At 37.8% G+C, this 72,089-nt stretch overlaps 3 protein-coding genes across 6 annotated transcripts in view; 1 reads left to right on the plus strand and 2 right to left on the minus strand.

Annotated features, from left to right (window-relative positions):
- Positions 1–7,153: 7,153 nt before the first annotated feature.
- Positions 7,154–13,518, plus strand: LOC121524192 (CMP-N-acetylneuraminate-beta-galactosamide-alpha-2,3-sialyltransferase 2-like). Its single transcript, XM_041809468.1, has 7 exons — positions 7,154–7,240; positions 9,558–9,754; positions 9,844–10,011; positions 11,423–11,459; positions 11,547–11,666; positions 11,864–11,923; positions 13,459–13,518. The coding sequence occupies exons 1-7, from the start codon at positions 7,154–7,156 to the stop codon at positions 13,516–13,518; spliced, it is 729 nt and encodes a 242-aa protein (XP_041665402.1).
- A 7,675-nt stretch (positions 13,519–21,193) lies between these two features.
- On the minus strand, positions 21,194–47,074 carry LOC121523382 (CMP-N-acetylneuraminate-beta-galactosamide-alpha-2,3-sialyltransferase 1-like). Of its 2 annotated transcripts, none has more exons than XM_041808249.1 (7): positions 46,907–47,074; positions 45,705–45,946; positions 45,405–45,595; positions 42,755–42,934; positions 24,307–24,352; positions 24,097–24,216; positions 21,194–22,679 (listed from the first exon to the last, which is right to left on the minus strand). In XM_041808249.1, exons 2-7 carry the CDS (start codon positions 45,927–45,929, stop codon positions 22,512–22,514), a joined length of 930 nt encoding a protein of 309 aa, XP_041664183.1. In that variant the 5' UTR covers positions 45,930–45,946; positions 46,907–47,074; the 3' UTR covers positions 21,194–22,511. The 2 variants fall into 2 exon arrangements, with proteins under 2 accessions (XP_041664183.1, XP_041664184.1); XM_041808250.1 differs by lacking the exon at positions 21,194–22,679 and adding an exon at positions 23,432–23,581.
- Positions 47,075–63,905: 16,831 nt separating this feature from the next.
- The window catches only part of LOC121523381 (CMP-N-acetylneuraminate-beta-galactosamide-alpha-2,3-sialyltransferase 1-like), a 10,839-nt gene continuing 2,655 nt past the window's right edge, over positions 63,906–72,089 (minus strand). For all 3 annotated transcript variants that reach the window (XM_041808246.1, XM_041808248.1, XM_041808247.1), the window contains 6 exons: positions 69,458–69,719; positions 69,164–69,360; positions 68,817–68,996; positions 67,670–67,715; positions 67,471–67,590; positions 63,906–66,303 (listed from right to left, as the gene is read on the minus strand). In XM_041808246.1, the coding sequence (XP_041664180.1) occupies positions 66,136–66,303; positions 67,471–67,590; positions 67,670–67,715; positions 68,817–68,996; positions 69,164–69,360; positions 69,458–69,719 (973 nt within the window). In that variant the 3' untranslated portion in view covers positions 63,906–66,135. The remainder of the gene's footprint in view (positions 66,304–67,470; positions 67,591–67,669; positions 67,716–68,816; positions 68,997–69,163; positions 69,361–69,457; positions 69,720–72,089) is intronic.

Genomic DNA, 72,089 nt, shown 5'->3' on the forward strand with positions numbered 1-72,089 from the left:
AGAAAGAGAAAAATATATACTATATAAAGGTGATTATAGAAATACTGATTATAGAAATATAGTTGAGGAGTTTAAAATTCACTTTAACATTTGAGATGATCATAGAAAATAATGACAATATATGTAAGGATGATAAGTTGTAGTAGTTGGAGTCAGGTGGGTCCACAGCAACAGGTTTTTACAACAGCAGGACATCTGTACTAAAGATCCTGATGTATGTACAAGGCACCAGGGCTGTGGATATCACAGGAAGACAGAAAGTTAATTTTCTGAGATAGATTACCTTTGTTTTTTATTACTTTTTTTCTCTCTTTAGCCTATTGAGATATAAATATTTGTCCTGAGAGTGACAATATATAATTTATCAGTCATTACATTGTGTAATTCAGTTGTTCTCTCTGTAGGATTTGCATTGCTCCCCAGGATGTTTTTGTACTGCTCTGTTAAAATGATTAAATGAATGTTGTTGGCTGAAAAAAAAAAAAAAATCACTTTTGTGCTCCATTTATACACTTCTTTTGCCATCTATGAAAGGTCCCAGTGCACTACAAAGCTAAGTGGACTGTTAGGGTTTGAGCAGCTGTTATATCAAAACACAAAAAATGATTTAGTCTCAGCAGGAAACCAATCAAAATGAAATAAACACAGTTAGGGTTTTTTTTCTCACTTCTTGTTCCATATAATTTCTCCAAGATTTATACAATAACTGGGGTCTAAAGATTCATGGGTGTAGGAACCAACCACTTTTTTAGGATAATGGGGGTCTAAACATTGTGGACTGTGATCGGTATCATTGTACTTAAAGTCTTGTGCTTTAAAGTCCCTGTAAAGTGATTTTAAAAAAATCTTTATTTTAGGTTTGTTTTATGACAGGCCATTGTCATGAAAGACAGCTCAAAAGTTTATAAAACAAGCTTCAGAACCACGAAAAAGGAGGCAGTAAAATCTGGATGAAGTGGGTGTGTCATTTGAAAGACCTAAAGCCACACCCACTCACGAGTAAAAATATCCTCTAAAATAAAAAGAGATGCTTCTCTGTGCTAGAGCAGAGCTATAAGTCAGGGATTTACTGTTTTCTGGTACAAATCTCTCTATTATAGTGTGTCTAATGACCCGTAGAACACCATAAAATTCCAATTTACCACAAGGGGTTAATTTGATAAAAGATTAAAAACCCAAACAAACATTTGCTTGAAAAAGCAATTTTCAATTGTTGCCTCCAGGTTCACATTTAAGCTAACCTGGCACGCCAGATGGATGTGTTTCACACATCCATCCAGTAAACCACTCATAGACAGCTTTTGGGAAAGGGTAGAGCCTTTAAAAAAATCTCAGAGGGGGATTAGATAAACGTTCTGTCTGTCACATCTTTACTGGCCAATCAGAGCAACAAAACACTTGATGTAGCCACTACGGAGCTGTGCCCCTACCAAAGGACTAAACTCAATATAGAACTGCATAATGCAAACCATGGCAACTGTAGACAAGCCAGTACACGACTTTTGTTGTTTTTGAAAAGAAAACAACTAAATACCTAGTTCTTCTTTTAACAAAGAAATGTCGTCAAGTTCTGATAAAACTGGCACTTTAGCAGCATCCATGCTTATGTCACGACTTCGCCGCACCTTAAAATACTGCCCCTCGACTCTGATTGGTCTTGTCACTTTCTAACCGGGCCCAAACAATTCAGACAGGAGCTTTGCAAGATAGATTCGCCAGTGAGAAACACAGAAACAGCTGTATCCATCTGCTTTGCAAGGTTACATTTAATCTATTCAACAACCAAAACCAAAAACAAATGGTATCCTGTCCACACTGAAATGTTAAAAAATAACCTCACCTGCATTATATTTGTTGTTCCTGCTCTATTGGAACAAATATATATAAGTAAATAAGTATTTTTATCACAGACTTTCATGAACATACGGTGATTTCAGAGCAACTTCTGATATGGCTCTGTGTTTTTTGGAATTTTCCTCTCGATTCCAAAAAAGTTGTTACACTGTATAAAATGTAAATAAAAACAGAGCGCAATGATTCACAAATCTCTCACATGTTTTATTCACAATAGAACATAAACAGCATATCAGATGTAGAAACTGACCAGCCTCTCTTCCACTGTGAAGCCATGCTGTTGTGATGGATGCTGTTTGTGGTTTAGCATATACAAAGCCTTTACTGAAAGAGTCATTGTCAGGATGGGAGCATGTGTTGCTCTAAAACCTCAATTTACTTCAGCCTCGATAGTTCCTTTCCAGACGTGTAAGCTGCCCACTCTATAGGCCCTGATGGAAGGCCCTGAGAACTGTGTTAACAGATGATGTTTTCTGGAAGTCTCCCTGAGCCCATGCAGGGATTTCCAGTGTAGAACCTGAGGGCCCAAAGATCACAAGAGTCCAGTATTGACCTTCAGTCCTGTCCATTGTGCACAGAGATTCTCCAGATTCTTTGAATCTTTTGATGATAGTATGTACCATTGCTACGTACCCAGCTCAGGAGGTAACATAAAAACCAGATTGTGTGGTTTATCAAAAGTTATTTATTAACAAAGAAGTAAAAAGTGTTCACAAACCAAAAGGTGAGGCAAATTGCAACAGAGAAGGCATGCGGGTGCTAATTACATAAATTACAAACTAGAGCAAAGAGAGTCGAACTAGAGTTTTAAGCACTTCCTTACCTTAGAGAAACAAAATGGAAAGAAAACCTAGCTACCTACTCTCTCAAACCAAACCAAAATACAAGTCAAACAGCAGCCTTAAGTGAATCTAACAAAGCACAAGTAGTAAGTGAATGTGTGTGTGCTCCTAAAGATAACCTCCCCTTCGTCTACCCCTTCCTCTTGCCCCTTGGAACAGAGTGGTAAGGGAAGGGGTGAAAACCTTCCCTTGAGAAACGAGACGCCACTTGATTGCAGTTCATCATCACACATTACCGATAAACAGCTGCATCATCAGAGGTGACTATAAAGCTTCGACCATCTCGTTTATACTGCGTAGATCTTCTCCACTTTTTTATACAATTAATAACCCTCGTTTACACATGTAGACACCAAAAATACAATAAACTTCAATCCTCAGTGGCTAAAGATTGGATATATTAGAAAATACAATTATTGTGTTTTCTATGATCATTATGCCAAAAATATTTTTTCATTTATGCGGCTTCTTCGTAGTCTGTTGTGCCATTTCGCAATTGAATGCAGTGCATGGAGGGGAAGTTCATCATACCCCTTGGTTTCACGTGTGGTCCTGAAAAATCTTCTTTTCAGGGGCTATGTAGCCCTCGGCGCTTAGCCCTACCCCTTGATTCAAAAGAAAATTGGGACATCACTTCACCTGACGTAAATGTGCAAAACCAAGAGGTAGGGCTAAGATGAGGGCTAAGGTCAAATAAACCTAACTTTCTGCATAACGTCAAGCAGTAATAGCTGTCGCATTAACATCCCAAACAAACAGCAATGAAGAAGAAAAGAAGACCTGGAAGAAGATGAAACCAGAAATCCATATCCTTATGCCTGTGTTTACCACATAAACAGTGAAACTACACCAAATTTATGCTGTCTTGGGATTTCTGCTTTTGAGTTGTTACCAATATATATGAAAATACATATGCCTCATGTCACTTCCTGCCTTTGGTTCGCTTTTGCACCTAAACGAATTCCCCAGGGTTTGTTTGGAGGTGAATTGTGAAATGAGTGAATGAGAAATGAGTTAATCGGACCAGAGTTCACTTGTTTGGTCTACATTAGAGGTCCAATGAGCTTTCACAGCACATCAAAGAAGCGGACTATCCAGGCTTCTTTAAAATGGACCAAACAGCTCTGGTGTGAATGCGACCTAAAGCTCCTGCTGTGATCACTGCTGGAAGTCAGACAGAACACAACATCAGTCCAACATCTGGCCACTCTACTCCTTTCTTGTTTCAGCCCAAAGCCACACAGTTCTTTTTTACACTCCTTTGGTACCCAAGAGACAAGAGAAAACGCCTGTGCAAAAAAGGTCTTAGACATTGTTGTTCACCTTGTGTTGCACAGTTAACTTCTATTTAGTTTTTTCTTTTGTCTACTCTGCACTGTAGCTTTTTTTTTTTTTTTTTTTTTTTTTTGCTGTTTTAAAAAAACTTTTTATGTGTTTTATCTTTTTTGGATTTTATACATATAAAGTTCAGACAAATGACACTAGGGATGTGTCTATCTTGTGTGGGTCCTATTTACTGTTTTTAATCACCTTTTACATGCTTTGTTTAAAATGTTTTCATTGTGTTTCTTTTTCCCTTTGTCAGTGTATTTTAATAACCTTTGTGAAGCACTTTGAATTGCCTTGTTGCTGAAATGTGCTATACAAATAAACTTGCCTTGCTTTTTGTCTTTATAGTGCCATAGCGTTGTCAAAATTCAAAAGACTTTCCTGCATCACACATATTCCCTAAAGTTCAGGTTATACTAGAACAAGTTGTTGGAGTTTCACTGTGCACCACAGGATTGATAAGCTTTTTTTAAAGACAATAAGTCTAAGCAAGACAGAATGGTTAAAAAAAAAAAAAAAAGCTTAGGGCCCAGAGGGTTAATGATAATTAAGTTTTACTTTCCAACAGATAACTTGTACGAGCTTGTCTTTCAAACACATCATTAAACTTAGATAAGATAAGATAAGATAAGATAAGATAAGACAAGACAAGATAAGATAGACTTTAATGTCCCCACGGGGACATCTATCCTGGACTCGTTCCCACAGTAAGAAAATCAATAAATACATATATACAGGTCATACAGAACACATAACATCACACGAACTTATTTTGGGTCTGCCTGGATAGATGTTTTTGACCAATTTTACCCAGATTTCTAAGGGACTAAGACAAACAGTTTACTTTGCAGTTGGTTGAATCCTAGGTATATCAAATGATGCCCAGTTGCTTGTTTCTATCAGACTGGAACTTGATAAGAACATGCTGTTTTGAATCTAAAATCCAGTACTGTCATGTCATGGCTGAGGATGGCAGGCTGCCAGCCCTCCCTGAGAGGCGGTTCTACCTGTTGTTGGCAGGTATCACTGTTGTTGTCTCACATGATCGTTCCCTACCCAGTTATAGTTGGCTGTGATTGTGGATGACTCCTCTGTTCAGTCTGATCTGTTTCAGGTAAGAGAAAAGGTTCCTAGTATACATATACTTAAATCTTTGTTTTTTTTTCTGTGGTTTTGATATTTCTAACATTGAGTACAGTAACTCTGTGTTATAATTTAATGTGTTAAATTCAAAACTGGCCATAATGTCCTGAGCAAGTCTTGCCAGTGAATGTTAACTTGTTCTTCCAGTTATTTTTTTTTTTTTTTTTTTTTTTTGTTTGTTTGTTTTGGCGAAGCACTTTGTTAATGTACAGCAGTAAGTGAAGTGTAATGACATGGGGAGATAAATGGAAAGTTCTTTTCCTAGTAAACAAATACAAATTAAACAAACTACACTTAAGATTTTTAAATCTCCTCAAGTGACGTAATTATTATTAAGAAATAAAACTGAATGACGGCTGTTAAGATTAGAAAACCTGAAGTGGGTAAATCTGGCACAACTTCACCAACTCCCAAGGTGTATGGAGGATGAGAAGATTAGAAAACCTATCTGACCAGATGAAAAAGTAGAGGCTGCCTATTTTCTCATTCTATTCTCTGTTCTGTGTCTGTCGTTAGATGACATGGCATGACATGGCGAGGCGTGGCACTGAGGTGAATTTGAAACCACCAGGCTCAGCATTAGTGTACTCTGAGGACTTGTCTTCAAATCTTATTCATTTCAAACTTTTTCTGTATTTAAAGGATATTTTTTAAATATGAACTATTAACTTAAGCTCTGAAGCCTCTGGGAACTTGGCTTAAGATTTAACAATTTTATTCCAATATTTAAGAAATTGGTGTCTTTTAATGTCCAAAAAAATTTGAATCCAACTGAATAAAAGCAGAGAAAAAATATCCTAATTTAGTCTTTGACACAACCATACTGACTGGCACCGACACCCAAGACTGGGGAGTGTAAAATTGCCTGATCTGATTGGTAAGACTTCACACAGTGGTCGTTTTATGTCAGGAGTTGTATTCAAACATCATATTAAATAATTAAAGTGATTAGTAAAAAGTAGCCTAGTTGAATATGTTATTAAAAATGTATGATAATCACTCAGCCCTGACATGTATCCAAAAAATAAAAAATAAAACTCACACTAAAACTAATAGAAACTAAACTAAAACAAAGCATTTTTGTAAAAATAAAAAAAACTAACAAACCAGCAGTAAAAATAATTAAAACTAAACTGAAATTGAACATAGAAAGTGAAAATGAAGTAAAATTAAAAACTAATGACAAATCCAAAACTATTATTTCCTTAGTATAGTCTTTGAAGAGACCATACGGTAGTGACCACAGTGCTGTGCTGATCAAGGTAAAAGGCAAAGCAGTTTGGTGGAGCGAAACTAGGCCAAATTGGTTTTGAGGGGAATGAGCACTACACAGCAAAGAGCAGAGGAAGAGGGGCAGAGGTCAGAAAGACGTTTAATAGACAAATAGCACTGTGGTGCATTTTAATCTTGCTATTTACAATGGAGAACAAAGTAAATAGTTTTGCTGCATTTGTGGGAGTGTGTATTTTATTATATGTCAGAAGTTTGTTTGTCAGACATTTTTGTAAAGAAAATGCCCATTTGACACCCAATTTTGGAAATGTTTCATAAACTTAACTGCAAATAATTTATAAATGGATTGCAGTCCCTGTATTGGTAGATAGTTAATGGTTTGTACATTCAATCATTAAAACCATAGTAGAAATTTTTTTTTTTTTTTTAATGTAGGTTAGCAGTGGGTTTATATTTTGATTTATGTTATTTTTCTCTACTGATTTACTCCTGACAGTTTTCTGAGCTGTGTTTGTTTTATTTTCTTTTTCCCCAGATAGCTTTGGTTCTTCATTCAAGAGCTTCCTGTTGCCATGGTGCTACTCAGATTTCTAATTTTCTTAGTGTGTGTCTCTGCCATTGGTGTGGTGACTCTGTACTCTTTTAAGTTTGCTTCATACTCCAGCATAACAAAGCAGTCCAGCCTCTTTACCATCAAACCAAAGCAGTCCCGCCTCTGTGCATGTCTCAACTGTTTAAAAGATGGCAATCCAATGTTTAGGGCGGCTGTTGATGCAGCTCCTGTGCCTTTTTTATCGAAGGATTTTTCCATGTCAAGCGATGATTTCAAACGGTGGAAGGTAAGTGCCAACTTAATGACAAAGTTCTGAAAAAGGCACAATTTGCTTACAAAATCAGAGTAGCAATACTGGCTGTTGTTGACATGCAACAATAAGGTGTACAATGAAAGTGCAGTTAAAGTACAGTGGTGGAGAGGAAGAAAGGCTTGATGAGTTTGAGACCACAGGGTATCTTTTTTAATGTAAATAGTGTTTGTTTTATTGTAAACTTTAAATTAAAGAGCTAGGCAAGAATATGGGGCCAAACTGATGTAGAAATTAAAGACATCTGACCTCAAAAACTGAATTCATTCACCCTCATGTCCAAGTATAGGTGTGTGCCAAAAAAAACTCAATGTGTGCTTTAAATAGTGTTCAAAAGGATCAAGGCCATATTGTAGTTGTCTTAACCTTTTACTGCCATTCAACACATCTTTGAGTCAGAATGGATATTTGTACAAAGTCTGAACAAAATTTCTCAAAGCATCCTTGAGAAATCACAATCACAAACCACAGGTGAACATGAAGCCCAGATACCTTGACCTTTAACCACAATAGATGGACTGCAGTTGCCCCTTTGGGAGACAAAGATGCCCTCCCTGGTTAAGTCTCTGAACTGCATATCACCTTTGCAACCTGAAAGGCCAGATAGACTGGTTTCCATTGCGTGGATATATTTCACAGTCCTCTGGGAAACCTTCCATTCAGAGAGTTTGGGAAGGGCAGGACTTGGTGATTGGACAAACGTTCTGTTGGTCACATTTGTTGTTGGCCAATCAGGGAACAAGACAAGATAAGGCAGTATGAATGCACAGCCCTGATAACTAAAGTGATTACATAGTTTATAGACTGTGAAGCTCATGTCAAGGCTGGTATGAAGAAGTGCAAAAACATCTTTGCCAAGAAAGGCTTTATAGTGTGGTTCTAAAACTACTCCCAAGCTAATCACTAGCAGCAGCTGAACAACTGCCTGACCATAACTGTTGCAAACTTATGACAAAGCAGGTCAGTAGAAGGCTAAATGGTGAGTACAAAAGTAGTACCGTTTTTAAGTTATTGTTTTGCAAAGTCTGATAAATCAAATGCTTTTTTTAAACACTGTCAACAAAACCACAAAATCAATTTCAATATTTAAATTTTCCATTTAAAGAAATCAAAAGGATACATAAATAAAGCCATTTGAAAAATGAATAAAAAAAATCATTTAAATTATATTTTCATTTGTTGACATGTAGGCGTTAAGAGTTTGGTACAGCCACAATACAAAGTCACATAAAAAAAAAAAAGGAGGACATTTTGTACATTTAATTTTATGCTATCTGAACTTGTGCATTTGTATTGAACAAATCATAACATGACATTGGTAAATATCAAGAGTGTGAATATCTAATTGTCTTTTAAAATTTCTTTTTTAGTATGAGACTGCAATTTTGCAAAAATTGCAAAAAAAAATGAAGGGGGTCTGAGTGTTTTCTGAATGCACTGTATATGCCATGTTGATATGTAAAGTTTGAAGGGCTGATATAAAGCATTGATAGCTATTAGAGTCCACATGGGTTCAAGAGAAATTTTAAATTTTTGGAAAAAAGAGGCCAAAAGATGAGTTTATAAAACTGTCCAGAGAAGGACGTCATAATTTATACCCCTAATAATTAGCTATGTAAAAGAAATAGTGCAGTAAATAAAGTAAATTAACCTTGGGGTGTTTGCTTGCTAGAGGGCTGGCAGACACTTTTTAAAAAAATGGCAAAGAAAATATGTATGGGCTATTACTTGCAGAACAGGTGGGCAGAAAGGATCAGATTGTGGGTTGGCAATCGAGATGTATTGTTAATGCAAAGCATTAAAACAAGTTCTATGCTGCTTGTGCCAAAAAAATAGTGTTGAAGATCCTTTTCTGAAAGTGACAACAATAACACATAGTGATGTAGATCCCTGGCATTTAATCATTCATGTCATTTTAAGGCTCAATAAATACATTTGCATTACAACAGGTTCATCTTGCATCTCTGGTTGCACCGCAATCACTGGATGTCAAGAGACAAAGATTGCCTCTCTCACCCTCTTACTTTCTCTATGGTCACCTACTTACTGAGACTACAAGGTGTAAGAAAAGTACTGGAAAAGTACAGGCCAACCAGGAATCCTTTGGTTTTGAATAGCATCTACTTAAAAACAAAAAGACTCAGACTTACACCCACCTGGACATCATGTGAAGATGTCACTCTTGAATTAAAGCTGCAACATGGGAAGTAATACTGGTAACTGATGTGGGATTAAAATCATTATTAAAATGGGAGTAAATATAAAATGACCCCGTTTTACTTTCATTTTTTAGAGAATGCAGAGTGAACAACGCAACATGACTGTCTTTAAAATGGTAGTGGACAAGTTGTTTCAGATCATCCCGCCAGTTCCGCAATATGAAGAGGTCAGTCCAAAACGCTGCAACACTTGTGCTGTGGTGGGGAATTCTGGTAATTTGAAGGGATCACATTATGGAGATCTAATAGACTCACATGACATTGTAATAAGGTAAGTCATGAGACTGAAATACAGTGATTATTGGCACTTATATATAATAATCTTTCTAACCTTTAGATATGTATAATGATTTTATTTAGAATGAACAGAGGCCATACTAAAGGCTATGAGGAAGATGTTGGGACCAAGACAACTCATCATGTTATGTATCCAGAGAGTGCTACTAACCTGGCCAACACCACTCGTCTTGTGTTCTTTGCATTCAAGATAAATGATCTAGAGTGGCTCCTCAGAACTATGACACCGGAGTAAGTGTAAACAACTCAATTATGATAATTCGTTTATGTGTACAGATTAGGGCTGTCAAGATTAATCACATTAATCACAAATTAAATTGTATCAGTGATTAGTGCATTCATTTAACACAGTGATGTCACATAAGTCCCCCACTGCACCTTAATGTCTCATTTCACTTTAAAAAATAGCCTACAGCTCAGTGGACAAGTCAAAAGTCCTCAGCACCTCACGATATCAAACATTTATCTTGGTTTCAGCAATTTGGTTTCGGCAGTATGATCTCCATGATCAATAACACTTGTTTTCCATGAGTGGAGATCATTTCTGAGTAACACTGTAAAATTGTCTCGTGGCATTAGCTATTTCACCACTTGATTTCAGTGTTGTTCTTTTATACTGGCTCTAGGTTTAGGCTGTAGGCTTTAATGACTGCTTTTGATTCATTGGTTAAATTAAGTGAGAATGTCAATGTCATCTTTGCAGTGTTAGCCCAATGATAACTAATTAGATGGCAAATCTGAGTCTGAGAACATGGTCCCCAGAGTGAGCTTTTAACTGTGGTAGTTGCTGACTGGGGGTCTTATTTAGAAAAGATCTAATGAGGCAATCATATATGGATTTAAAAGGCAAATTTAGTCTGCTAAAAAGATAAGAGGCCCATATAGGTGAGTCTATGTCTGAAATATGTCCACACAGATGAGGGAGAGGAGAGGATAACTTATTCAGCCTCTTTATTTTGGCTGCTAGCTGTTAGTAAGCGCCTGCTTACTGTTAGCTTGTTCAAAAGTTCAAGACAGCACCCATCTGGGCTAAAATTGGCAAACAGGCATGATCGCAACTTGCCTATATTTTTTTGCTTCACTGGTGTCCCTAATCGTCTCCAAAAGCATCTCTGTGATTTAGGGTAGTAATTGTGTTTTTTGTTCCTATGCGGCTTATACTGCTCCTTTTTTCTGATCAAAAAAAAATACAATAAAATAAAAAATAAAAACAGAGGCTGCCACTGATTGGGGCAATCTTACATACACTCTTGGGCTACAGCACTCTGACTCATTATTTCAGGTACTGGGAGCATCTTGTGTTAGTTCTTGTGAGTTAGAAAGTTTAAGGTTGCACAAGCATTGTCAATACAATTTCTTGAGTGTGAGGGGCAGAAAACAGACCTGAGTTGAGAGACAACACGAGTCAGAACACAATAAACTCTTACTACTATCCTGAAACTGTGTCACAGCTTTCTTTCTGTTAGGCTGCAAAATGAGGAGTTTGACATAAAGAAAACTAATGACTAACTAAAATGACTGAAATGTCGGGGAAATGGACCATATCTTTAATATGTTTGCAAAACAAACTATGGCATTCTGCACAACCATTTCATTCACTTAACACCCTAACACTTATTGTCTCCTTTAACTTTGGCTACAGGAACAAGAACTCACCAAAGAGAGCAAACAAGGACTTGGTGAGAATTTTAGTTAAATATTGTGCACTCGCAATTTAAAAAAAGATTTCCCACTTCTGGTTTGAAAGCATCTCTGGTTTATTACAGGTGATGATCATAAATCCAGCTTTCATGATATATGCACACAAAGTATGGCTGCAAAGTAAGGGCCATTACCCATCCACTGGCTTTTTTACTGTGATCCTCAGCCTGCAAATGTGTGATGTGGTGAGTTTAAATCAACAATAGAAACTGGTGCCATCTCCATCGCATTCTCTACCTCCCTCTTTGACATTTTTCTTTCCATGCAACATGTTTTTTGTACCCCATATACCAGCATGTTAAGATTATCTTGCTCCACCCTGTCCAAACCTGTTTGTGTGCCACGAGATGAATTGTTACAAAATTTTCTTTTGTGTGTCCAGGTCAATGTATTTGGATTTGGAGCAGACAGAGCAGGAAACTGGAATCATTACTTTGAAAAAGTAGGAAACATAAAAACTGGACCTCATCCTGGAAATGATGAATCTAAAGTGATTGAGCATCTTGCACAGCTGCACAAAATAAAAATTTTTAAAGGAGTATAAATGAAGTTATTTGTTTATCTAAACACATTTATATTTGAATGATTAAGGTTGCTGTGCCACCCTCTGACAACAGGAAGTTTCTATTCCTGTCACAAATGAGCAGCACTTGGTTGGCCAAATCGTGGTTAAATTCACTCAGACATATCCTTGGACCCTTGCTTCAATTTCATAATCAAAAACGAACATCGAAATGCATGGCCATGGCAATTTTTGTTCCAAATGAACAGGAAGTAGTATTTTCAGAGGCTTAGAGACACTTGTAGAGCCATGGAACGACGCAGTAAAGAATCCACTGTCTAAAGGAGAGTATTAGCATAATTATTGTCAGTGGATGTGGCTAAATGACTCAGTGGCACAACTATAAGGTTTTAAAAAATTACCCCCAGCAGCATGTAAAGCAGAGATTTCGTAAAGCTAAAGGCTTATGTGTGATAACATACCCTTTAAGCCTCTTTGACCCATACTGTCAACCCAGCAGGAAGTTTGGTTAACAAACAGATCCCAAAGGCCATGTTTAAAAAAAAACTCTCTCGGAGCATTAATCCAAATAATTTAATCTGTTTTTTAGTGATAAGAGATGTGACTTGGGGAAAGTAGGGGAGTAGCGGCATTTATATTAGTCCCAAACGTCTGAGCCATTAACAAAAGGCAATCATATATGGCAGTATATTTATGGCAACCTAGGTGGCAGTATTGTTTGTTCACAGCAATTAAAAAACCAATGAAGAAGAGGAAGTAGACTGCACAACAAGACATACAAAGATAAAATTTCAGCATTTCTGCACAATTTTTAAAAAGCCTCTCTAACACATACATTTAAAAGACGAGGCTTGGCCAGGCAGAAGTTGTGAACGCCGACTGCAACCATGTTTTTAAGTGGGCTGCTCAGGCTCCATTACAACACCCCATACTGTGTTTACATGAGTCGTTCTGCTGTCCTTCACTGATGCACATGAGTGGTGATTTTGCACCAGCTATTTGCTGTCTACTATGTGATGGTGTCATGGCAACCTTTATAACAGTGCAATATCTTGTGAAATACGGCTGGTGCAATATGATCACTAATAACCATGTGAATTTTAATGCATTTAATTATTATTATAACTGTGTGTTTTTCTTTCTTTTCTGTATGTAACTGTGTATTTGTGTGGTTTGTTTTTTTTACACTGTAGTCTGCATGAAATGTACAAGACTTTTAAAAATTGTTTTAGCTCTATTTATGTGCTCATAGCTCTTTTTATTACTTTCTTTTATGTCTTCCTTGTTATAAGAGTTGCACAGCAAATTCTGTTGTACATTGTGTATGACAATAAAGGGTATTCTATTCTATTCTATTCTGTTATGATCCAGAGATTGTGATTTTTAATGTTGGACCCAGAATGCAGAAGCGGACACAGCAGAAGCAGTTAAATGGATTTGTTGTGTGGAAACAGGCTGTAGAGGGAAGGGGAACCCAGGGTCATGGGTGTGAGGGGGAATCCAAGAGGGCGTGAGGCTTAGCGGGGAGAGGCTTGTGAGTGAATCCAGGGAGAGAGTGAGACAGCGTGGCAGAGATTGGGCTTAGCACTGGCAGTCCGTGGAGGCACTGGAAGAGACGGAGGGAGAGCAGGATTAGTCGCAGGTAAGATACAAGTAGTAGAATTTTCAAATAAGACTCAAAGTAGCAATAAAGCACAAGGAGTTGGCCGATACCACAGGAGATGCAGGAATAATCTGGCGCTGGTGAAGACTCAGAGCAGAGCTTAAGAGCAGGTGGTGATTGCAGTGATGAGGATCGGGTGTGCAGGTGCTGGGATTACCAACTACATTTGCACAAGGGCAGACATTGTGGGGCCAGACTGTTAATTAAGCAAATATGATCCATGGAGCTATTTTGGTTTCCTTTGAAATGTACCTTGTTTTAAGGCATTAGCAGTAAATTCAGTCTGTCATGCCTATACTGCAGCCAGCCACAAGGGGGGGATTGAGATGTTTTAGCCACATTTTCTAGGGTTGTCATGTTGTTCATCACAAAACACATGCAGTAAACAGGTCTTAGTTGACACTGTAACCAGCAGTTCTTATCAAGAATGGACTGATGAGTGTGTGTTTATCATGCATCTTATCCACTTATAATGGCTGACAGGTGAATTTTTGTGAAACTGTTCAAGCATCGAGCAAATCCAGAAAAAAAATGTTTTCAGCCTTTGTTAATTTTGGGGTTCCTTTAATAGCTGTAGGTATTTTTGAAAGTGAAAACACACTGTAAATATAAAAACATAACACAGTTTCTTCACATTTTATGAATTTAATAATCTTCTGGGGCCCAGATGGGAAGCTGTGGGGGCCTGATGTGGCCCTGGGCCTATCAGTAGGTTTGCTCTGAGAAAATCCCCTTAGGAAAACTACATTCTCTAAAGAATCCAGTGATTACATCTGTGCTCCTGCTCAGTTGTTAATGTATGTTGAGGACATAGTGACATATCAAAATGTACATCGCTATGCATGGGGAATTGGGATTGGGCGTACACATTCATACAAGTCTTGTCTAATCCTTTGAAAAAAGGCATCTTTACAGAGTCTAAAAAGCACTGGGCCCTCTAATTCACCAACCATACTTAGGAGGAGATTTTTTGCTAAAACTTACTTACTAAGAACACTCCAGAGTGCTCTTAAGTTGAAAAAATAATTTTGTGTTACAATGGTCATTAGATTAGGCCAGTGGTTCCCAAACTTATCCTGTGGGCCTCCCCCCCTTTGGCAGATGAAAGAATTCTCAGCCATGCATTTTCAAGCTTATGCAACTGTCAACAATATGTATTAGACTTTAAGTTTATACTCATACTTTGGCTCTAGTGTGTTTACTAACCCTGTAAAACCTTTGTTGTCCACCACTGAAAATAGCTGCAGGTCTTTGGCCATATATTCACCAGTACACCTTGTGACTTGTTGAGCCCTCACTATGTTGTGGGGGTGGGATTGTGAATGCTTCCTCAGGAGTCTAAACTTTTTTCACAGAGAAAATTTCAAGGATGGTGGGGCCACTTTCATATACCTCCCCTTAATGATACCAGAGTAAGTCAATCCAGTCCAGTTTAGGTAGGCAGGTATTTAAGATACACTAAGTGATTTGCTTTGAAGTTAAGTCATGAAAAAGGTACATTAATGAATTGTGTCAAAATGTTTTTTACAAAATTAGCACAGAAGCCTTGCCTAGTGCTGAAATTAAAACATATGCTAATCCAAATAAATTCATGCTGTCTCCACAAACTATAATTTCCTCTGTGTTTTCTAATTGACAAGCAAGTGTAGTTTTGTGTTACCTTCCCGGATGAGCCCCCAAGGTAACACAAAACTATACTCATCTGTCATTAAAAAAGCACAGATAAACTATACACTACAGGAAAGCACAAGTTTCATGTTCTGATGTAGGCCATTTTTTATTTATGTTTTAGAAATTGTTGTAGGCCAATTAAAAATCAGCCAAGGGCTGCATTAGGCCCCCAGGCCATAGTTTGGACACCCCTGCTTTCAAGTCTTTTGGCCTGGCCAGACTCTGCTCCTCGCATCGTCGCAAATCTTTTAGGGGTGATGATTTGCCAAGTGGCTCCTCATGTTACTCATATTCCCAATCAAGTATGTCTCTGCAGTCTGGCAATGTCTGCATATGGTGTTTGTCAGTCATCTTTTCTCCTTTCTCATTTCTTGACACAGGTAAACCAAAATGCTTCCACACATCAGATTTAAAAGTTGCTGGAGCCTCCACAATCTCAAAAACTTTGTCACTCAGTTCTCCCTGGCCTCTTGTATCATCCCCTATTTTTGTGCTGTTTGATCAAGCAGGCAATTGGGGCACAAAGGATGATGGGTACGCAAGGGCCTATGGTACCTGTAGTTCCCACTTCCTTTCACTCTGCACCACTAAAACACTAAATGTTTTGACCTGAAGACCTACCCTCTGAAACCATCAATTTCCATGACAGCACCGAGACACTCATGCCACCGCAATACCATACTATTGAGAATACCGTTACATCTCCATTGGTCAACGTCACTGATGTAACAGAACAAACTGTAGAGGGCAGACCCCCCTGCCCAAACAACTCAAGCATGTTAGACTTTCTGTCAGGAGGTTGTGAGCTACAGTATCTCAAATATGTTCTTGATTGTTGTTCACTCTGACTGCACTTGGTGCCTTCCACCCCTATAAGCAGAGGTGTCAGAAGTATTCACATTCATTACTCAGGTAGACGTATAGATACTAGGGTTTAAAAAGACTTCTGTAGAAGTTGAAGTATCAACTCAAGCTTTTTACTCAAGTAAAAGTATAAAAGTACCGGTTTCAAAACCACTGAAAGTATAAAAATAAAAGCAATGTAAGGGGGAAAACATGCCATTAAGGACAAAAACATAGGCTGCGCCACAGGGGCCTATAGTGCACTACCCCACCTCCACCAAAAAACATTTTTCTAACGGCCATAATGACTATAATGTTATACTAAAATGTTAATGTTAAAAAATTTGAGATGCACCTGTTTCAGCCGTATTTATGCCCATTGAAAATGAGTGCATTTTAGTACAATGCAAATACATTCAAGAACCACATATGTGTACTACTGAGCATTAACATTAAAGGCAGGCCTTTCTGTGCAACATCAGTGCCCGACCTCATAAGTGCTCTACAGAATGAATTGGCACAAATTCAGACATGCTCCAAACCCTCTTGCAAAGCCTTCAAACAAGACAAACTCTGAATTTGGCGTTTGCAACACGCATGAAAAAAGTTGCAACAGGAGTATGTTAACCACTGTTGTAATTACAGTCGTACACCCTGTAAAAGACTTTAATACATTTTCTACCTGGGACACCTGGCTCATTTGTGATTTGACCTGTCGCAACAGTGGTGGGAATTTGAAAGAAGTTTAAGTCAGCTGTTCTTTCTTTTAACTGTGAAACATTACCTTACAGTGGCCGAGAAGTCCCACACGAATGCAAATTCAAAACGCTTTGCAAAAAGAAAAAACACGACGACATTTGAGAAAAACACAAATACAAAAACTTACTGCAGCGCATGAAAACAAACACTCAGCGCCGCGCAAGGATACATAAACTCGGCACAGCGCGGAGGCAAACAGATTCCACAACAGCACAAAAATACAACAACTTGGTGCAGCAGATGCAAATAAAAACTCACAACACAACGGAAGTGGTGCCGTTATTAGGGTTGGACCTGATAGTCTGCTAACAGCTCCGTTAGCAATAAAGTTACATACATAATTAAAGTAAGTAAACACTATTCGTTCGTCTGTCAGCTCCACTTCATGCACATTTTATTTTGTAATCGATAAGTTTTAGAAGTAATTTTTAACCGGCAAACAGCGCAGACAGCTACATTTGGGGTCCGATATGCATGACGTAAGCTGTCAGACGAATGAATGGACTCGATCAATTTGATTTAGATAGTTGTTTACATACATATTAAACTGTACAGGGGGTTAGTTATTAAAAATCACAAAAAACACACTACAAATTATATACTGTGAGTACAGAAATTATTTTGAGTAGCGGTGTTGTAATTAACTTTATTGCTAGCGGAGCCGTTAGCAGGCTTAGCAGGTCCGTCCCTAATAATGGCCCCACTTCCGTTATGTTGTGAGTTTTTATTTGCATTTGCTGCACCAAGTTGTTGTATTTTTGTGCTGTTGTGGAATCTGGTTGCCTCCGAGCTGTGCCGAGTTTATGTAGTCTTGCACGGTGTGTTCCTGTAAAGCGTCCTTGGGTTTCTTGAAAGGCGCTATATAAATTCAAGATATTATTATTATTATTATTATTATTGTATTCATGCGCTGCAGCAAGTTTTTTTATTTGTGTTTTTCTCAAATGTCGTCTTGTTTTTTCTTTTTGCAGAGCGTTTTGAATTTGCATTTGTGTGAGACTTCTCGGCCACCGCATTACCTGTTTTCCCATGATGGTAAACATCTAATTAGTACAATGGAATTCTTTTCCAGTCTGGCTAGATGGACAAAATATTTTAAGTTGCTCAACAATGCCGTTCCTTTATTAATGACTAATGTTATCTTAACAATGACACATCTAGGTGGCATGTATGCCAAACTAATACCAGCATTCTTTTACTTGTGTTGACCGTTGTGCAGAATGAAGCTTGGTATGTCTTGCTAAAATTAGCAGTGGTGTTGCTAAGAAAGGCATTGTCTGGGTGGAAGCATTTGTTGCTCAAAAATCTGTATGTACCTCCCAGTATTAATGTTGCTTGATGCAGTGTAAGTTACCTAAGCACTAAACCCCACACCAGCACAGGTGCATGATTTTGAACCTTGTGTTGACAACAATCTTGATGGTCCTCATACGCTTCAGTCTAGAGGACTCAACTGCCATTATTTCCAAAAACAATCCGATATGTGGAGTAGTCAGATCACAGAACACTTTTCCTCTTAAAGCCAGTTAATCTCAGATAAACTAGGGAAAAGATAAGCCAGTGGCGCTTGTGGATGTTGTTGGATGGCTTTCACTTTGCATTGGTAGAGTCTTTAAGTCCCTGTAAGGTGGAATCAAAAAATTGTGTCTCAGCACACTAGGTATGCTGGAATAAGGTTGCTGTAAACGTGAAAAAAAAAGTGTGTGACTGAATTTTTGACTTAGACCACCTCCCTAGCACAACAATGTAAAATCACTGAGCAGTTTATCTCAGTACAGTCTGTTGTTAGCTGATGTCACCGCCTTCATTGAAAGATACCGGCCAGCTACATGCTATGTTTTTTCATTGTGGGTAAATTTCCCAAATCTATCAGCCACAGTGGCCTATGGGTCATTAAAAGTATCAAAACAGGGAGATTTGTGCCAGAAAACAGTAAATTTAATCCTCAACTTCTATCTCTCTGCTCTGGCACATTTTTCACTTGAACCAGATGCAGCAGGAACAAACTTCTTACCTGCTGAGGGTGTCTTTTAATCCATATTTCACTTGTTGTTAGTCCTGGATGTTTAATAGAAGCAGACTGTGACTGTCTCTCTCCAAGAAGAGACAGTTGAATCCTTCAAGTCTGTTAGCGCTGTGATGCTAAAGTATCCAATGATAGACACAACCTTTTTCTTTCAAGTCTGTCACAATAAAAGCCTACAGTACTAATCATCATTGAAGACATTTTTAAAAAAAACATTTGGAAATGGACAGTTTTCAGCAGCAACACAAAAAGAAAACAGGAGCAAGAACTTTTCATAATTTAGACAATGAGAAATAAGAAATACCAGAAGATTCAGATACAGAATGAGAACATGAAACTCAGAATTTTTTTAGCTTTAAACTGTCATGACATAAATGTGATTGTTTCTCTGTTGGCTGACACAGAGAGCTGACAGGTCCAGTAGAGCAGAGCGATAAGTCCTCCATTCAGCTTGTAGCTTTTATTCTTGAGAGGATCATATTTTTTGTGAATGGTTGCAGCTTTAAAACATTCAGCCGACACATGCACAACATCCTGTGGCAGATATTACTGCCTCATTTTTCATGATTCTGAACCTTAATTTTATAAACTTAGGGATGGTTTTTGTGACTGAAATTTGGCCTGGTGGCTCACAAAACAGCGGCCTGTCATACAGGAATCCTAAAATATGGATTTTACTTTTTTTGGTTTGATTCTTTCTGATGCATTCCAGGTAGTAAGGAAATCTAACCTCTGACTGGCTTGTCAAGCTGATTTTTTGGCTCAAATTTAAATGTTTAATCAAAATGGATTTTAAGATGCATCTTTGATGCAATTATCTGTTGACAGAGACATAAATCATAAAACTCATGTTGCTGGCAGCCTGTTTGTAATCAGCCTGGACAAAGTACCACCTGTTTATTGTCCTCTTTTAATGTGTTATCAGTTTAATGATTAATAATTGAATAGATCATCATCACAGACCATCAGTAGTGGCAAAACACTGACCACATTTAGATGACACTGTTCATTTTAAACATACTGTCAACCTACATAATAATATGTTTAATTCCAACGCCCTATAGAAAACAGACTAAAGGATTACAACAGCAAAGAGCAGGAAAATGGTGACCTTTTGCACTGCCCTCTGCTGACTTACAAAGCATATCTCGCTAAATATCTTCTAGCAGCAACACTCTTATTAAGTTTTGCAGTTTCTTTATGCCTGAATGTGGAGAGGAGACAATAGTGTCCACTGGCTTCCTTACTTTTAGAATTGATTTTAAGATTTTTCTGATCACTTTTAAAGCTCATGTGGGTCTAGCACCAGGTTACATTTCTGAAATGCTGACCCCCTATGAGCCACAGCACAGCCTTAGATCCTCGGGCAGGGGCTTCCTGGTTGTTCCAAAGTAGAGGCTGAAATCTAAAGGAGACAGAGCTTTCACTGTCAGGGCTCCTTGACTTTGGAACGACCTCCCCGAGGAGATAAGGCTGGCAGATTCAGTGACATCTTTTAAATCACTCCTTAAAACTCACTTTTACAGACTTGCTTTTATGCGACGTCCCTTCTATGTATCTATTACTTCTCGTTTTTTTTACACTGCTGCTCTTACTATTTTTATCATTTTACACCCTTCTTTCTTATCTCATGTTCATTTACTTCATAATCTCATATTTACCTACCTAAATCTCACTTACCTGTCCTCATTTCTATTACATTTCTGTCTTGAATCTTACCATTATTTTATCCCCACTGATGTGATGTCATCATCTTCATGTATTTGTTTGACTGTTTGTTTGAATATATGTATTTAACTCCCTCCTTCTACCACATCCTACCATATCTTTCGGAATATTATCATAGGAATCATTATTTTTCACTGACTCCATTATATTTTAGATTTTATAATCTTCTACTGTAACTGCCATTTAAGATCTACTTGAGTCATTTCATTTTTGTTATATTTCCAATGTGTTCACATTATGGTTTTCCCTTCTTGTTTGATTTTACAGAGCTCCTATTCTGCTCTGATTGTTGATGGGGTTTTTTCCCCTGAGTTTTTGCTATTGCTGTGTGTAAAGCACTTTGTAAACAACTGTTTTTAAAAGTGCTATATAAATAAAGTTATTATTATCATTATTACTATTACTATTATCAGTGTGCGTAAGCATTCTTGGCCAATAAAGCTAATTCTGTTTTTTTTTTCTTCTGTGTATAACAAAAGTAAAAGACTCCATAACAAAAGCAGATTACATAAATTTATTTAATGAGGTAGAGCATGTGTAAGCAATACCCTTACTTTAGTCCTTCCACACAATAAAAACATCATGGTCATGGAAACATGAAGAAAAACACATTTGGCAAAGATAAATAAAAAAAAACACATTTTGTGTCTACTTTGGTTGGAAGAATATTACGCCACTGAATTTAAAAGGCACTCAATTGGTATTTTATATGTAATACACCTACATACACCTAATCCATCAGTCCTTCTGAGGTTGTACTTGCCAGGGAGGAAGGCACAGAATTTCTTACAATTTCCAAACAGAGAAGAGGGTATTGACCCTAGTAGTCAATGTCATTCACCTCTATGGAAATAAGATCCTTACACATAGCTTACCTCCTAAATGATATTTGAAAATCCCATATTTTTACATGCTTCAAGTAAAAAAAGGCAATTTAAAATAAACAGTGGATTTTAGGAAAACACAGTATCAACAGGACAAGTATAAAACATGGACAGTGAATCGAAATTACTTAAAGATGCACATTTTAGCTTTTTTCCCCTTAAATAATTTGAATTATGTGGAGCAAATATACCCATCTGCTAACATGTAAAGCTTAGCTTTCATGCCTGTACTCTAGCTGGTTTCTCTCAGGGAGCTGAGCTGACCAACATCTCCAGTAGCTAGTATACGTTTTATTAACAAAGACCTCAAAAATACTAAAAACTATCCCTTCAGAGCCTGGTCCTTTATGGCACCCTCTATGAATAACCATTAAAAAAACTATTACCTACTGATTTACACCAGTAGAAAGAATTAAAATCAATAAAAATTCAATCCATCATTACGAGAATCTTTGCTATGAAAATAGAAAAAAAAAGACTTTTTCAGGAGTGTGGCAGCAGTCTCAGGCACTAATAATAACAACAATGAAATAATCAATTTGTTGCTGATTGGCTGTTTTGCTTTTCAAAGTCTCAGTTTTAATTTCAGTGTCTAACTAGCTAAAACTTCCTTGAGTGATACATTCATCTTTACAGTGAACGGCATCATGACAGTTTTAGCATTGAGAAAAATCAATAAATAAAATTAAGGCACACAGCAGCTTGAACAATTATCCTACATTATCATGAGTGCAAATACTCAGTCTGTCATACACAACATCAAGAACAGCAGTCACATTAATTTTACCTGTGGCGTCATTCCTCGCTATCCCTTTGGGTAATTCTACATTCATGTGTTCAGCAGGGAGTCAGCCAGGTAGATTTTGAGTTTAAGGGTCTCTCAGCTTGGTCCATTGCCTGCTATCAAGGCTCTTCAGATGCTGAAGAAAAAGATCACCATCCAGTATAAAACTGGATTCTGAGCTGCTTTGACAGCTTCAGGATTATTTCATACTCCTGACCTCCAGGATGTACTCCAGTTCTCAGGTGTTTGTTTGCAAGTTTTTCCCAGTAATGACTCCAGTTTCCATCTTTATCAGCTCCATAACCAAACACACGGATCTAGGAAATAAAAAAAAAACACATTTTCTAAGACCTTGAGTTAGAGAAATGAATGTCACTTTTTGTGGAGCTAACCGTCAAAAACATAAAGCATTTTCTGGTGCACCAGAGCAGGGCTGAATGCTTCTCTTTAAGTACTGTTTATTAAATGTCAAATGGTATCAGGCAAGAACTTTTTTTTGCCATAAACGTCCAAATTTGATGTTTTCTTGTGCATTTAATGCCTCTATTCTATCAACATAACTTATATTGATATTTAACATGTTTTGCTGGTGTGCTGGGTTGATTCTAAACAGTTTATTTGTTAAAAAGCAGAATAATGTTTGTCAGAGAAGATAAGGATGGGCTCTGTTCATTTTTAGGTAGGCAACTTAGCAGACCAGAGTTTAGAAAACTGAATCAGTGTTTTACAGCGGTACAGAGATAAATTTAAACAGGGAGCAGCAGGCTAAAATAAAACTAGAGGGCATCTTTGGTGACCTTGCAAAGCAGATGGATGTGCCTGTTTCTGTGTTTCTCACTGGTGAATCCATCTTGCAAAGCTCCTGTCTGAACAGTTTGGGCCCGGTTAAAAAAGTGACAGGACTAATCAGCATCAAGGAGCAGTACTTTCTGGCGTGACAGAGTCGTAACATATGCAAGCAGCAACAAAAGACTGGTGCAATAATGGCAGAAGACATTAGCATGAATGCTGCTAAAGCACCAGTTTCATCAGAACTTGATAAAATTTCTTCATTAAAAGAAGAAACCAAGAACAGCGGTGAGTTGTTTTCTTTTCCAAAACGACAAAAGTCATGTACTGACACGTCTACAGTTGCCATGGTTCCCGTTATGCAGCTTACTTCTCAATAGGGGCACACCTCGCTAGCAGCTACGTCACGTGTTTTGTTGCTCTGATTGACCTGTAGAGATGTGACAGAATGTTCATCCAATCACCCACAGGTATGGTATGAGTGGTTTACCAGATGGATGTGTGAAACAAATCATCTGATGTGCCAGGTTACATCTTTGGGTCATCACCCATGAAATTTTTAGCATGACAACACTGAATTCTGGAGGATATTTATGAAACTATTTGTGGAGAGAATTCAGTTAGAAATAAAGATACATCTATTGATTATTAATACAAGTAATCAATAAATCAAATCATCAAAGCTTGAAAGGCAGGTGGACCACTAAATTCTCCACTGCCTTCAGACTCAACTGTATTATGAGCCTGTTGGCTCGGCATTCATGATGAAACTGTTGGTTTTATGTGTAGCTGAGTGTAATCTAATATCCATAGTAGGATCATATTTCTTTGTCTTTTCTCATCCCTGATCTACTATTAGCTCACGCACCATCATTATCATATAACATGTAATACTCTAGAGCTAACCCTCATCTAAATACAGTATAAATATGAATATGAACTCACCTCATCACAAATATGTAGGGCAAGGACAACAGCAATAAAACCAGTGGAAGGATACTTGCCCTTCCCTTCCAGCCATGTTTGATGAACATACTTCATAAAAGAAGGACTGACCACCATCACCTGTTTTTAAAAATAATGAACAGGTTGACTTCTTCTGATTTAATTAAGAATGGCAGCCGATAAAGTTTATTGTTAGTTAAAACTACTCACCAAATCTTTGTTAGCTTTGATCTTTGATCTCACAGGCATGTAAGACCTGTTGAAAAACAACAAACATGAAATGTTGTATGAAATGAAACTCAACATTACATTCAATGATTTCGATCAGTGACAGCTGGTCAATAGAGGGCGCCAGAGCACCAAACCACCACTCTCCACAAGGAGAATGACAGACCTACAGATCACTGAATAGAATGTTAAAATACTTGTTGGGAATATAAATATAAGTAAACCATGTGAATGATAATGTGCTTTCAAAAAGTATTCAGACCCTTACCTTTTTTCAGTTTTCTTAAGTTGCAGTCCAATGCTACAGTTGAAAAAAACACCTTTCTTACTCCCATTGATCTACACTCAGTACCCCAACATGACAAAGCGAAAACATACTTCGAGATTTTTTTTCGAAATGTATAAAAAAACAAAACAGAACAAAAAAAAAAACAAAAAAAAAACGGAATATCATTGGCGGAAGTATTCAGACCATTTGTAAAAACACTCAAAATTTAACTCAGGATCCTCTCATTTCTCTCAATCTCTGCAGATATGTTTCTACACCTTGGCTGGAGTCAACCTGTGGTAAATTAAATGAACTCGAAATAATCTGGAAAGGCATGCACCTCTCTATAGAAGACCTCACCGCTGACAATGCATATCAGAGAAAAAACAAATAAAAAAACAAGCCATGAGGTCAAAGGAACTGCCTACAGGATAGCTAGACAGACGCTAAATGGGCTTTCACATGAAGCATAAAGGGCTTTCCTTTCAATGTGATATTTCACATTTTTTTATTTTTAATAAATTGGAAAAAAAATCTCACATTCTGTTTTCACTTTGTCATGATGGGGTACTGTGTATAGATTAATAAAAATAATGATACATTTTAGACTGTAGCATATGGCTGCAACTTTAAAAAATCGAAAAAGTGAGGTTGGCCTAAAACTTTGTGAATAGAATTTATCATGCATGAGAAGCAACAATAATAAGCATTAAAATCAACAGAGAGAAGAATAGTAGACACAGTGAGACTGGTAATGATGCATTAAATACATTACTCTTGCCAAAAGCTGCTCATTAATTCAAGACTCCTTTTTTATTTTTATTTGCAAACAGTTTAATGGGACTGTTCTGGATCTCTGTTACTCAGTCTACCTGTCCATTAAGTTATACATCCACTTCTTACCCATATGTTTAAAAAGGGACAGAGTGCCCTGCAGAGCTCTATGCAGCCTTGGTGAGGCAGTTTGGGTTTGCAAACTCAGCGTGACTCCATGTTCACATTAATTATAAATGAATGGTATATTTGCAGCAGTACAATATGCCTTTACTGCATGTCTCTCCCCCACTCTTGACCCTGTTCCAACTCTATCCACTGTCCTCCTCTAGTAAAGGCACAAAAATGCCCAAAAATAAATCTTAAAAAAAAAATAAATATATATATTTATATATGAGCCAAATGTTCCTTTTGTAGTTGCTGGATTAAAAGTGCTGCTCAAAAACCTTGTCTTGCCTGGACAGTCTACCAGTGTCACCCATGGTATTCTTTAGATTTTAAACCATATTCTAGATATATTTCTACGTCATACTATGAGAAACTATTACAATTGAATTTCCCCTTAAATATTTCTAAATTTTCACATTTATTACAGCTTTAGGCTGCTGGTTTCCCTGCGAGTGAACATGTGCTATACACAAATTATATCAAACATAATAAAAATTGTTTTTAGGCTGTTAATAATAATATAGTCTTTGCACCACTGGCTTGCATTTCCACAAGGTGGAGCTGTTACAGTCCGTGTTTATTTTCTGCATTTCAATTCTTTGCATGCACCATCAGTGTAAAAACCCTCTACCCCTGTTTTACCACCCTGTTCCCTGGGCCCACAAGCATGCATGTTTGAGATGTCCATCTGCTCTAGCACACCCTTCTTAAACTAATCAGTCCTGGAAATCCCTAAGTCCGGTAAAGGCATGTTGCAGGAGGGAAACATTCGTTCTTTTATTATCATCACAGTTAAGAAAATTAACATTAGAAAGTTAAATTAATAATATCTAGTTGTTTTTGCTGATAAAAAGCAGACTCTGAGCAGTATCAGTGGCAAGGTAGCCATTAATCATTAATCACTGTTGTTGGTATTGTTGTTGTTGCTCTGTTTATTTGTCTCTAACCACCTATCTCTCTCTGCTTCTCCCTCTATCCCCGTACAACCCCTGCAGAGTTTCAGCAGATATTTATTTAACATGAGTTTGGCTCTGCTCCAGGTTTCTGCCTGTTAAAAGGTGCTTTGTTCTCAGTGCTGTTCACATGGTCAATCAGTGTTGGACCTTATAAATAATACTTAACAATGAGAACAGTCTAGATATGCTGTTTTTTCTTTAGTTTCTTGAGAAAACGTGTTATAAATTTGCACTAAAAATTGACTAATTGATTAACCTACACTGACACATGCAGTGGAATTGAAAAAGCAGAGATTAAAGAAGCTGGCTTTTTTATCACATTTTTATAAAACCTTTGCAATTATTGCCATCAGAGAGAAAATGAAGTGCAGAATCAGCACCTGGAGTCAGATCCAATGCCTCTTTTGCATGTGCTAAATCCGTGCAATTTACAAAAATTTGGTGTGTTCCACAGAGCATGTAATGCAAATTGCTCTACCAAGCCTTGGGTGTGTCTGTCCCATTTGCATGCATGTAAATGAGGGAATATTCAAAATTCTGCTGCAAATTTCCTCCACCTTACAAGCATTTGTATGCCTCGGTACAAACAGCAATTACTTCATAAAGACTGGCACTACCACAGGCTGTAAAAGTGCTGCTATTTAACGCAATCTATACTCATGTACTTAATCAGTGGGATCTCTCTCTTTCTCTCTCTCTGTCTCAAACAAAGTCATTGACATCAATCAGTCTGGAGAGGGTTACAGAGCAGTTTCTAAGGATTTCAGACACCAGCCACTGCAAGAGCCATTATCCACAAATTGAGAAAATCTGGCACAGTGATCAATCTTCCAAGCAGTGGTCAGCCTACCAAAATTACTCCAAGAGTGCATCAACAACTTATCAAGGAAGTCACAAAAGAACCCAGGACAATGTCTAAAGACCTGCAGGCTTTACCTGACTCAACAATAAGAAAGAGGCTGGGCAAAAGGGCACCCATGGGAGAGTTTCAAGACCAAAACCACTGGTGACCAAAAACAAAGGCTTGTTGCGCATTTGCAAAAAAATAAAATAGAATAAAACATCTTGATGATTCCCAAGATTTCTGGAAAAATATCATGTGGGCCGCACAGCATTTCATAAATAAACATCATATCCACAGTCAACCTTGGTGGTGGTGTGATTGTCCGGCGCTGCTTTGCTACGTCAAGACCTGGATGATGTGCCATACTTAATGGAACTGTGAATTCTCCTCTCCACCAAAAGAATCCTGAGGGGGAATGTCTGGCTGTCATCTGGTGACCTCAAGCACAAGCACACTTTGATTATGCATCAGGACAATGAGCCAAAGTCCATCTCTGTAAGGCTTAAAAAAAATAAATAAGGTTTTGAAGTCACCTAGTCAAAGTCTGGATTTAAATCTGATTTAGATGCATTGGCATGACTTGAAACAGGCTGTTCATACTTGAAAACCCTCTAGTGTGGCTAAATGAAACAATTCTGCAAAGAAGGAAGGGCCAAAATTCCTCCATGGCAATGTAAAAAATTCAGTGCCAGTTATTGCAAATACTTGTTGCAGTTGTTGCTGCCAAGGGTGGCACAACCATTTATTAGGCCTGGCAGGCAAATACTTTTTCACAGCACTGTACTTCTTTCTTTCCTCCATTTTTTTTTCTTTTCCTTTTTTTTTAACCTAAATCATATTACCGAGTAACCTAGATCACCTGGATGAACACTGATGAGCTTTCACACAGAGTGTGTAGTATGAACAGGGGAAACACAAACACTGGCTGGTAAAAACAAAAATCCTTAATGTATCCATTCCACAGCTCAGGTACGTGACCAAAACCCCCATGCTGCACAAAGGTAAGCAACACTTTAATATCAAGTCAACTATGGACTCAACCATCACTTCCCCAGTGAAATAATATTCCACTGCAAAAAGCTTCACCCAGTCTATAAGCAAATAATTCACAAACTTTGCATACACTTTGCAAAGTTCTACCCTGAGGAGGGCATGATCCCCTGGCTCCCCTATCCCCACCCTGCGTCTGAATGCTCTCCTGCTCTTTCTCTCTCATTCTCCTAAGAAACACAACAGACAGACAGCGCTCCATCCACAGCCTACATTTACCTCCCTGTTCCCCTGTTCCCCACAAATTCATTAAGGACTGTTATTCATCAGCACTGGAGGCTCTATTACACTTTTTAATCTCTCCATGGTTATGCATACTTTTTTTGTTTCTGTCACTTATGTTTTTGTAGTTATCTACTCTTTTTTTTTTCCCGTTTTGTCTTTAATGTCTGCAGGTACATCATGCACACATATCAACACACAAGAACCAGTCCAAATGTTTACAGCCCAAACACTGATGATCCATCTAGGGATGCACAATATTGGATTTTTGCTGATATCCCAATATTTCCAGTCTACCTGATGGTGACTGTTGCACATCTGAAAGCTGTTTGCTAACTGCCACTGAATAACAAAAGAAGAAAGAAGCAGTATTGTCCATGAAACAACTATGGTGCAACAGAAACATGCCCCATTTTTTTAACTTAGGAAATAATCTGTTCTACTTCATGTTTAATGTTAAAGATTAACAGTAGTGTCAAGTAAAATAGATCATTTCTTCAGTTAAAACTGGCATGAAGCAAAGCTTAATCTCTCAGCCACTCATTTTGTGTTAAATAAACAAAAAATTTGTACATTCAATGGCCTACTTGTAATTAATAAAAATAAACTGATTGAAATATTAACATACATTTGATAATAGACTTTTGGGAGGATCCTTGATTTTCTTTAATATTGGTACTCTTATTAAAACTCTTTAAGGATCAAACTCTTTATTTTAATTTTAGCAATATTAAAATGAATATTTGTGTATTTAGGGTTGAAAAATTGGACAATGCTTTTAATTGAATTTATGCTCTATATCTATTTTATATTGCTAATCTAAAAAAAATATTTCTACTCTACAGGGTTGCATTTATTCAGATTTCTCAACAAAACACTAAGTTTATGATTTTCCCCGTGACATTTGAACACATCATAAGGTTTCAACTTAATCCCCCTTTTATGGTCAAAAGTCTGAGCTGTCATTAAAACACATCAAACCAACAGGACTTATAACAAGGCTTGGGAGTTTTTATCTCTGCAACTCTGACCAAGACTGAGGAGGATTACTGTTCAGCAGCAGCAGATGTTTATATGACAAGTCTAAGATACCACAGCTGATGGAATTTTTCCATGATTGTAAGGTAGGTTGAGATAGCCTTAAGCTACCTATCAAAAACCTTTCAGCCCCTCTCTGTCACACTTCCTCACACACCCAGGCATGCCTGCTCCTCCTGCTTTCTCTCCTCTGATTGTTTTGACAGACAGCAGGTTATGCACACAGTGAAAAAATATCACAGGATCTGAATGTGTTTCAGTCCAGCACATGCACTTAGTCTCATTTTGATCTCTATAACAAAAAGTGATCAACTTTTCATCTGAGTTTCTATTATCAGTTATCTATTTTTAGCCTGTCCTCGTACAATCTTTTATAGAAAAAATGTTGTTAACGAACACTTTTTGTTATAGTTTCTGTTGACAAAATAAACAAATGCATAAAACATATTATTTACTAGTTTCACAGTTGATGGGCAGAAAGGTACACAGGTTACCAGAGAAAAACTGATATAAAAAGTCATATGTTGACTCCAAAGCTCCTTATCAATCAAGTCCTTATCAAAACAGCTATTGATACTTTTCTGTTGTTTGGTGGAAACACAAAGACCCATTCTGACAAAAGTGATATGAGATGAGAAGATTATGAGCTAAACAGTTAAAAAGGTCATAATTTCATCTGTTATATCTATTTTTCATTGCTGAAGAAGCAACACATTTCTCCTCCACACAACATGATTTAATCAGTCATCTTGTCAAAAGACTGAACCTATGTTTTTTTAATGTTACATGTGAACACTTCATGACATTTTACACACATTCTGCTACAATCATGTAATCCTACTGTCTTTGAATGCATCATGAATATTACCAGCTTGTTGAGTGAGCTAATTAACTTCTATTCTGCTGATTTCAACATTGGATTAATATTCTAACTCACGGGGGCTGCTCCAAAGTTTAGGAGCACATATTATGGATTTTTATTCAGCAGAAAAAGAGCAGCTACAGCCAGTAAGTGTTTGCTACTCCTACAGTTTATCTGGGTTGTTTTTCATCAAGCTGTCAGTTGAAGGTAGGCCACTGCATTTTGGTTTAATTTGATTCTGATGTGTTTTGAGTTTATGAATTGATTAGCTTATGGCTAATGTGCTCTTTAGGCCTACTTGTCTGTGTCACTGCCCTCTGACAGTCACAGTGAGTGATGCAGGCAGGAGAGAGAGGGGAGACAGGATTGCTTCCTCCTCTTTGACATGTTTTACATCTCTTCAATTGATTTTTTTTTTCCAGATTCACCTCGGTAAATGAACCTATGTAGCACACCGTTTGGACATAACCATAATATTCAAGCGTGGTTATTGCTAGCAGTTACCAGGATAATAAAAAATATGAGTGGTATGATAACTATGGGGATTTTCTATTATGGCAATCATTAATACCAGTCCCATTTAATCTCTACTAAAAAGTACATTTAAGAAATTTAATAGAAGAGCTGTTCAATTATACCAAAAATCCTAATCATGATAATTTTGATTGGTAGTGAGATCACGATTAGGGAACACACTTACTTGTTGATTTAACAACATCGGCATCACATGCTTTTCTCGAACACTTAAACACAAGCTACAAAAGAAAATAAATGAGCGGTGAAAATAATATATAATTGTTTAATCATATCAGCTTGAACTTTCAGCAGTAATCTTCATCTATGGATGGAGATAATCTGGAGATACCTATATTATGACATTAATATTGTATGTCCCTCAAGTCATCCTTTTTCCCGCAGATTTTTTTGAAGTCTTTTTGCCCCTATTTAGATAGGATAACTGAGGAGCTGACCACTTTTTGTACCACAGATTACAATTACCCATTTAAACCTATTTACACCACAAGCTAATTAACACCACATTCACACACGGGTGGTTAAGACTGCTATGTAGAGTATCTATCAACAGTAACTAATCCCATTCTTAAGCATCTATACACATTGGCATGCCACTGATGCAACAGTGGGAGCTCCTTGGGGTTAAGTGTTCTGCCCTTGTTCACATTGACAAGTGACTATAGGAGCTTGGGATCGAATCCTTGACCTTTTGGTTTAGAGTAGACAGACTCTACGGAGCCACAGTTGCCCCCATCAACCCATCTATAGACAGAAGTAATACCTCAAACAATAAAAGCAACGTTAATCTACTGAACAGTTACAATACTAGTTTGTCTCACCAGTTCACTGAGGCATTCTGATGCAATGACTTCTTCAATTATCTTCAACTAATTTTATCTAAAATTTCAGACCCAAATGTTCACCCCATTATCATCAGTTGTGCCCTGGTGGCATTCATATGGATCAAAATCAATCTATTTACACCCAACACCAGACCCAGTCAAAGACTCAGCCTCATGCACTGGAAAAGACTTCCTTCCTACAAATCAAGGATTGACCTAAATCATCTCCATCTATTCTCTGGAAATCAGAAAAAGTATTTGGAAGGGCATTATCACTTAATTCTCCATACTAAAAAAGACAGAACAGCAACAACCAAACATCTGAAAAGGGAAGAAGAAAGGTCTTTTTGCCTCCATCAGTCTTTCTTTGTATTTTGAACACAACCTCCTCTTAGACTTAGCTTTACTCATTTCCCCTTCTCACTTATCTTCAAAACCATTTCCTGTTTGCTGTCCCCAGCACACAGCCAGCAGATGAAATTAATCCATTACTGAGGATATTGATTTTCACAAATAGCACTGATCAAGAGTAATTCCAACAAAGGGAGTGTGGCAACAAAGAGATGTGTTCCTATTGCAACATCTGTTGTTTATCTACTTAGTAGAAATACAGCAGAGAGAAAATCAGTGCTTTCTTCTTGGTGATGTTTTACCCAGCGTTTCTGGGTATAAATTGCCATTTTAAAAAAGCTAAACACCAGATGCTACATAACTTTTAGGAGAAGTCAAGGACCGACAGACTTTAAAGTTTTAATATTGAAAGGTGGACACAATTTAAGAAATGGCCTTGGGTAAATTTTACCTGATGGCAGTTTTGGTGTTAATCCATCAATTAATCAATCATAATTTGTATGGCACCCATTTTTATAACAAATGTTGTCTCAATCCTCCTCTTTATTGTAACAGTGCTTCTTGGTAATGAATCTCATGGCTACAGCTGGAAAGCCTGTTTATTACCCTTTGAAATGACGCCACATTTATAAGGATCATGCATTTGTGGGGTGAGCAGCAGAGCTGAGTACATATGTGGGTTGGCCCATGAAAAATGTGCCAAATTTTCTCTGCCAATGCTAAACAGCTTATTTTGCTGTTGCTATTGACTCTTGTTTTGAGCTTCTGGTACCCCAGGTGCTGCCAATCAGGTGCCTGATTGGCAGCACCTGTGAGCATGGGCCCTGCTACAGAGGTCAGTAGATGTCTGCTTCAAGAATCAGCATGCCCGTTTGACTGATCTGGATAGGGCCCGTCGGTTGGGCAACTTCAAGCTGGTGTTCTGCAAACGAAGTTGCAGCATTGTTTGGCGTAAACCCAAGTACCATCTCCAAACTGAAGGCCAAGTTCCATATAACGGGGAATGTCAGAGACAGGCTGCGAAGTGGGTGTCCCAAGAAAACAACACCCCAGAAATACTGTTTTCTCACCCTGTCAGCAAGAACTCTATCCTCCAAGATGACAACACTCATCCCCACAGAGCAGGGTTTATCAGAGACAACCTCCAGAATTTGGGAGTGGAGAGGATGGAATGACCTGCCAGCAGTCCTGATATTAACCCCATTGAACACTTGTGGGATCAGCTTGGGTGTGCTGTTAGTGCCAGAGTGACCAACACAACCATGATGGCTGACTTGCGACAAATGCTGGTTGAAGAATGGGATGCCATCCCACAGCAGTGTGTGACCAGGCTGGTGACCAGCATGAGGAGGAAGTGCCAGGCTGTTGCGGATGTGTATGGTTCTTCCACACACTACTGAGGCTCCTTATTGTTAAATTAATAAATTGTTAAATTGTCAATATGACTTGTTTTTTCAAACTTCAATCATCCAATCCACCAAACACCCAACAAGAGTCAATGGCAAAATAAGCTGTTTGGCATTGGCAGAGAAGATTTGGCACATTTTTCATGGGCGCAACCCACATACCCAGCTCTGCTGCTCATCCCACAAATGCATGATACTTATAAATGTGGCATCATTTAAAAAGGTAATAAACAGGCTGTCCAACGGTATAAAATCTATTGCCAGAAGCATTGTTACAACAAAGTAATAACGTACCAAATGCAAATTGTCTTACTTTTTGTTTTAAGTTTATATATATATAGTGCTTAACAAATTTATTAGACCACCACCCAAAGTAAGGTTCATGCCACAGCTGCCCTAAATTTACAGAATTGGTAATTACCAAAATCATTTTTTATGTTTCTGCAATGGTTAATACACCAATATGTAGAAGCTCTTTAACCAAAATGATATTTTTAATGCTAAAATATAATTATTATTTTTATCCATGAATTTTCAAATTTACTGATTTACAAAAAACCTGAAAAAATACTAAAGCACATTATTATTTCTTGATTAATATGTCAAATTATAGTTATTTACTTGCATTCCTGAACAGAAAAATGAGTTTTAGTGCTTGAATGTTATGCTTGATTCATTTCTGACTTCTCAGAGAAGCCCAGTGAGCTGGCTCAAATTTGGGTATAAAAAGGTGAATTCAGTTTGAAATTCCTCATTCCTGTTCAAACTGGTAAAAAGTGGAGAGCTCACTGAAAATGAAAGAGTCCGCATTAAAGCACTTCATGATGCCGGATGGTCTCTGAGACAAATAGGGAAAGACATAAAGTGTTCTTACAGTGTGGTCAAGTGTGCTTTGGAGTCAATTGCTGAGACTGGTACTTACAAAATGCGCCAAGGAAGAGGCAGGAAACCAAAGTTAACTGAAGCAGATGTCAGACACCTCAAGATCTGAAGTACTAGAGACAGAAGGAAGACCACTGCTGATCTTCAGGCAGAGATGAATGCTTCTAGATCAGAGTCTGAGAAAGTCTCCAGAATGACCATAAGCAGACGACTGACAGAACAAGGCTTAAAGGGAAGAATAGCTGCTAAGAAGCCATTATTGAGGCCTGCAAACATCCAGAAATGCCTCAGATTTGCCAGGGAGCACAAACACTGGACTGTTGATGATTGGTAGAAGGTACTCTGGACAGACGAGTCCAAGTTTGAACTCTTCGGTCAGCATCGTGGTGTTTATGTCCACAGAAAAGCTGGAGAATGTTTTGATGCCAGATGCATTGCACCCACAGTGAAATTCGGTGGAGATTCTATTATGGTATGGGGTTCTATTTGTGGATACGGCGTGGGCAAATTAGTGAAAATCCACGGTATCATGAACAAGAACATCTACCACAACATCTTAGTGCATCATGGAATCCCTTCTGGACTGAATCTGATTGGTCATGGGTTCATATACCAACAAGACAATAACCCCAAGCATACTTCAAAGCTGTGCAGAGACTATTTGACCAAGAAGGCTGAATCTAAAGCAAGTCTGTAGGAACAGCTAGAAACTATTTGGAACTCAATAACAAAAGAGACTGTGGAAAAGTACATAAAAACAACGCCAGCAAGAACGCAAGCTGTTATCAAGGCCAAAGGAGGCCATACAAAATATGAAGTTTTTTGGTTATTATGTGTGAAAAAGGACTATTTAGTTTTTTCAGTATGTTATTTGCCAAATAAATTACAATAACATTTTTAGTTTTAAACAAGTTTTTGAAAGATTTCTAAAATATTTATGTTTTCTTGTTTTTATGACAGGTGGTCTAATACATTTGTTAAGCACTGTATATACACTCTAGCCATCTCAACCTGTAGCTCAGTGGGCATCAGCTATGTGGGTGAGCTGGCTAAGCGAGTGTATCTGGCTTAGGTCAGTGGGTGTGAGTGTTGAGTTTGTTAAGAGTCCGTTGCTGAGTAGTCACACTCCCTCATTCCTTAGCCAGCCAGGTGTTTACTGTGAGAACTTGCTGGTTGAGTTACTGATTGAGAGTCAGTCTATGCCTGTGAAGTCTGTGTACTGGGTCCAGTCTGAGTGACATCACCCATTGCAAAAAAGTTGGGTCATTGTGTAAGTTCTATGTGAAAACTCACATTTAATCACAATAGAACATAAACAATATACAGTCATGGATGAAAGTTTTGGCACCCCTGGAATTTTTCCAGAAAATACACCATTTCTCCCAACAATTGTTGCAATTACAAATGTTTTTGGTATACACATGTTTATTTCCTTTATGTACATTGGAACAACGCAAAAAAGCAGAGAAAAAAAAAAACAAAATTGACATAATTTTACACAAAACTCAAAAAATGGGCCAGACAAAATTGTTGGCACCCTCAACTTAATATTTAGTTGCACACCCTTGGGAAAAAATAACTGAAACCAGTGCCTTCCTATAACCATAAACAAGCTTTTTACACCTCTGAACTGGAATTTTGGACCACTCTCGTTTTGCAAACTGCTCCAGGTGTCTCAGATTTGAGGGGTGCCATCTTGCAACAGCAATTTTGAGATCTCTCCATGATCCAGGTGTTCAACGGGATTTGGATCTGGACTCATTGCTGGCCACTTCAGAACTCTCCAGAGCTTTGTCTCCAAACATTTCTTGGTGCTTTTTGAGGTATGTTTCAGGTCATTGTCCTGCTGGAACACCCATGACCTTTGACACAGATCCAGCTTTCTGACACTATTTTATGATTCCTTTCACACAGTCAAGGCACCCAGTGCCAGGGGCAGCAAAACAACTCCAAAACATCTTTGAACCTCCACCATGTTTGACTATAGGTACTGGGTTCTTTTCTTTATAGGCCTCATCCCGTTTTCTGTGAACAGTAGAATGATGTGCTTTTCCAAAAAGCTCTACCTTAGTCTCATCTGTCCACAAAATGTTCTCCCAGAAAGATTGAGGCTTACTTACATACATTTTTGCAAACTCCAGTCTGGCTTTTTTGTCTCTTTGTCAGCAGCGGGGTTCTCCTCAGTCCCCTGCCATAGCGTTTCATCTCACTCAGATTACCACGTATGCAGGACAGCACTGAATTTGTGTGGAAGTTGACTGAGGATGTTTATCCACCATTCCAACTACCCTGGGTTGCATTCTTTTGTCAATTTTTCTCTTCCGTCCACGTCCAGGGAGATTAGCCACAGTTCCATGGGTTATAAACTTCTTGATTATATTACACACAGTGGACAAAGGAATTTCTAGATCCCTGGAGATGGTCTTGTAACCTTGAGATTGTTTAAATTTTTGCACAATTTTGCTTCTTAAGTCCTCAGACAATTCTCTGCTCTTCTTTCTCTTCTCCATGCTTGGTGTGACACACACAGGCACACAACACAAAGGCTGAGTTAATTATTATACATTCTGAACTGGTTTCAGGTGGGATTTCTATATTGCCAGCACCTGTTACTGTCACAGGTGAGTTTAAATGAGCATCACATGCCTGAAATAAAATGATTTACCCACAGTTTTAAAAGGGTGCCAACAATTTTGTGGGGCCCATTTTTGGGTTTGGTGTAAAATCATGTCAATTTTGGCTTTTTTTCTCTGCTTTTTTATGTTGTTCCAATGCATATAAATGAAATAAACATGTGTACACCAAAAACATTTGTAGTTGCAACAATTTCTGGGAGAAATGGTGTATTTTCTGGAAAAATTCCAGGGGTGCCAAAACTTTCGTCCATGACTATATCAGATGTTTAAATAAACATTCTACCATTTGAAGAAAAAAATGGCTTGTTTTGAATTATTATGATGCTTTCCTGTCAAAACATCACTACTTGCGATAAAATAAAAAAGGTGCAATAAACAACTTGAACATTTCAAGCCCGGCAAAGTGCGAGATGTTTTGTCTTTACACTGCATTAAAACTGGCCATGATTCTATACTGGAAATCACTGCATGGGCTCAGGAACACTTCCAGAAATCATTGTCTGTCAAGACAGTGATTTCATGTAAAGAAGAAGCCATATGTAAGCATAATCAAGAAATGCCACCATCTACTTTGGGCAAAGCTCTTTTAAAATGGACAGAGGCAAAACGGAAAACTGGTCAGTGGTAAGATGAATCAAAATTTGAACTTGTCTTTGAGAACCACGGATGTGGACTCTATAGTCCTGTGGACCATCCAGTTTGTCAGATAAGAATGGGACAACACCCCCCCATTGCCCTGTCCCTTCTTTTTTGTGTGTTGCTGCCATCAAATCCAAAAAGGTTATATATTTTCCATGAAATTGTAAAATGTCTAAGTTTCAACATCTCATATGTTGTTTATGTTATAATGTGAAAAAATATCAATTATTTTTTTGTTTGTATAGCACCAAATTATAACCAAAGTCAGCTCAAGACACTTTACAAAGAGGGCAGGTCTAGACTGTACTAGTATCATCATAAAGACTCAAACTTAATCATCATGATCTGAACATTTACAGTATTAAGCCTCATTACAATGGTGCCCTTTAACGGGCAGAAACCTCGAACGGAACCAGACTCAAACTATCACAAATGCTTGATTTCATTTATTGCTGCCAAGGGTGGCACCACCAATTATTAGGTTCAGGGGGCAATTTCTTTCTCACACAGGGCCAAATAGGTTTGGATTTTGTTTCCCTTAATAAACAAAATCATCATTTAGAAACTGTTGTATGTACTTGGGTTGCCTTTGTGAGATATTAAAATTGGTTTGATGAATCATGCATGAAATATGCAAAAAACTCAGGAATCAGAAAGGGGCAAATATTTTTTCACAGTACTGTACATATACACATAGTACACATGTGTGGGTGTGGACATGCATGTGCAAACTAAAACCTTCATACCACCCAGAAACAATAAACCTACAACTCTAAGGGGAGTGTTCTACAGACATGGCAACTGAAACCTGCAAAACCAGCCCAGAGAAACCCTAACAAAAGAGATTCCAGTTGTCAAAGGCAGTGAAAAGTAAGAGATGAAAAACAGGATTTCCAATCTGCGTCACAGTGGTAAGGTGTCACCTATCATCAGCTCCAGGAGACCATCCCCCCTCACTCTGGAGAATCAGCAAGACCAGAGACATGAATGTGTTACACTGCAGGCCCAAAATCCCTTCCCTAGCTTACCTTACTATACTGCTGCAGGGCACCCCTGGAAAAGAGACCTCAGTCTCAGTGGGTTCTCCCCGCTAAAATAGAGGATCAAGGAACGTCTTGATTTAAAATAAATGCCCAATTTCATGGGTCCTGGGATATCAGACAATATGCAAATAGGTCAGATACAGTAGCGCACCATTGGCATTATGAAGACCTACACTCCAGTGGCCATTTGTGCTCCTATCTGGCTTCACTGCTGTATATGAAAATAGGGTAAACACAATTTCCCTAGAAAAAAGAGTGAGGTTGAAGTCTTTCAACAGGGAAACAGAATAACAGTCTAGAACCAATGAACTGAAGCATTGTCATGATAGAAATCTATGACATGCAAATAGAATTAAATCAACAAGACTTACAGATGATTGAGGTGTAGGAACTTAACTGGAGACTGGAGTCAGTGTTCAGACTAACAGTGTTTTATAGCTTTAACTCATGATGATGACTTTAAAGGAAGTCAGTAACGTCTTTCTTTCACCTCTTTTATGGCCTCGCCCTCCCCATTTATGCCTTAACTGCACCACCCAGTTCCTCTTTAAAACAAAACAAAACAAAAAAAAACCACATTGCTTTACTGAGTAAGTACAGGACGGTATGCACCTGCCACTGGAGGCACATCATATTCCTATGCATTAAAATGTCTTTTTATGAATATAAATATAAGAAATCCTGACAAGCAGGATTAAAAACAGGACAGACCGGCAGCAAACTGATCATTGCCCGAAGGCTCCTTGTGTGCACTCGTATCAGAAAATGTGCTGACTTGTAAGCTGATAACCCAGACTGCACTATAATACCCACTGTAAACAGAGCCAGGAACAGAAGCTCATGAAGGATTCCAGCCCCACACGCTTTGTCACCCTTTCCAAATAGACCAGAGTCAGCAGACGAAGGAGGACAAGACATTCAGCACCTGAAATATCAGCAGGCCTGCTGCATCATGTCTGCAAAAATCCTGAAGTTTGGAAATATTAGCCTGATTTAAAATGATTTCAAATGGTACATTTTACCCAATATTAAAAAAATGAGCGTAAAATGAGTTCAATTCAAAAGAAAACCATAAATTGTTAGGTGAGAATTATGATGAAAAAGTGTAAAATTCTTGAAATGCCAGTTTCACATGACAGCCATAATGTAAGGGTCTGGTGCCCTTTCAAGACACACAAAAACACGGACGGAAATCAAACCCTAACCCTTAGCATTTTTAATTATTTATAGTTTCTAGGCTGTTCTTCTAGGTTACCTTTCTGCCAGAGCTGAGAAAGACTGATAAGTGAGTGTGTATGGCTGTGCAAAACACTGTATACCTTCACCACCTTCAGGAACAGTGGGGATCTCAAGTCTCTGACGCCGTTATTATGCACTCACTCAAGTCCCAGCTACCCTGTACAGAGCTGAAGCACACCTCCCCAGTCCCCCACAAGCCTAGACTCGTACTGCTCCAAGCCAAGCAGAGTCTGAGCACAGATACACTATGTGGACAGAAGTACTTGGCCACACCTTTATAATGATCTAATTCAGGTGTTTGCCACAGGTGTAAAAAAAAATCAAGCAACTAGCCATGCAGTCTCCATTTGTAAGCATTTATGACAGAAAATGGGTCGTTCTGAAGAGCTCAGTGACTTCAAGTGTGGCACTGTGATGGATGCCACCATTGCAATATGACTGCTTGTGAATTTAAATCCCTGCTGGATATTCCACCGTGAAATGTAAGCAATATTAGAAAGTGGAAGCATTTAGGAACAACATCAACTCAGTCAAGAAGACCACGCAAAATCACAGAGCGGGGTAAAAGACTGCTTAAGTGCATGGAGCATAAAAAAATCGCCAACACTCTGTTGATTCTATAGCCAAAGAGTTTCAAACTTTCAGTGGCATTGATGTAAGCACAAAAACTGTGCAGTGGGAGAAACCCTCACAACACCAAGTCCAATGCCAAGCACTGGATGGAGCTGTGTAAAGGACACAGACACTAGATTTTGTACGTGTACTGTGGTGTGATGAATCACGTTTTTCTGTTTGGCAGTCAGATGGGCGAGTCTGGGTTTGGTGGATGCTGGAAGAACCTTACCTGTCTGACTGCAATGTGCATATTGTGAAGTATGGTGGGGGAGGGATAAAGGTATGGGACTGTTTTTCAGGCTTGTGTGAAGAGCAATCTTAATGTTGCAGCTAGGGATGTAACGATAACCAGTATCACTATAAACCGTGGTAAAATTCGAAACGGTTAGTATTACCATTTCAAATTTTAATTACCGTTAAAACTGTGTTTGATTACTGCACTTTGAAAACTCACGGTGATACTGCTCAATTCCTGGAGAAGCTGCAGTGCTCTGTGGCAGTAATGCAACTTCATGGATGCCAGCTGCCATTAAACACCATAGAAGAGGAAGGAGCAGTGCTCTCTGAGACTCTGGTGTGCATGTGCAGTTTGAAAACATGGTGAGAGAGAGAGAGAGCGAGAGAGAGCAAGAGAGCAAGAGAGAGATTGTACACAAAGGTACATGAAACAGTCAAAGTGTTCTTTCTGTACCAGTTTTGCTTAGATCTGTAAGACTAGATCTAGTCTTGAGCACTGAATGTAAAGAAAAGTATTCTTGGATCTTATCAACAATTTGCACAAAGTGCAGCTACCTCTTACGGCCATAAGGTGCCATGTTTAATGCACATTTGTATGTTTGATGTTAATATTTTAATGTTCTGCCAACAAAGTACATTGTGTGTTATTTTATTTCAAAAAAACTTGGTTAAATGATTTCAGTGTGTGTATAAGTACTTTTTTAACATTTTGAGCACATTTCAACAATACCGTGATAATAATGATAACCATGATAATTTTGCTCACAATAACCATTATATGAAATTTTCATATCGTTACATCCCTAGTTGCAGCATACCAAGACATTTTGGACGATGCTATGCCTCCAACTTTGTGGCAACAGTTTGGGGAAGGAACTTGTCTAATCCCTCATGCAACAAGCAAGTACCATTAAGACGTGGTCTGTATGGTCGATGTGGAAGAACATGACTGGCCTGCACACAGCCCTGACCTCAACCCCATCAAGCACCTTTGGGAGCTGGAACTGAAAGGAGATTGTGAGCCAGGCCTTCTCGTCCAACATCAGTGCCTGACCTCTACAGAATGAATGGGCACAAATTCCCACAGAAACACTCCAAATCTTGTGGAAAGCCTTCCAAGAAGAGTGGAGGCTGTTATGGCTGCAGAAGGGGGGACAAACTCCATATTGAAGTACATGTATTTGAATACAATGTCATTATAGTCCCTGTTAGCGTAACAGTCGTGGGAATACTTTTGTCCGTATAGTGTACATCACATCGTAGTGTAACACACCCATTTTAAAATAGTTTACACAGAATCAGCACAATAAAGAAGTTTAGAAACATAACAGCATTTTTACCTCCTTTGCTTACCTTTACCATGCTCTTCTAAAAAGCAAATAGTTCATTTTCATGTTTGACGTTATGTGGAAAATACACAAGTCTTCAGCAGCCATGCCCCTCTGCCCCAACTATTACCAGTTAATCCAACACTATTTAAACAGGCACTACAAGGCTTTCAAGTATGTGTTAATAGTGATGGCTAAAGCAAGATAACATTAGCTGGCATCAGTTTCAATTGCTTTGGTTTCACTGCTCCTATAACACATTGTTGTATTCTTTGGAAAAAGGAAGTCATGTTTAACTTGGAGGGTGTAGATTAGCAGGAATCCACTTTGGTGATTCCCCAAATCTCTCAATGTCATCTTCTGTTATGGTATTGGTGGCAGAATTCAAATACTGTGCATTTAAAGAACATTTTGAATTTTAAATGAACTATACAAATATAAATGAAAACATAAACATTCATTTAAAAAATTCATACAATCTCCTTTATAGCACTGACCATACAACTGTGCTCACCTTCCATAAAATCCTGTGGTAAGAGCCTTTGTGAGCCACTGAAAATCCATAATCTTGAATGGAAACAGCACAAGATGAGTGGTGCTGTCCAAGTCAATGGCGCTCTCTGGATACATGATGTGATGAGTTGTTTTGTTTCCAACATCAGCTTCATAGCCTCTGACTCTCCCAGTGTTCATTCTAAATTGTAGAGGGAAGCATGTCACACATTATTATACAGAAAACCTTCAGGGCACTACATTAATGTGGACTTGAGGTTGGCACTTAATCGTTTTCCTACATTATTGTGATGCACTTTGTAAGTCTGTTTTGAAAAGTGCTCTATAATTAAAGATCATTAGACTATATTATATCATACACCTTCTTCAGGAGACGTCATACAGTCTGTTCTGTCAGATGGCAAAAGGGGTGTCTTGCTCACTGCATGCCAGAGCAAAATAAACACCAATTTGTGTTGCCAAGGGACCCTAATGTGGTCTTGAAGCCCTTCTATGATGGCCTTTCTACTTTCTTCATGTGGCTACATGCACTATATGTGCAAAAGTGTTTGGCCACTATCTGAAATTGTGATTTTTACTGTGGGTCTCATGATAACAAACTGTTGGTAAGCCTTTGGTTCTCACGTTTTGTTGGCGCTTTCTGTGGAGTATGTTATTTGGCTGCTGTCTGATGCTGGGTTAGCTAATGGGCTAAATGAAAGCTATGCAAAGCTAAGTGTTGTTTAAGTGTTAAACTCAGTCGATATGGTGCAACTGACTTCAAGTGTCAGACAGATGATCAGGCTTTTTGTTTCAACAACGTCTCAACTTCCAGTGTAATCTGTGTAAATATTTATGCTTTAACAGGGTAACACTAAGTTGGTTTTACTGTCAGGCTTGGAGTCTACTGTCTCAAAGTCTGAAATATACAAATATGTGGCCCCAGCCACACTGTAGCACAGAAAAGTTGCTGAATGATAGCTTTTGTGATTTTTGTGGCTGCCCCATTAATTGACAAACCAATCTCTCATGTTTTTAATCTGACCCCTCAAAGAGAGGGACCTAGGTGAAACTAACAACTACCAGCCCATCTCCAAACTTTCCTGTCTTGAAATAGTATTAGAATCAATGGTTTATCATCGACTGCGCACCTACCTAGCTTCAAATTTCATTCTCTCTCCCCCATCAGTCAGGGTTCAGATCAGGTCACAGTACAATTTCAGCAGCATCTCTTCTCAGAAATTACATTATCACTTCAATTCATTTTGGTTTGAAATGTGTTGCCATGTTTATTGATCTGTCAAAAACTTTCGACACAGTTGACCATTCACTTCTGCGATGCAAGCTTTCTGAAGTTGGCATTGATGAGACTGCATGTATCTGGTTTCAAAATTATTTAACAAATAGGACTCAAGCAATTGTTGCAGACAATGTAAGGTCTACATTCAAGCTGATCAGCAAAGGAGTCCACCAGGGATGAAATTGTGGGTCTGCTTCTATTTATATTACATATTAATGACATTGCACAAAAATTAAAGTACTGTAAGGTTTGTCATTCTGCAGATGATACAATACTATATTCTTCAGCACCCTCAAATGGTCAAGCTTTGTCCCAGTTACAGTCTGATTTTAATGTATTCCAACAAGCGCTAATTGATCTTAAACCAATGCTAAACCCCATGAAGACCAAATATATGATTTTCCTCAAGGCGGACCAATGACCATCTTAATGCCTCCTTGTACATGTTAAATAATGCAAAAATTGCACGTTTTCATCAATTCAAGTATTTGGGTGTATGGTTAGATCAACATCTGTCTTTTAGGTCTCACATTTCAAACTTAATTAGGAAACTAAGACCACAACTTGGTTTTCTGTAAAGGAATAAGTGAGAAACAGAACAAAGATTGTCCAGGTAACAATACTGCCAGTTTTAGACAATTGAGACATCCTCTACAGACATGCAGCTGCATCCATTTTGAAGCCCTTGACAGAAATATATCACTGTGCTCTTCGCTTTATTACTGGTGATAGTTTTCATACTCATCATTGTGACCTGTATCAGTCTGTTGGCTGGCCTTCGTTAACTCAGTATAGAAAGCAGCACAGTATCCTGTTTATTTACAGAACACTCATTGGTAAATTACTTACTTGACTTCTCTCCTATCCAAATTTTTATAAACATCTCAACCTGTACAACCAGAGCTCAGACTTAGATCACTTTAAAAACACCAAGGTTTAGAATCGAATGGGGAAGAACTGCTTTTAGTGTTGCTGTGCCCATTATGTGGAATCATTTTCAATTGACAGCTAGATTGTCCTTGTTGGTATCACATGGTGTTTTTAAAGATGTTGTATCTTAACTATGTAAGGAAGGTGACTGCAGCTGCTTTAAAATGTGATTTATTAACCAGGGCATGGGTTTAAAATTATGTATAAGTTTTATGGATGTATTTGAAACTATTTTAACCATGTTGTACATGTTTTTTCTAATCCTGTATTGTATTGTTGCAGAGCACCCCTGGAAAAGAGACTTTGGTCTCAGTGGGTTCTCGCCATTCAAATAAAGGATAAATAAATACAAAATAAGTAAATAAAATGGCGACATGTCTGCAAAAGGTCTGTAACATTTAAAACAAAGACAAAAAGGTCCCTCCCTGGTAGGAGGATTTACCTTATGACGACATCATGGTAATTTATCAGAGGACCGTAACGTGATCCCTTCAGGTTGCCAGAATTCCCTACCACAGCACACGTCCTGCTGTGGTAAGAACTGAGCTTCATGTGGCTGGGGTGACACTTCTGAAACAGTTCTTCTACTGTTTTATTGTAGACATCATAGCTGCCCTTTTCACTCTGTAAACGCTGACAATAACACCATAAAATGCTGTCAGAGCAGTAAAGTTATATCAGCCAGCATTTCCAAAGAACACAATGGCATTTCTAAATGTTGTACATCAAAGTAACCACTTACCTTCCACCAGTTAAACGTACTCTCGGAGAGTTTGTGTTTCGCAGTCAAAAATGGTTCAACAGATTTGTTGAAACGCTTCATAAACCACTGCTCATCTTCTGATATTTCCAAACAATCACAGCTTTGATCCACACAGGAGCAACGCTGCAGCACATGGCTTCTCAAAAACACCAACACGCCAGTCAAACACAGCAGCACCAGGAAACACTTCACTTTTGAATTCATCTTTTCTGAGCCCCGACCTGCAATGTGACAAAGGAAATGAACAAATGTTAACAATTAAAGAAAAGGGTTTTACTCTATTTAAGTGTATCAAAATGTACTAATTAGTAGGACAGCACAATAAATCACAATTTTATTATTATCCAAAATATGAGCTTTTGCAATAATCCCATGGCCAAAGCCTAAATTTATCACAACAAAAAAAGAAAAGTTAATTTATCTAAACAAAGCAATGCTTACTCACCTCTCATGACTGCATTTTACATGTTCTGTTATTTAACAGGAAAAACACAGATTTTAGCATTTTAACCTGAAGCGTTTACCTGAAAGAAGTTTGGAGCATCTCAAGCTATTTACATGACTGCAGGAATCCTGACAGCATTAGTGGATCCAGTTTTACATGCCTCTGTGTCACTGCTAGGGACTGGTGTTTGTAGCTGTAGGGACTTTTTACCTTGTTGTCCATCCATTACTATCATGCAATTTTGAAGACCTTGCTGGTCACAAGCTAACACAGTAACCACGATTCGGCACATGGACGGGAGTGTTAACGTCACACGTAATCTTGAAGCTTTTCCCCCTCCGTTTATGTCTCAGGTTTATCAGTGAAGTGCAAATCCACTGTACAGTGTGGAGCTAGTAGAAGTAAGAAATACTGAGACAACTGTCTCACGCCACGTTGTATGTTTTCTTATACGGGTTTATTTATTTAATAATAATAATTCAGAAGAAGACGTGTCTGAGTAGCAAGGCTTTCACCTTCGTACGTCTTATCAGCAATGTTCAAAGGTGTCACCATCCCTGTAAGGCTGATCCACTCGGAGGCTATGTCAACAAATCTTTAGCCCATACCAGGCAAACAAGCTACAGATGTCACTTCTCATGTGCGCAACACTGTATAGCCTTCTACTAGGAATATATTATCACAGTTTTGTCTTTTTGTTGTTACAAAATATTACATTTATTTTAACGTGTCTTACCTGATTAGATTGTTATCCGCTTAAGTCCAGATAATTTCAGTAATCGTGTTGCCTATTTTAGGATCAAAGTCCTCAAAAGGGTGTACAAGACAACAACTACACCAGCGTTTCATACAAACGCGAGGTTTCAACCTTTTCAGTTCGTAGTATTACAAGGAAGAGCACCGTTGTCAGGAGGCTCAGCTTATCTGTGACAATCTAGGGGTGTGGTTTACTTAAAGTGGACAGCACACATCAGCCTGAACGCAAAGCGTCTGTGAATGATGCGGGGACCGTCAACAAAGTAACCCAAAATAAAAGAAAAGGAAAAAAAAGAAAAGAAAAGGAAACTACAAAAAAATGACCTCAGATAGCCAAGACAAGCATATTTAGCCAACTTTATGAGCTTCATATTAGTATAGAAAGAGACGATCACGTTTTGTTAAAGGAGTTTGGACACCACCTCCAGGTTAATTTCAAGTTTGTGGGGTTGGTAAACTACCTCTTAAAATGTGGGAATTATATTCATAAAACCAAACAATCCAAATGAACTTTGTCACGTTGTTGGTACCACAAACGAAGCAACAGGTACTGAGCATTACAGAAAATATTATTTAAAACCTTCAGCTCATGTTGATTTAACAAAAATGAAGCAGTATTTATTACAGCAAATATTTATTTATTTCAGAACAACCACTGTTGATGCTAAATCACTTTAGTAAGTCCTTGGAAGAATCGCGTTTTTGCTATTATTGTTACTGAATGGGAAGTTCCAACCACATTCATAGCTACAGTAGACCCCCCAGGAATAATGTGGTATCCACCTTATTTACTTATTTACAGCTTACAATACAAACAGTGTGAACTTATGATTACAAAAATATATGAATATTTACAAATTCAAGGTGAATTCCTATCGAAACAACTGTCATTCTTTGTTAGCATCTATCGTTAGCTGCTGTTTTAGAATAGATGTATTAATGTACTTCCGCTTTAGCACCGGAAGTTTCGCCCATATTCAGATTTACAGTAGCAGCCCCAGGAATGAGGTGCATTGGTTTATTTTTTTGCAGATGGTGTTTAGCAGAAGCAAAAAAGTCCCCTTGGGGGAGAAGTAGTAGTTTCTGGATGGAGAAATGCTAGGCTACCAAAAATGCAATTTTTTGAGCTGTTTACAACCATGCCAAGCATTCAAAGTGCAACAATTAAAATATTCTTGATTCTTAAGTTACATAAGTGTCCTAAAAGTAGTGAACTATTCAGACAAAAAAAAAAGAAAAAAGAAAAAACAAACAAACAAAAAAAAAAAAAACAGTTAAATAATCACGGAAAAAGGACAGCAGGCATTAATTCAAAATGTGAATGTCTAAAACTTGGAAAGGGTGCCATTTTTGTAACAGTTTAGCACATTAAACTCTGATTTGATTTTGATTTCTTTATTCCGATCATGTAAATGACAACTTAAAACTGTTAAAAAATAAAGATAAGTGAACATCAAGAAATGAAAACAAAACAGTAACTTGCATCTGCAAATTCTTAAGCATCTCAGTTTACATGTCTAAACTTTGACCCTTTCCTCTTGCACTAATATGGATAAAGTAAAACAACAATGGGAGCGTGATCTGGGTAAAAACCTACCACTTGAACAATGGGATACCATAATACGCAAGACAAACTACTTATCAAAATGTCAACGATATAAACTCATACAGATGAAGATTTTACACCGAGCATGCGTAACTCCGCCCAAGATAAATAAAATGAACTCTGAGATGGCATATTTGTGTTGGCATGGTTGCTGGAAAAGAGGCTCTTTAAAAGATTTGTTGTGGGATTGTCCAGAAGTAAAAATATTTTGGAAAGGAGTCCAAAATATGTTAAGTGTAATATTAAAAGAAGACATAGCAATATGCCCATAAGTGTGCCTGTTGGGAGGTGAGGTGGACGGTGTAAAATCTGCAGAAACACAATGTCTGTTAACATTGGCATTCCTCTCTGTAAAAGGAATTATACTAATGAATTGGAAAGTCCGGAAATTGAATTGTTTTTGTCTACAAAACTGGCTGAAGGACTTTGTAGAACTTATAATTATGGAGCGTGCAGCTTCAACCTTGCAGGGACTTTATAGAGACGGCTTAGATGAAACATGGACTTCAATAAGAGAATACATAAAGAAGATGCATTTAACCTAAGTTATGAATTTTCCTTTATTTATTGAACGCTAAATCAGGCACATTTATTTTTTACATTATTTGAATTGTCTAATCAGAAAGCTGAAACTGCTGTAAGAAATATGGATCATGAATTCCTGAACAAGCTATTATATTGATGTAAGCTAAATTGTACCCTGGCAAAATGTTTCTGTTTTGGATACATGTATTGTTTTGTAATGTGATGTTCTGTTTTGTGCTTGTGATTTGTGTCTGCCTGTCTTTGAAATTTAAATAAACTGTAAAAAAAAAAAAAAAAAAAGAGGAAAAAAAAAAGCATCTCAGTGTACATGAGTGAAAAGGAGTAGGAAGAAGTATAAACTTATCTAATCCTACCCCTTTAAATTTCACTATACTTCCTAACTGAAATCATAATTGTCTCAAATTTACTAACAATTTTGAAACCTGTAACCTGATTTAATGCTGCGTTCTATTTACCTCAAAGGTCGGAAGTCAGAACTGAGAATGACGTCACATTCGTCTGCAAATACAGATTTCCCAGTTGTTTGCTTTCCATTTTTAATCACCATGATGAGTTGGGAAAAAATAAGTGTCTCCATAGTTGCTTATTTTGGGTTGGCTGTAGAGCAACTACAAACCGGCTCCAAAGTTTGGTTCAAAGAAAACGATGTAATTTTTTATTATGACAGTGGAAATGGAAACTGTCAAAAGATTTATATGTTGAATTTACTTATACTGTTAGGTAAGTATTATATCCATAAGTGTAAATGGACTCAAAAGCCACCAAAGATACAACAATTTCAAATGGAAATAGAATATTAAATGAGCTCACTACATGGAATGAAACATAAAAAAGCAATGAAAACTCTGGACATTTGTGAATCCCTAAATATGTTTATTTAATTTCGAGGTACCCCATATATACAGTGCTTATCAAATTTATTAGACCACCACCCAAAGAAAGGTTCATGCCACAGCTGACCTAAATTTACAGCATTGGTAATTACCAAAATCATTTTTTATGTTTCTGCAATGGTTGATACACCAATATGTAGAAGCTCTTTAACCAAAATGATATTATACTAAAATATAATTATTATTGTTATCCATGAATTTTCAAATTTACTGATTTACAAAAAAACTGAAAAAATACTAAAGCACATTATTATTTCTTGATTAATATGTCAAATTATAGTTATTTACTTGCATTCCTGAACAGAAAAATGAGTTTTAGTGCTTGAATGTTATGCTTGATTCATTTCTGACTTCTCAGAGAAGCCCAGTGAGCCGGCTCAAATTTGGGTATAAAAAGGTGAATTCAGTTTGAAATTCCTCATTCCTGTTCAAAATGGTAAAACGTGGAGAGCTCACTGAAAATGAAAGAGTCCGCATTAAAGCACTTCATGATGCTAGATGGTCTCTGAGACAAATAGGGAAAGACATAAAGTGTTCTCACAGTGTGGTCAAGTGTGCTTTGGAGTCAATTGCCGAGACTGGTACTTACAAAATGCGCCAAGGAAGAGGCAGGAAACCAAAGTTAACTGAAGCAGATGTCAGACATCTCAAGATCTGAAGTACTAGAGACAGAAGGAAGACCACTGCTGATCTTCAGGCAGAGATGAATGCTTCTAGATCAGAGTCTGAGAAAGTCTCCAGAATGACCATAAGCAGACGACTGACGGAACAAGGCTTAAAGGGAAGAATAGCTGCTAAGAAGCCATTATTGAGGCCTGCAAACATCCAGAAACACCTCAGATTTGCCAGGGAGCACAAACACTGGACTGTTGACGACTGGTAGAAGGTACTCTGGACAGACGAGTCCAAGTTTGAACTCTTCGGTCAGCATCGTGGTGTTTATGTCCACAGAAAAGCTGGAGAACGTTTTGATGCCAGATGCATTGCACCCACAGTGAAACACGGTCCATTATGGTATGGGGTTCTATTTGTGGATACGGCGTGGGCAAATTAGTGAAAATGGATGGTGTCATGAGCAAAAATGTCTACCACAACATCTTAGTGCATCATGTAATCCCTTCTGGACTGAATCTGATTGGTCGTGGGTTCATATACCAACAAGACAATGACCCCAAGCGTACTTCAAAGTTGTGCAGAGACTATTTGACCAAGAAAAAGGGATCTGGAGTACTGGAACTGATGGACTGGCCAAGTCAAAGTCTGGATTTGAATCCTATTGAACAAATTTGGGATTTAGTAGATTCAAAGATCGATGGCACAAAAGTTTTATCTAAGGCAAGTCTGTAGGAACAGCTAGAAACTATTTGGAACTCAATAACAAAAGAGACTGTGGAAAAGTACATAAAAACAATGCCAGCAAGAATGCAGGCTGTTATCAAGGCCAAAGGAGGCCGTACAAAATATGAAGTTTTTTGGTTATTATGTGTGAAAAGGGACTATTTAGTTGTTTCAGTGTTATTTGCCAAATATTTGAATTTGAAATATATCTAAAATATTTATGTTTTCTCGTTTTTATGACAGGTGGTCTAATAAATTTGTCAAGCGCTGTATGTATTTTTTCTAAGTTATAGGTGTATGTGAGAATCTGTTTCAACTATCCATTAAACCAGACTAACGGCCCCATCTTGTGATGGGGGATGTGACAAACTGAGATCACATACACAATCCAAGATGGACCAACAAAAACACAGGTTAACCTTGAAAAAGCTGGACTTGAAGTTGGCAGCCAGTGATCATGAGGCACTGCTGCACTAAGGAAGCCGCTTTTGTGTGGAAGAATCATGTAAAGTTTTATTGACTTAGTTAAAGAATAATCAAAGTCATCCCACTTGCTGGGAAGTATTGAGTTAACACCTCTAAGCTGCAGGGAAAAGCAAACATTAACAAGGTACTGTATGACAGATTGATTTGAGTGTGAATCAGTTTTGAATTACAAATATGTGATTAATTTAAAGATTCAGGGACTGGGGGCACTGCCCCAGTGAATTAAAAATATTTTGGATACATTTGATATATATAAAAAAAAACATCAGGATAAAGTAGTTTGACTTTTTTAATTGTAATGTCAAAAATAAATCTACATATTTTTCAGTAGCATTTATAGTGTACTATTTTGTCATTTCAGTCGCTCTGAAATGAGGCTGCATCTGAATCCTTTGCACTGCAGTCTCCTCCTGCCCCCACTGTGTTGGAAAAGGACACTGCTCACCTTTGAATGTTTCATTCATGATCCTCAGAGAGCTTAGTAGTCAACTCAAAAGTCATCTGCACTCGGTACCTCAAACATTCACTTTAGCTATTTTCATTTACTTTATGATCTGCTCTTTTTCCCCGTAGTTAAGGTATACTTGTTATTTTCAATCTACAAGAAGTTCCCTATTTTCTGTCAAAATCTGATACAAACAGGAAGTGAAGCACCCTTAGCTTAAGCCAGTACAAACTACAAAGTGAAAGTATAACAAAGAACAGTTTCTTGTAACGGTAACTGGGTTTCTTACGCAGACAAAGAAACTAAACAGGAACTCCTGGAAAGTGTTGCATTGTCTGGGGATCATTCGACTTTAGCATGGCATTTTGTACATACACTCCTAAATATCTTTATAGCTTCATAGCTATTAAGGATCTGGGGTACCAGAAGCTTAAAACAAAAGTCGATAGCAACAGCAAAATAAGCTGTTTGGCATTGACAGAGAAGATTTGGCACATTTTTCATGGGCGCAACCCACATACTCAGCTCTGCTGCTCATCCCACAAATGCATGATCCTTATAAATGTGGCATCATTTCAAAGGGTAATAAACAGGCTTTCCAGCAGTATAAGATTTATTACCAAGAAGCATTGTTACAACAAAGTAATAATGTACCAAACACAAATTGCCTTACTTTGTGTTTTAAGTTTATTTGCTACATTTTTTTTTCCCATATTAAACACAATTTTGCCACTTTAAGCCATTTTTGGCTACGTTGTAACTCCTTTTCACTACTTTAGCCACCCATTTTTGCCCTATTGCCTGTTTTGCCACTTTTTAACTGCTTTTCACCCGTTTTACCACCTATGTTGCTACTTTTTTTACTTTAACTAAAATTTGCTGCTTGATCCTGTTTTTCCCCTTTGAATCAATTTTTGCCTTTTTAGCCAAGTTTGCACATTTTTTGTCCCAATCACCAATTTTAAACCATTTTGCCAATTTTTAACTGCTTTTCACATTTTTACCACCATTTTTGCCACTTTTTCCCTTTCTTAACCTATATTTGCTGCTATATCCCATTTATGCCCCTTTTAACCCATTTATGCCATTCTTTCACAAATTTTCACCAATTATTTCTGCTTATTTTTTGCCACTTTAAACTCTTTTTTCTTCAATTTTTGCCTATATTTTGCAATTATTACATTTTTTTTTTCTTAAAGTTAATTAATTTCCTTCTACTTTCTTTTCTGGGGTCCTGACATTTGTGCACATCATGGCTTAACTATGAAATTTGACAATACTCTCCAAATGGTGTAGTCAGTGTGCCCATGTACTTGTTAAAACCATAAAAGGTCCTTCTGTTTTCAGAAAATGCCATTACATTTTGAAAAGATTATTTTGTACTACAGCAATAGATAAATGAAAGTCATTTTTGTTGCTTTGGTAAGAATGTTTATGATTCAGGTTATTACAGATCAACAATACAGTGGACCATGACTTTCCTGGCCTCGGGCCCCCCTATCTGGGCCCTAGAAAATTTTCCCCTTTATCCCTCCTCATGGGCTGACTTGCTTTTGTGTTTCCAAAAATCAAAATCGTTTTATCCACTTCTCAGTTCTAAAAACAAAAACAAACACATAGGTGACTGTGCATCATTCTGTTAATAGCCATTCATCCTTGTTAACAGCCCAAAATGTTACTTAGGGCTTTGATCACAGTTGATTAATGTTGGGTCCTTGTAAATATTATAACAGAGACTACTGTCTTGGCCTGCCCTGTTTGCAAAGGTTCTTGAGATGACATTTGTCTGGAATCAGCATAATACAAATAAAGACTGACAGATTAAAATTTTGCAGCAGGAGCACACAGAGAGACAAAATCTACAAGTAAAGCATCCTTTCATCCATTATCTAAACTGCTTATTCTATTTGGGGTTGGGGGGTTGAGTGATCACACAGGTCACAGAGTGAGAGGCGGGGTACACACTGAACAGGCCAGGATTTGGACGAGGAATCTTCTCGTTGTGAGGCGCCAATCAACAAAACACTGTGCAGGCCACAAGGATGCCATCAATAATAAAATCAGACCCAAATAATGGAACTTTGAAGTTAAACTAAATAAAAATTAGATACTATGAAAGGACAAGACCAACAACATCCATAGTGCTATCAATCAAGAGCTCATACTCAAATGAAAATGTCTGCCAAGTCCTGCAAAGTGTAATGTGGAGGTGTGTAAGAAGATGACACGGGTCATTTATTAGGATGAAAGACACATGGGGCACCAGTCCAGGGCAGAAGCTTGAACATTTGACAGTGGATTAGGTCTGACTGTCAATCTCTTTCAATGCATTGTAGGTGCACATATCAACTCTTGATCTCATAATTCAACTTAAGCCCAGATATTAAGAATAGGAATTGTATGCATGAGGGGAAAACAAATGTTCCTACACCTCTGCAAAGTCTTGCCTGCAGTGTTGGGTGTGTCACTGCTATAAACTTTATTAACTTGGACATAGGGAGCATTCGGAGGAACTGTTTTTCCTGTGATCCAGTCTGGCTGCACATCTAAGGCAAACACTATTTTACTGATAGCTGTATGTAAAGTTATAAGCCAGGTCACTCCTGGGTCAAACATGTCAGTAGCTTTGGACAAAGCTGCTTTACCACATGTGTTAAGATGAGACAAAACCTCACTGTGTGACTGCGTGATATTTATTTTGCAATAACATCACATGTATATTTTTAAAAAATGAAGGAAAAAGGCAGGGATCTTCCTCGGCTGTGGGATGTTATGACCTAAAGTTGCATTGTCCCATCATATTGACTTTTACCTCCTGAGACCCTGCACATATGATTGCATTGTTACATTTGACTGTCCTACAACATTCTGCCAACATAATTTTAGAGATAATTGTCCAGAATTTCCATATTGTAGAGTTTGATTTAAAGGTTTTTAATTTTTTTTTCTTACTGTATTTTCATGGGAATTTGAGATTTTTTTGGGGGGGGGGGGGTGTTCCATAATTTTCAATGGATTTTGGGGGGAATTTGTTTGTAAATTTTTGTGATTTTTTTTTTTTTTTTTCAATTTTGGGGGAATTTGCTTGAAATTTTTGGGGAATTTTCATGGAATCTTTGGTCAAAATTTGATCTAATTCTTTTTGGCTCTTTGAAAAAAGTTTACTGAGATGTTTGGGGAATATTTGAGGACATTTAAGGGATTCTGAATGATTGCAGACGATTTTGGTGACACTTTGGAAATGTTAGGGATTTTATGGGGATTTTTCGTTTTTAGAATCTCCATATTCAACAGGGAAATTTTCAGGAACTACAGAATTTTTGTGGAAATTCATTTCATACCTGGCCTTAACAAGTTCTTGTGGTCCATCATCAGTAAAAGGACTTCACAGTACATCTTTCAACTACTAATCATTTCTTACCCCATAACAACTGTCTGAAACACACTCAAAATGTATAAGAATTAAAAACTAATTTCAATAATCTATATTTTTTGGAGAAAATTACATCCTGTTCAAAGACAAGGTTAAGGTTTTACACTTAAAAGGTCCTACTGATCCCAAAGGCTCTGGTTTCAGGAGGTTAATCCAACAGAAAAGTTTCATTTCAGTAAAGGCAAGACAAGGAAACTTAGAGAGAAAGCTAAAGGGCTTTACAGAGCAGACAGAAATAAGGAACTGAAAAAAATGTGGACTATCCAACCCAAAAGAATTTTCAAAATATGTGAAAAATAATGTAGTGCTTAAATTAAAATCCTTAAGTCAGAAAAGAGAAAGGAAGTGTTCACATTCACGTCTTAACAAATGGAATTTCAATAAAAAAGTACAAATCCACAAAAGTTGGGATGTTGTCTAAAGTTGGAATAAAAACAGAAAAGTGATTTGCAAATCCCTTTCAACCAAAATTCAGTTGAATACACTTCAAAGACAAGACAATGTTTCAATGTTCAAACCGAGAAACTTCATTTATAAGAAACACATTCTGTAGCTGACGCCGCCAACATGTTCCAAAAAGTTGGGACAGGAGTGAGACAAGCTGGGAGTTGTGTAAAGCTCAAGAAAACACATTGGTAACAGATGATGGTACCATTATTTGGTATAAAAGGAGCACTCCTGAAAAGCTCAGTCATCAACAATCAACAAACTTGACTTTGTCAAAGACACCTTGGGCGTAGAGTTAATGGACAATGTTCCTTAATGTGCAGCTGCATGGCTTTTGGTGATTTCACCTTCTACAGTCCAAAACACCATCATCATTCTGTGGTGGATATGAAGACTTTATAGAAGACTCCACCATGCAAAGTAAGCCCAATATCAACGACATCCAGAGGTAGCATCCAGGTTAATCTGAAATGTACAGACCTGGAGAGGAGAAGTACTCTGGTCTGATGAGTCCACATTTCAAGTTGTAAAGGGAGAGAAGTTAATGAACAGGCTTGTTTGGTTCATAGGAAACTGGTGTAATGTCTGAGGAATGGATCCAGATAGATGTTCAGCGTAGACTTTCTTTATGCTGATTGATTTTCAGAGTAGACTCTCTTCTTTCCATTGATCTTTAAATTCCATCAGTGTTTCCTCCTCTTCCTCCATGTGTAAAAAAAGAAAGAAGACAAAGCAGTGAATCATTGGTAATTCTGTCAGATATTTATTGATTATTCATTTGTCATCTTGTTTCCTATGATTATAACTTTCCATGTGTTATTTGCTCCCTGTGACAGTAGGTGTCCGCTGAGTGCATGAGTCTTGTAAAAACAGGAAACTGTTGAGACCGCAGAGCTTTAACAGCACTATCACTGACTTCCTGTTTCACATGGATGTCTTTCTGTCTCTTTCTGTCACATGCAGGAGCAGAAGTTAAAATCATTAAAGACACGAAAAGGAAGTTTATCAAAATATGTTTTAATGCTTTTAGGGTGCTATGTGATCTTTCTGAACGATGGATTGTTGCAATGACCTGTCATTTCTATTTTCTTAACATTGTTGAAGGGGAAATGGGGACACCTTTTCTCCAAAGTCATCTGCACTCGGTACCTCAAACATTTCACTCTTTTCTGTTCCCTTTAGCTATTTTCATTTAGGTGTTGTTGATTATGGTTGACAGAGTGTCACACAACAACGCCTGATCGTTGAAAATAGACTGTCTTCTTTCCACCTATAGAGGAGAGTTCATGCAAGCACAGTCAGTAAAATGTTGCTTACAAACAGTAGAGGTGTGTCCATTTGAAGTTTTCACGTTACGTTTTCATGGATGTTTTATGAAAATAGAAATTGCGTTTGAAAGAAAATAAAGTTAAAAAAATAATATTTAAAACTAATTTGCATCAAAGCAGGACTGCACAGCAGTGCAGGGGTTAGCGCTGTTGCCTCACAGTAAGAAGGTCCCTGGTTCGCTTCCCGGTCAGGGCCTTTCTGTGTGAAGTTTGCATGTTCTCCCTGATGTATGCGTGGGTTCTCCCCAGGTACTCCAGCTACCTCCCACCACCAAAAAACATGCCCCTTAGGTTAATTGGTGACTCTAAACTGATTGTGAGTGTGAGCGTGCCCGGTTGTCTGTCTCTATATGTCAGCCCTGTAACTGACTGGCGACCATTGCAGGGTGTACCCCGCCTCTTGCCCAATGACAGCTGGGATAGGCCCCCCCTCCTGCCCCGACCCCCAACGGGATAGGCGGCATGGAATATGGATGCATCAAAGCGAGAAAAGAGTCAGGATAACTGAATTTAACTAACTTTACTGACAAATGTTTTTTCTAAAGGCACAAAAAACAGAAACATTTTTAACCCTAAATATATGCACTAATAGAAAACAGACCTCAGACCATAACAGACCTCAGACCGTAGCAGACCTCAGGTATTCCAGAAGCTTGTTCCACAGGATGGAACCAAAAAGCTGCATCTCTTTTTCAAGCTCTTTCTATCTCTGTTTGTTTACTATTGTAGTAAGTTGTAGTATTGTAGTATACTTTTGAATTTTGTGTCCATAACAATCTGGATGGTCCATTTGTTCTTTAGCACAGAGAACTCAAGGGCCATTATTTCCAAAGACACTTTGAAATGTCAGCTCATTTGACCACAGCACACTTTTCAACCTTGAGTCAATTCATCTCAGATTAGCTCACACTTAGAGATGCTGGTGGCACTTCCAGATGTTTTTGATGTTTTGCTTTATCTTTGCATGGTAGAGTCTTAACCTACATTTGTTGATGCAGTGATGCACTGTGTTAAAGAACAATGGTTTTCCAAAGTGTTCCCGAGCCACACTGTAATATCCATCACAGAATGATACTGGTATTCAATGCCGTGCTGCCTGAGGGGTCAGAGGTCATGGGCCATCAGTGTTGGTTTCTGGCCTTGCACCTTACGTGCAAAGATTTCTCCACATTTCCTAAATCTTTTGATAACATTACTTATATTACTATACTCAATCATAGTACCATCTCCTGCCACCACTTAGCTACTTGTGGTAATATCTTGTCTCTGTGCTGTATTCAGCTGAATATAGGCTGAAAAGTATTTGCATCATTGTTTTCTTTTTTACTTTATATTTATTTATTCATACGGATTTTTTCCATAACATCCCAGCAGTTTGTATTTATTTTACACTAAAGTATGCTCCAAACACATCAGTTTTCATACTCTGGTTGGTATCAGGAAGCTTTCACACAAGTCATCAGGTTGTTTGTTATCATGAAGACTGAATCACAGAACATTCCCAGAGGAGTGACGCAGGACGTCCCTTGTGTTTACTTAACTCTTCAACACCTGCTGTCTCTGGGCTTAAAGGTGTACAACACCTGTACACATCACACCTGAACTAATTCTCTTTATTAGAGTTTTACAAGATGATGTGGTCAGATCTTTACTCCATCTTTTCAGTGGTGGACGTACCTTTATAGACATCTTTTTATTGACATACAGTCATACAAATATTGAAATGTCTGAGAATATTGAATGAGAGGCGACAAGTTGGGTTATTTACAATGCATGTTCACTTCTGTTGCACATATTAAGCTGTTGACATTGCATTTGTAAGCTCATGTTAGTTTTGCACCACTTGGGGGCAGTACAGTACACATTATCATTACATGGAATCTTGAGGGGTGTAGTTTTTTAATTGTTTTTTTAATGAATGATTTTATTTACCGTTATATAAGACAGTCAAATAATATGTATCCAGCCCAAATTCCAAAAAGGTTGGCATGCTATGTGTATATTAAAACAGGATGTAATATTGCAAGAAAAAGAAAACATATTTTATTCTCATGAGCACATAAACAACATATCAGATTTTGGACATGTTTATGTTTTGAACTTAGACATTTACCATTTCATGAAAAAAATAAGCAAATTTTAAATTTGATGGCAACGACATCTCAAAAAAGAAGGGGCATGGCAACAAAAGGCTGAAAAAGTAAGCAGTCTTAATGAAAAGCAGCTGGAGGAGCATTTTGCAACTAATAAGGGTAATTGGCAGAAGGTCAGTGACATGACTGGGAGCATTTTAGAGAGGCAGAGTCTCTTAAAAGTAAAGATCTGCAGAGGTTCATTAAGATAAAAACTACGCTTAGAAAAAGTTCCTCAACATTAAATTGCGAAGACTTTTATTATCCCACCCTCTACAGTGCAAATATCATGAAAAGATTCAGAGAATCTGCTGAAATCCCTGTGAGCAAGGGACAAGGCTAATAGTCAATACTGCATGCTTGTGGTCTTCAGGTCCTCAGGCAGTGCTGCATTAAAAACAGGCATGGTTCTGGACTTGAAGCCCTGCATGGGCTCAGGGATACTTCCATTAATTACTGTCTGTTAACTCAGTTCACTGTGCCATCCACAAATGCAAGTTAAAGCTGTAACATGCAGTGAAGAAGTCATATGTGAAGAAGATCCAGAAATGCCGCTATCTTCTCTGAGCCAGAACTCATTTAAAATGGACTGAGGCAAAATGGAAAACTGTTCTGTGGTCAGACGGATCAAAATGTTAAATTCTCTTTGAAGAAATTACAAGCGTCATGTTCTGCAGACGAAAGAGCAGAGGGACCATCCAGTTTGTTATCAGTGCACAGTTCAAAGCCTGCATCTCTGATGGTATGGGGTTGCATTAGTGCCTATGGTGTGGGCAGCTTATACACCTGTAAAGGAAACATCAATGTTGGAAAGTACAAAGAGGTTTTAGGGCAACATCTGCTCCTATCCACGTAAGGCCTTGCATATTTCAGCAAGACAATGCTAAACACAAACCCCGTTCATCACAACAGCATGGCTTCACAATAGAAGAGTTTGGGTGCTGAACTAGCCCACCCGCAGTCAAGAACTTTGACCAATAGAAAACATTTGGCACATTATAAAATAAAAAATCCAGTAAAGATGACCCAGGATCATTGAGCAGCTGGATTCCTACATCAATGTTAAACATGGCCCTGCCCCTACTTTGTGAGATGTGTAATAGTTTTCTTGAAATGGTAAAATGTCCCAGTTCAAACATCTAATAAGCTGTTTGTTGTGAATAAAATGTGGGTTTATGATATTTGCAATATTGCATTGCCTTCTTTTCTTGTACATCAAACAGTTTTGGTACACTTGCAAGTGCCCCCATGTGAACACTGACCAAAGCTGACATGATTATGGTAAAGTGTAATGAATTAGTCCATGATTCAGATCACATCAACCGACTAGAGGTGTGAAAATGCCCTAAGACAATACACAGAGCCACTACACTGACAAATGCAATACAATCACTGAGATATAAACCAAACCATTAATCTGAGTTACAGATTATAAACTGCTTCACGATGAAATTATATACAAAATATAGTACAACCTGAATGGCTTTAATAACAAAGACTCAAACACCTTAGGATGGAAGTCAAGCTGGTTGGATGATCAGATGCTTCACTGCAGATGTTTTCAATGTCTTTATACCAGAGTAATGTTCAAAGCAACAGACAATGGCATGAATGACCTTTTTCTAGCACAGCAGATGAGAAGGGGATATTTTTAACTCACTCATAAACTATGCTGAGGATCAAAGTCATGTATTTCTAAGAGCAAGGCTGCTTTGAGACAGGTTGGTGCTGTTAGCTGTCAGTGCAAAGCTCTTTCACATCACTGTGCAATATCACTTTCTTCATTATCATGTCAGTGTAACTACCTGGAACTTGCTTTAAAGAAGCCTGGGTGTATCTGAACAATCAGTACTTGTATTTTGACTTTGTGTTCATGTTCCTTTTAATGTTTATTTTTGGTGTTCCCCAGAGAGTTCCTTGTGTTTTATGTTTTGTTTTTTTGTCATTTTATACCTGCCTTGCGTTTCCATTTTGGATGCAACAATAAAGTTAGTCCGTGGTTCCCTATGTATTTCACGGTCTTCGGTACGCTTCAGCCATCAGCATATCCAATTGATTCAGCCAATCAGCCACAGTACCTGATCACACAGACACACCCACCAACACTGCAGGGAGAATGGAGCTGCACATTTTGTAATAACATGAATAGTAGGGAAAATAAACACTAGGTCATTACATCTGACCTAACAAAAAGCTGAGCATCGGAGATCATGGCCCATCTTGCAGCCTTGGCTGACGCTGAGTCAGCTGATTCAGTGTTTTAACAGGGCGCACTGGTAAAGAGCGTGCCTACTTTACAACAGCTGAGTCCTCCACACAGACGCCTGGGGCTTCATTCTTACCCTCAGCATGTCGCTGCACATCATCCCATCTCTCTTTCCTTCAACAGTTCTTTCTACAGCTGTCGTTTCCAAATTTAATTATATGGCACCCAAAGCTGAAAATCCCAAAATATCTGGAGCCCATCCTGAATTCTGAACAAACAAGTTTGAACAACACTTGAGACCAAGATTAACTATTTTGCCTCCAAACATTTTATTGTTAAGCAAAACTGTAAAAAGTGTCCCTAAGGCAATGCAAACACATACAACCCAATCTTAAACTCCTCAAAAAATGAAGATCAAAGTGTCGAAGAGAATGCAGGGAAAAATTAAAATCACAGCTTACCCTTTATGGGGCATGGAACCATAGACTTCCTTTGGCCTCCCCCAAACTCTCTCTGATGCAGCAGACCCAGAATGAATTTTCCCAGCCAATCGGGGGGGTTTGGCAACGTCACCGAAAGTGACACTACACCATCCGGCCAATCAGCAGTGGCCCACATCATTTCAAAATTCCTGTTTCCTCCAGAACTCAAAAATGCTGTTTCACATCTCTTTTGGTTCTAAAAAAATGACCCTAAAATGAGAACTAACCATGATAAGTTTATTAAACACAGATTATAAAGGTGGATGGTGGTGCTAAATGTCATGATAGGTTTTGTTTGTGTAGGATTTCTGGCAGCTACTGAAATTTCAGAGTGAAAAATGGACCATACTGGACATACGCCCATTTGTGTAAAATGGTGTCTATGTTAAACATATAGCCAATACATCTAGCAGCCATACTAATGAAGCTTAGAGGTGGTTCATGCAGGACATGGTAGTCATATGCACAGCCATAAACAGCTGACGGCCAGCTAATCCCAGTTATCGCCTCCCAGCTCCCACAGCCAATCACAGCTCTTTCTCTATTTAAATAATTTGTACGTCTCACTGCAGCTCTCTCTGCAAGCAGCTCTTGCAACCCTCCTCCACCCCAGCTCCTTCTTCATTCTGCTTCTGACTTAATCAATGCCATTCTGTTGTCATTGATGTCTGCTCTGCTCTGGGTCTTTGTTGCTTTTCTGCTGGCCTTATGCTTTCCTTATCAGCATAGAAAGAGCAGGAAGAATGGCGACTGTCCTCTCTCTTGTTCCTTCTCTCCTCCAGCACTACTGCCTGCAACAGATCTTTAAAAGGGATAGTAAGCATTTACTTGGTTGGTAAACTCACTAACAAGTGTCCAATTCCCAATTCATGACTCCTATCAGTCTGCCTAACTAAGACAACCCAGGCCATTAAAAAAAAATCATCTTAAATATCAAGAAAATCTAAAACAATCAAGATTAGTCTTTGTGAGTGCCAGGGAAATTTTAAGGTCTATGATGCCCCAACCTTATTTGACCCATTTTCCTGATGGCCCATTTTAGCTGGATTCACTCTTCAGCTTATAATTTTCAACAAAGGCAAAATGGCCAATTATATTCTTTAACGTCTGTTCAAAATTCATGGACAAATTCAGCATGTCTCTGAAGAACAGACACATTTTAACCCCTTAAAGCCTATTGAATATTTGATGCACACTTTTATGAGACCTCCATCTAATCAACATAATCAATAAATTACTTGAAAACCTTTTTAATACAATCTGATAAATGATAAGAATGCCCTCCAGTGGATTATCAATTTAAAAAAATGCCTGATGTATCAAATGTGATACAAAACAATCGTGAAATTTTATAGCATTTTTTTCTTTTTTTTTTTTTATTTTGGTAGAAGGATAAATAAACATTTCAGCTCCAAAAAAATAAAATGAAAAGAAGAAGAATTTTCTGGCTATCATTTGAGTTATCAGGTGTTAAGGGGTTAAGATATTTTCAATCATAGTTTGTTCAAAAAAAAAAAAAAGAAAGAAAACCATAAAACTGCTAGCAATATCTCACATCCCTATAGAAAGAGCACACAGCCCATTAATTACAAAACAAATGCAGAAGTATGATTATAATTCATACTAATCAGCCAAACTTCAGTGCAAATCATTTATTACAGTGGCAAATTAAAAAATAAAAACATTTTGGCACAGATTTTGATTCACATAAAAAGGGTAAAGGCTTCTTGAGTTAAAGAAAAATAAGTCGCATTCTGCAGCACGCATTACATAGAATATACAACGATAAATAAACATGATTTTCAAATTATTTTACACTCTTTTTCTTCTAGTTGTAAAAAGAAACGGTAACAAATAAGTGCATTTGCCTGATAGTTGAGCTGAGGAGAGTTATACAAACATTACAAGAACGAAACAATGACATATGCCCATCTATACTCTAAGGTGTGGATATTGTACTTAAAAAACACGTTACGCTTCCTTTAATACAGTTTGTCAAGCTGCCAATTTCAACAATCAATCAGCGCCTCAGAGCTTGAAGAGGAATTTAAACAGTTGCTAAGAGTCAACTGGCTGCAATGACAGAGTTTGGGATGAGGACAGAGTAGATTAATGGAGAATCTTGTTACTGGAGAAGGCCAGTCTTTGACACAAGGTTTTAAAGTTACTTGAACAAGTGACTAAATGCTCTTTCTCACAGTGCAAAGCTTCTGGGTTTACATGGGAATTATTATTTTCTTATTCAGTCTAATTATCACCAAGAAATAGCAGTCCCTGTATTCTGCTTATTAAAGGCAACACAAATTCCTCTAAACAATGACGCTGCTCCTAGAATAACCAAGTAAAACTGGCGAAATATAGGATATTACTGACCTCAAGTTCATGGCATGATTTGGCGTAGGTTAGTAGTAATAGTGATAAAAGTTTATTCAGTCATCAGACAAGCTCACACTGTATAGACAGTTTAAAACAAAGTAAACAGTAAAAAACTGAGCAGTGACTGAAAAGACAGACAGAAGCAAAATGCTTAGAAAAGCCTCTACAGCTCTCTTTTCAAATTAAGTTACCAGCATCCAGAAATGGAAAGAAAACAGGTAAATCAATCAAACTTACAAACCTAAAAATGGCTTTTTTATGTGCCCACTGTACGTGTGCAAGTGGAGAGTTAACCCTCATACATATGCATGCATAAACACAAGGCACACAGGTTTTCAAGGCTCACACTCACACTGAAAACATATAAACATGTGCATGATAGTGCATTTGCATACAGTTTGCATATAATAAAATGAGTCATTAAACTTCATAGACTCCATTCAGAAAGAGTGGATCACGATAATAATAACTGACCTTACTGATATATGTATAGCCCATTTCTGCAGAATGACTATTGAATTTGAGGTTGTTTCAAAGGTAGATCCCCACAGTTCTACAAAATAGGCTATGTAGGAAACAATCACTGAGTAATATATTAATAATAATTAATGCATTTCTGGTGAAGTTCTCCAAGTATTGGATTAAGGCATCTAGAGATGGCTCCAAAGCCAGAATCATCTCACTTTTTATGTATTACTTCTTTGGCAATGGAATTTGAACAGTAGCTAGTCATACTGTCCTGATTTATATTGTATCATCGAGTTATACAGCTTCAGGACAGGAATGAAAAGTGGAAGTGGAAGCTAATTATAGGGTCATTTTCTATGGAAACTGTACATCGTCTCACCCAATTGAAATCACACAAATTCACTGGCTTTTTTTTTAACAGAGGTCCCATTGCAAGAAGTTTCAAATCATCTGGTCGTGAATCTTTGGTCTGAATTCAACTTTACCTACAAACGACCCAACACAGAAAATAAATTCTACTCCACCTGTTATCTTACGATGAAGTGGCAAAAATATTTCTGTTGGAATCTGAATGTGTGTTGTATGGTTGTTTGTGATTTTTCTGAATACTTTGTTGGATCAGCTGTGTCCATCGGTTTCCATCCATCATCTATACCACTTGTCCCATTGGGGGTCATGGAGAAGGGCTGGAACGTAGAAGTTTTTAGACGATGGACAGAATTGACCAGGTGGGTGACCAGTCAATAACAACTTGGACACCAAAGAAAGACACAAATTTATCCTTATATTCCAACCAATGAACTTGTCTTTACAGTCTATGGGAGGAGGCCAGAGTACCCTGTGAGGACTCAGTACTGTACAGGGAACACTTGCAGACTCCACACAGGAATGCTTGTACAACATGGGATTCAACACACTCTTACTGTGAGGCAACAGTGCTAACTGGACCACCCTGCAGCCCTCCATCAAATGAGAATAAATACATTTAAAAGAACTGAATTCTCTATTTGTTGACAAGACATATCACCGCCCCAAATAAAACTTGATTTTAAGTTGCCTTGCCAGTTGCAGGACAGTGTTATACTCATGAGTTCCTGGATGCAATCCAGTTCCTAATTTTTTGTTTCTGAGTGGTTCCCAGTAATGACTCCAGTTTCCATCTTTGTCAGCTCCAAAACCAAACACATGGACCTGTGAAAAAAAAACACAAACATGAGCAAAAACATTCTTAATTAACGTAAAAAAATGTAACTTTTACTAATGAGTGGTTAAAAGTTGACAACTGGGCCACTGAGGGAAAAAATCGATACAGCATAGTATGACGATATTTTCTCTGGTGATATATCGTCTCGTCCACCAAGTATCGTTTTTTTTTAAATTAATTGCTAATATGAACTTAGTCTATGATAATGGAAAAAAAAAATCAATTGTTCTGACAATTGACTGTCCAGTAAGGTCAGCAGAGGTGACGTCATAGAGCGGGAGAAAGTTAGTACAACAACCACGGCAGCACCAGGGAAAGGACATTAGGAATGCAAGCAGGGCACGAATGAGATGGACATGACAAATGAGGTTTGCAAGAAGTGCTGCATGAAAATAAAATACCACGGAAATATGACAAACATGGGGGCAAGACTAATGCTAAATCAGCTAAACAGCTGAAAAAATTCTCACTGTATTGCAAAATGTTTAAAATTGCAATAATATCAAATCCTGACCCAAGTATTGTGATAATATTGTATTGTGGGGCCACTAGTGATTCCCACCCTATTAACTTCCTGTCCATTTATTGGGACAGCCAAAAAATGTATAAAATATTCTGTTGAAATTAATTTCTTTTTAAAGTATAAAGGTAGAAAAGTAATCTTTTGGATTAAAAAAAACAGTTTTGAAGGAAAGAAAATCCAACCATCCAAAATTTTTGTTATTTCAGACAAGGAAAAAATTGGAAATTGGAATTGGCCAATCATAATCAATGCACCTCTGGTTAATTACTGCAACAGCACAAAACAGTTTAAAGAGAACAAAGTTTTCATAGATTCTGCCTCTTAAATTTTGCTCTTAAAGTGCACAAGATTGATATATGCGATTCCATAACGTCATCGTTTTTCTCACGCTGGAGCATGCCCCCAGAACCCCACCCCAAAATCCTGTGGGGAAACACTGGTGGTTGTAGGATGATAAAACATGTGGTAAGTCTGACAACCAGAATGGGGAGCATCATGCCTGTTCAAACTGGTGGGGCTGGGGCCTCATCAAATCTAAATATTTCATCTGTGTGTCAATCATGAAGCTGTTTTGGAAACACTGGTGGCATTCATAGGAAATACAAAATACACTACAAAACAGTAAACTCACCTCATCACAGATATGTAAGGCCATGATCAATGCCATGAATCCAGTGGAAGAATATCCGCCTTTCTTATTCAACCATATTTCATGAACATACTTCATAAAGGCAGGGTTGATAATCATCACCTGTATTGCATCAGATACATGAAGCATTTAATTCACATGAAGGAAATTTCATGGTTAAATCATAAAAAGTCACACTCACCAAATCCTTGTTAGCCTTAACCTTAGATCTTATTGGCATATAGGAGCTGTTGAGGGAAAAAAAAAAGTCAAACTCAGAATCAAAGGAAGGACCTTTAAAGTATAGAAATTCAAAATAAGGATGCGACCAAAACCTAAGTCACTAAGCTACTAACTCAGCCAATTTTATTTGGCTGAGTTGATACCTTTAATGTCATTTTTTGCCGCTTTAAATCCATTTTTGCCCCTACCACCAATCGTTGCCTCTGTTAACCCATTTCTGCCACTATCAACCCCTTTCACCCCTTTTTATGCCCATCTTTTCTAATTTAACTGCATTTCACTATTTCTAATGTCCATTTTTGCCACTTTGAATCCATATTCAACACTTTCAACCCCTTTTTACAACTTTTCTTCCCACTTTAACCACTTTTAACCAATTTTTACCACTATTTACCTGTTTTCACCCCTTCGTATGCCCATCCTTCACAATTTTAAACTGAATTATACACAGCTCTTTGCTACAACATTAACAAATAACAAATTTGTTTGTTGCTTTGATAGGAGTGACTATTATTGAGGTTAAAAAAAATGTGGTTTTCACAGCTTAGCTTTACTATGGACTATAACTTTGCTGACCTCTTTGGGCCCCCCATTTAGCAGGGTCCAGAAGGCTTTCCCCTTATGGGTAGCCTTGATGATGATACATGTCCCATTACAGCTGGAAAAATTAAGAATTTCTTGGCTCATCTGCTGGTAATATTTCAGGTAATAAAAGTACTCAACTGAAAATATTCAGCATAAATTTAGTCATTTAAAAATGTAACTAAGGTATTTAAGTGCAAAAAAAGTTCCTTTGACGAGAAAGGACAGACTAGACAGATACGTGTGTTTTACTCTGAAGCATGTTGGCTGTTAAATATTTTGAGGTAGCATGCTTAATAAAAATCAGTAAAAGATGCCCCCTTTTCATTTTAGCAGTGCTTCCCAAGCAATGAGGGAAAGGTAAAGAGTTTTTACAGCAGTCTAGAACAACCATTGAATTTCTAAAAGCTTACCCTACTTGGCAGGTGGCAGGTAGAATATGTAGTGATGTATACACGATGACATGAAAAGCAATATTTTTGCTGATCTAATTATTAAATAAAATTAATAAAGAAATGACGCACCGTCCATGAAATCCTGTGGTAAAGGCCTTCTCCAGCCACTCTAGATCCATTATCTTGAAAGGAAACAGCACAAGATGAGTGTTGTTGGCCAAGTCTATGGCACTCTCTGGATACATGACGTGATGCGTTGTCCTTGTGCCGACATCTGCTTCAAAGCCTGCAACTTTAGCGCTGTTCATTCTAAATTTTAAACAGAGAAACAAACCAGTAATTTGCAGAAATATTTTGAATCAGATTAGAGATGTAGCCTCTGAGGAAAAAAAACGTTACTTTATCTCTCACTTTCTAAAAACTCTTCATAACCAACCAAGTGTTCTGCAGCGTTCCCAAGGGGCCGGAGGATTTACCTTATGATGACATCGTGGAAGTCTATCAGACGACCATAACGGGATCCCTTCAGGTTGCCAGAATTCCCTACCACAGCACACGTCCTGCATTGGTCAGGGTTGGATGTGAATCTATCCGGATTGGGTGGGAACATCTGAAACAGTCTATTGACTGTTTTATTGAAGACGTCATAGCTGCGTTTTTCAATCTGTAAACGCTGATAAACACACCATAGACTGCTATTAGAGGATTAAATTTTATGGTATTTTAATTTACTGAGTCTACTACCTGTAAAGAGTTTATTTGCCTCTTACCTTCCACCAGTTGAAAGCGTCCATTGGGAGACTGTACTTTGCTGACAAAAATGGGACCATGGATTTTTGGAATCGTTTCGAAAACCAATCCTTCTCTTCCAATAGACAGCTGTCACAGGAACAGACGGGCAAACTTTCTTCCTGCCCTGTGCAGCATTGTATGTTGTAAACTCTTATGAAGACAAAGACTCCAGCCACACACATTAGGAGGAGTATCTTCACTTTTGAAGTCATCTTCTCCGAATTGGGACACTCTTCCAAACTGTGACATATGACCAAATAAAAAGATGAGTCTGCATTCATAAATCAGAGGTAGAAGAAAAATAAAATCACAAATATTACAAGGCTGTTTGGTTGTGCAATATTAATTTTATCATAGCAGTGTTGGGCAAGAAACTCAAAAAATGGAGCAGAAAAGAAGAAGAAGAAACAAACTTGAACTACAAGAATAAAAATGAAATATAAATGAGATTTTAACAGATGGAAGTAGGAAGTAGGTAAATGGAAGTAGGAATAAACACTTGAAGAGCGAGGCAGGCTCGAATGCTGGTGTAAATGAGTTGGAAAATAGCTTCCTCAAGGGGAAGTAAGGAATCGATTAGGGAATCGTTCAGATTAAATGTAAATGATATTGACGGATCGAACCAAATGGAGCTTCTTCGATTCCCATCACTAGGTAGAGTCACACCTCTATAATAAAGTCAAATATACAATTTACAGTGTTAATTCAACTCATTAAGAGTTAAATTTAACACTTTTAAAGTGTCTAAATTAGTCCACACTGCATATAGTCAAACTTCACTTTTGAGAGTCTTAAATATTTTACAATATGACACAACTGTTGCAACTCTTACAAATGTGTGATTAGGTGAGTCTCCTCCGGCAAGAAGAAAGCAGAGTCAGCCTCATAGCATGCAATGCATACCAAGAAAAAATATCCATATGCCTTTTAGGAGCACCTGAAGTCACAAGCAGGAACTCTAACTTAGTGGATAACTTCACTCATGGTGTAAATGTGTCTCACATAAAAAACAACAGTTCCGTTCTTGCTGAGTACATAGCTGTTTTGGGATGTGATGTTGACTCGTTCTCTCACTGTGTGCTACTGTGAAGCCAACAGAGTCAGAAAAAGTACAAGAGTATTGTACTCAAGTAGAAGTAAAGTTACTCGAATTAAAACTTACTTAAGTAGAAGATACATTTCTGAATTCAAAATGTACTCAAAAAGTTTAAGCACCCAAAACCCTACTCAATTAAAGTAATTTGATTAGTTTAAATGTAATAGGTTACTTCCTACCCCTGTGACACAACAAGTATATCTCTAGCCTTAGAAGTTGTTCACTAAAATTGTAAATCTGCATTGCACTGCGAGTGGAGTGTAGTGTAGTTGGCTAACTACAAGCAAATCTACAAGAAATTCAGCTTCACTACAACAAAACTACACCCAGGACAAATGTTGCAGGCTAAGGTACAGTGACACAACAAGAGCAGCTTGCTTAATCTCAGGAAACATCATTAACGACACCCCTTTTTTCCTGATTCTTCTTCTTTTCATCATCTTTCATTTGTCTTTTGTGCGTTACCTTTTTTTGTCAGTACTAACTTTATAGGCTGTTAAGTTGGAGTGCTCTGTTCTATACTGACGAGCCTCAACTTGTAAACTTGCATGAAGTCATTTGGTTTCACAACAAGCTGAAATGTTTTGGTGACGGCAAAAACAATGGTTAGAGTATAACAATATCAGGGACTTTTTTTTCAGAGTCTCTCTCTTTAACAGGTCATTTGTACGTATGGTTGGTTAACAACAACTTGACTGTATTGATGATTGTTTACTGTGGTGTATGTCATGCTAGTTTATGCAGGATTCACCTTCCCCATTAAGTATGCTGTCTGCACATCCCTTGCAAGATTAGACACGAATGTGTCCATCCTCCATCAACTTTCTTGCCATAAATTTAAAAAACATTACATTTCTGTATGACTGAAGATGTTGCTTATCCATATCAGGACAAAGGAATGTTTTATCATGTTCCAGAAAGGTATGGCCAACACTTTTGTATAAACTGCTTCTGCAAGAGCGGAGAGTGAAAATCAATATTTAAAAACCACAATAAGATGAAATGCATACGCTTAACAGAGGGCTTCAAAGTTAAAACAAAGTTTGCAGTAATAACTTAAAAGAGGACACAGAGTTGGCTGACGTGAGATCCTCCAGGAGGTACTTCCAAAGCTTTTGGGCCTTTCCAGTAAGGGCCCCTTAAGTCAACAGTCTGGATCCAAGAACAAACAGGGAGTGCCTCCAGATGATCTCAGATCTCCGGTCAGGTTCATGAAAAGTTATAAGACCTGAAATCTAAGGGTAACCGTTATGCTAAAATTAAGTAGTGTTTGAAATTAAACTTTCTATCACATTTGATTGAGGAAATGCTGATTGATTTTATATTCTTAAATGGACAAACAGACTTTCATTTCAGGATTTTTTTTTCTAGCATGCAGCAAGCAAAGTAATAGTGCAAAAAGTTTCATCAAATTTCTATCAAAAGTTCTAGTATTTTCAGAGCTTTAAGATTTTTCAACCTTTACATAAGAAAAACAAAAACTTGACATTTTCCTCATCCCATGAAAAATTATG

The sequence above is a fragment of the Cheilinus undulatus genome, linkage group 16, assembly GCF_018320785.1.
Source record: "Cheilinus undulatus linkage group 16, ASM1832078v1, whole genome shotgun sequence".
NCBI classification, from domain to species: domain Eukaryota; kingdom Metazoa; phylum Chordata; class Actinopteri; order Labriformes; family Labridae; genus Cheilinus; species Cheilinus undulatus.

Excerpts from the sequence above, each read along its gene's own strand:
- LOC121523382 (XM_041808249.1), bottom strand. The coding sequence starts at position 45,929 with ATGAATTCAAAAGTGAAGTGTTTCCTGGTGCTGCTGTGTTTGACTGGC. Across the intron at positions 45,596-45,704 it reads GTACGTTTAACTGGTGGAAG|CGTTTACAGAGTGAAAAGGG; the intron begins GTAAGTGGTTAC and ends TGTTATTGTCAG. Across the intron at positions 22,680-24,096 it reads CCCTACATATTTGTGATGAG|ATCCGTGTGTTTGGTTATGG; the intron begins GTGAGTTCATAT and ends TTTATTTCCTAG.
- LOC121524192 (XM_041809468.1), top strand. The coding sequence starts at position 7,154 with ATGTTTAGGGCGGCTGTTGATGCAGCTCCTGTGCCTTTTTTATCGAAG. Across the intron at positions 11,667-11,863 it reads GCCTGCAAATGTGTGATGTG|GTCAATGTATTTGGATTTGG; the intron begins GTGAGTTTAAAT and ends TTGTGTGTCCAG. Across the intron at positions 11,924-13,458 it reads GGAATCATTACTTTGAAAAA|GCTGTAGAGGGAAGGGGAAC; the intron begins GTAGGAAACATA and ends GTGTGGAAACAG.